The sequence below is a fragment of the Hylaeus anthracinus genome, unplaced genomic scaffold (genome assembly GCF_026225885.1).
Source record: "Hylaeus anthracinus isolate JK02 unplaced genomic scaffold, UHH_iyHylAnth1.0_haploid 11989, whole genome shotgun sequence".
NCBI lineage: Eukaryota > Metazoa > Arthropoda > Insecta > Hymenoptera > Colletidae > Hylaeus > Hylaeus anthracinus.
The window spans coordinates 13,870,361-13,935,318 of NW_026534337.1; the positions used below are offsets into that span (position 1 = coordinate 13,870,361).

Here is a 64,958-nt window from a genome sequence, read left to right on the forward strand (position 1 = left end):
TGGAGTCTGAGGAATTTAAAGTTCATAGTGCATCGACACTCCACGACTTTATCATCGAAGAATACATGTCCTGCGAACATGTGTTTCGCGATGGGCCATAGGATCACCGAATCTGAAATCGCTACACATTAAATAAACTGTCAGATAAGCCGTGACTGTCCGCAGAAGCGGTTAGAGGGTATTGTTATTTCAGGACAGATGAGAATAAACATGTTCGAGACACGAATTTTCTGTTTCTAGAGACACACCGAGATAACACGTCACTCTGTGAACATTGCACGCGTATGCGACGAAACATCTGTGGCCTTGCCTAAAATTACTGTTTTCCTGAACAACTATGTACCTATACAAAGAGTTCTCCGAAAGTTTCTTCAGGATTTTTGTTTTCAATAAAACAGAAATGAGTTACTTAAATGGCACCATTTCAAAAAACCAAATCCTAAAGCCCCTTCTGGAAAACATTTTACACCGTTGATCCTTTGCAAGGATATTCATTTTTTTTTTTTTTTTTATTATTATGATATTACTAATTCGGTAAAGCGAAGTTGTTAAAGTGACACGTTGTGGGTCGACGCGTCAGCATGGATACGAGAAAAGTTAATTTCTTGACGATCACGTGGAGGACATAAAGTGGCGTTTCCGGGCGGATTTTCGCGCGTAGGTGCCGGCACGCTTTGAACGCTCGCATCTGTACGCTTCCCGCTCACATCTTCGCGCGTTCTTTTGACGTAAGCCGACTGCGATTCATCCGTCAGATTCGCATTACCTTCCGTCCAGAAGCTATATTAACTCTCTGTATCCTGTGCACGATACGGATAACCGTGTTATTGGAAATTTGATGAATTTCTAATGCAACTTTCAACGGTTTTCCTTTCGTACTTTATTTTTATTTATACATTCTCTCTTTATTTAATCGTAACAGATTGAGATAACTAAACGAAACATTCGATATGAAAACGATCCGTACGTAAAGTATCGGTCGTTGTTTTGTAACACGCTATAACGCAATAAACTGCTTCATAATTGACAGATTACCCGGTACGTAGATGTATCCATAATCCAATCGTTATATCTGTTAACTCTTTCAGTGGTGGATCGAGTACTGATTCGAAACTTTCAGCACGTTACTCAAAAGACTGTTGGATTTGGTAGATTCAAATTCGACGAAATTGGAACAAATGACGAACATATTTGCCGAGTATAACGTTATGGATTTCACATTTACACCGAGCGACCACTGAACGAGTTCACGCAGGACAAGGATGATGGCGATACGAGAACGAACAAAAAAGGACCATTTTTAATTGCGAGCGATCGAGCCTCGTCGATTTCTATAAAAAGTGATAGAGCTTTCGCGATCTTACAAAGCACATCGACACAACACATCGAAAATGGTCGCTACACCACACGCTTTAAATATTAGTACGAATAGCTTACAGTGTTACACGAATAAAAATGGTATCACATAATGTTGAAGACTACTTGGTAGTAGCTACGTTATAAATCTCTCGTGAGCAGGTAGGTATTTTTAATCATCGATCCGTTCATTGAATCTTGATTCGTCTCCTATCAAATCTTCGCTATAAATGTGTCGTATCAAAGTCCGTCCCCTTCTTCTATTTCCATTCTGACTTCTAATCGTTATCGGTAGACTGCGGATGTTTATGCAAATTCATATATATTTACAGGTTCGAATAAAGAATCGAGTTCTTTTTTTTTTTCATTCTTTCTTATGGATTTTCCCATATTTTCACTTGCCACGAATGTATAAACATCCGCAGTCTAGATATCGGGTATAGCGTTTAACGTTCACATCGACAAGGAAAATCGAAGAAGGAAACTGAAAACCGGTTTACTTAAGTTTTCAGTCTTAAAGCTGTCTGTACAAGTCCATACGCTCGATTCTCTTTTTACACAGCCCTCTATAAACATTTCTTTTTAATAACTGTGAAAGTATATTCATTTTTTGTCATTTTAAACATGCCAATTATCTTGAACGATACTTTCTTTCTTTGAAAGAGCGCTATCCACAATAGTTTGGATACCGCTGTTTTCTATGGTCTAGCCACTCTACACATTGCATCAAGATTTGTGTTATTCAGCGCAACTAAATGCATACATATGTCAACATGTTTTATTAGATCCTTTGCCTCAAAGTTACGAAACGAATTCTGTATTTTGTCGCAAGCGATGAGTCTTTTGTTGCAAGGTGTTCCGTGGAACGTATCTCCCATGTAAAAAGAGAATTGAATGTACGTATGTATGCATATAGACGTGGGGCGTATGCTGGTATCTACACGTACAAATTTGATGTGTATATATAAAGGGTTTACAATTACGGCAGACTAAGTCTATTTTAAAGAATTCCAGCAAAAACAAGGTAAAAGTATTGGATAGCGAAATCAGCGATTTGACCTTTCGCGATTCTACGTCGAGTTACCCTGAACATCCTATTTTATCGTACTCAGTTTTGTGTCAATCTGTTTACACGCGATAAACACATTTGATAAGGATAAATACTTGTTTTTAATGCTAAGAAATATGTACAAGACCAAGTACATTCCCTAAGTCAGGTGTGGTTCCTCGAATATAGGTACTAATATAGTTTGAACAAAACTTTAAAACGAAGGATAAGTATACACAGAATTATAGCTGTATTGCTATCTTGAAAGAGTAATATGAACTATATACTTGATTTGTTATGGCACCAAATGGGATGGTTCCCATTGGAAATTAATTCTAAAAAGTCTCGGGGAACTAGAGTCTATAATAAAGTAGAAAAAAAATGTACAGTTAATCCACTTCTCTGACTGTAAAATACTTGTACATGAACGGTGTATTTATATACACGCGTATTCTAATTTCTCAATCTTACAGAACATATCAGCTCGCAATACAAATCACATTCGCTGTCTTACCATACTACAGGCAAGGATACAGATTCATATTTAACAGGAGAGATGATTAAGCAGGATATTAATTGTGAATGATATTGTGGACATGTCAGATATACAGATCGGTTAAAAAAATCGTCGATCTATATCCTTGCCAGTAATGCCTTACTACATAACCGAACGTTGTACTGACAATTGGTTTTAGAAAAATCTATAGGAAATAGGAAAAAAGTCTACATCATAAACGCAAATCGTAAGTATATTGTTAAGAATATCGCATTAATCGCGTAACAATAATTCAAACTCAGTGACGATATTTCTAGAAGAACATAAGTCATATACAGCACTTTTGATAAGTATACATATAATACAATATAACTAAGTAAACCCATTTTACACAAATAAACTTACTTGAGCAGAAAATACTAGCAAGATATTTATATGAAGTAGTGCAAAGAGCTAATTCGTTTTATTCAATAAAAAAAAGAAAATCGTTAAAATAGATGACTTCCAACACAAGGATACGATCAATTTCAAGATATTTCTTCTTGACACTTGCTCATATTTGTAACTTGATACAAATTGTTCAAATAATAAGACTTCTAAAATGTTAAAATAGGAATTTTTATACCCTTAATTTCACGTTACTAGTCCTACTATCATATATGTATGTATATATATATATATATATACAGAGTAGTAAAACAGATGCGTATCTCTAATAGAATTAATTTGAAGATATAACATATTAATATAGAACTTCCAATGTAAACTTAACATACAAACATCATAAATACTGTCATCGATTTCTGTACATGTACTTTACAAAATACATAAGTACTTTTTTGCGTTAATAAAAAATAAATATTTTAGAACTTAAAGTTGCAAATAAATTCCACAAACGTTATTAGAATAAAATTCCTTTTTTTTTTTTGTAGTGCAATAACTGATATGCCAGAAACTTAAATTACTTCTGTATATATTCAAATAACATAAACGAAAACTGAAAAAAATAAACAATAGAAAAATAACTATTCAACAAACTTGTATTCTTCTGTAAATTCTTCTATATTATCTATCAAGTAAGTACGATTACGGGAAATATGCTACGAAATAAAACTTTACACTATATAGCACCACACTATGGTGTTTTACTTTGGATTTTAAAGAATACTTAATGATATTAACATATATTACACAACTTTTAAATATTTTACACTACAATCATTCCAACTTGTCTCGTTAAAAAACAGCGTCACAAGCATATTTAATAATCTTATTTTTGTCTGAATATCGTATATTGTTTCGCTCATTAATGTATATACTTCCCCAATACTTCGATCTATTTAACATTATACGATAGACACATATCCTATACTTAAACTGCTTTAAGAAAAGTTGTATAATGCAAATAGTTCGGAAAAGTAATAACTTTTTCACTTTATCTGATTTTTTACCATCTGTACACATAAATATCACCGTCAAACTTAAAATCCATGTATCAGGCAATGATTTATTGTTAGTGTTCTATACTAAACAAATTAACAAAAATTATTCCCTGTATTAGTTTTTAATTCCAACGCGCGGGGAACATCAAACAATTCAAACAAAGTACATTTTTGCATTGACTAGTTAAAAAGACAACAGATGAGAAAATAGCTGTACTCGCATTTAAAAAAAATGTATCTCGTAACGAAACGGGATAAAAGGAACAGCTAAAATGTAATTTGAAATTTTCCATTTAAATAGCTCAGAAAATTAATTGTGCAAACAATTACAAGAATAAAATAATATGGATTAAAGCAAAACATAATTTCCTCAATTATGATATCCCATAGAATTTCAACGTTTTCAAAATTAGTAACGTTCGAACATAATCTGCCTAACATATAAAAAAAGAATTATTTACCCAATTATTACTTTCTTTTATTAGTTTTCTTATTATTTGTTAATATTTATATAATCAGCTGCCTGACGCTTATGCAATCAAAAGATTTTCACTCTTTGATAAATAAATGGTTTTATCACGTTTAAATGTATATTATATATTAAAGCTATAGTCTTTTTAAAAATAAAAACATCTTAAAACAAAAAGAATTGACATCAGACATAAAGAAATCATATCATAAAATATTTATATTTATTTTTTTAAGATTTGGAGAACCCTTGTGGACTATAACGTCTGTATTCGTCACATTTTCCTTGTAGCTTTTATGCACTACCAAATTTACTTTATATGCATAAGTAACTAACGCCATATTTTTCTACGAGTACTTTTTTACGAGTATTTCTCTACGATACTATACCTTCGAAAAAAATAATTATAGTAAGTACTATTAATAATAATTCACAATATTAAAAGAGGATCAATCAAATAAAAAATTTAGTAAGTATTTAAAGAGAAAAACATTTAAACACGTTCAATTTGTTAAAAGATGAGAAATACACACTGCAGTTTGTAATTCTTACAGCCCTTTACGCTCAAATATAATTGATATACGTATTCTCATTGTACTTTAAAATAACGAATTTTCTCGTAATCATATCTATTCATTTTGAAATTCTGATTCGGTTGTTCATATCTTTGTACGATTTTGTATACAAAATTCCTGCATGTTGTACTTTTTATCCAATTGTTTAGAAAATTTTAATTCTATGTTAAAAGTGTTCTGGATCTACGTAAAAAAAACGGCATAAAAGAAGATCAAGACTCGTATATCAATCTTTGATAATGCGGAAATATTTCCCATGTAGGAAGATGTAAACCGAATTCTAAGGCCACCAAAACAGCAAATTCAGACGTAATCAAATCCTTGCGATTTAAACGGAATATACTTTCAATTCTCTGGAAATCGTTTAAAAATTATTTAATCAAAAACCATTCGATGTATAAAGTTAATGCACAGAAGAAAACAATATAAATCGGCATAAAATGTATATATGTATAATAAATACCTCTATTAATGATTTAAGAACATCGCCCTTTACATCGTTTAGTTTGGCTGCTAGTAGTAAACATGCACCAGCACATAATTTTCGTGTTTGTTTCGTGACAACATTGCGAAGAATAAGTTTCTCAAAATATACATAAGCCATTGCTACCGTTAGAAGATCAATTCCATATTCCGTTTTTGCTATTTTGCGCATCTCTCGTTTTAAACTATAAATATTAATAACAATTGTAATATTATTCAATTTCAAAATAGAAATATTATATACATGGAAATACATTATATTTTTGAATAATGACCTTCTTAGCTTGCTCAAAGTGAGTTGGATATGCGGAAACTTTTCTTTAAATTTATCATTCAATTCTTTCTTCAAATCAGATGGCCGTACATAATCAATAACTGATGCCTATTAAAAGAAAAAAAAGTATTGAATCACCAAGTAAATCCATTATTAGCATACTGCCACGAATTTATAAAGTACGTACCATATAAGATGTAAATGTGAGTAATGTTCTATGCTTTCCAGCTATGAGTTCTGGATCATCTAATAAATTGGGATTGTATTGTAGCGATTGTTCGTCCCAGTCATAAACTATAGTATAAAAAAAAAAAAAGAAACAGTATCTTTACATATTTCTTGTGACTTGAATGAATGATATTCATATAATTAACATGATATGAGAACAATACCTTTCGAGTCAGCGCTAAATGATAATGGTGGAGATTCGGGTGTTACATGTTGAGTACGATGTGTGGCTGTATCATAAGATAAACACCTGAAACAAATTCTGTACACTAAGACACAGCAAGAGGAATTTCTAATTAAAAATTGCATGCAATAAATATATTTAGTCTACTATAGTTTCTAATCTCATTGATATTACATGTGTACTAAATAATTAGAAGTGACTAATAAACTATTTTCTTACATAAGTTAAGAATAAATATTGATATATACATGAATGTGCACAAATGAAAATGCAAGTGATAATGCATGTTATGTGAGCGACAATATTTGAATACTTTATTTATATACCAGTGCTAAATTAAATCATTCTAAGAATACTATTTTTAGATAAGTGATAAAAATGTTCATAAATCATTTCTAATAAAGATCGATTACTATTTACTCAACACTAATTATTAATTGTTTTCTATAAAACAAAACACGTATTTGCTTTAGATTACATTCGCGATCAAAATATTAAGAATGCATGTCCCGAAAAATATAATTAAAAAATAGCATTATACACATACTTCATATTATACATACCACATAATGAAAATTAGAAAAAAAAGCATTTATATCTTAATATATTATTGTAAATTTACTGTCTTCTATCTTAAATTTAACTAATGTATAAATTACAATTTATATTTTAACTATACGTATCTATTTCAATTTTTTTGTAATACAATACTATTTCAATTTTTACCATTTAGAGTGATCCACATTCCATGTAATAGTTTTTGTCCTGCAAAAACATGGTTGAAACATCTTGTTATAATACAAACAAATTGTGAAATGTAGTTTCTGTGAAGATACATTAATGAAATACATGAAACATGAATGAAGATGTTGAAAGGAAAGTGTGTAACACTGAAGCATATGAGGATTTTAAATAATAAAATAGTTTTACAACACTTTTGTAACTTGCAGACAAAGTGAAAAATTCAACAATAATATAAAAACATTAATTTTTAAAATGAATACCTTGAAACCATAGGATGCTTGTTAGGTATAACATGCGTAAGTTCTATTGCCTCGTTATCGCTAAAATGTAATTTTTTATCCTTTTGAAATTGCCTAGATGGAACAAGCAATTGCCCATAAGATATTTCCTACAAACAAAATTTGTTAAGATTATTTCTGAATCTAAAATGCATAAATTTAGTTTACACATTTTAATTAAATACCTGGCCGTCCTTAGCACGCTCTATACCTAACAAACCAAAAGGATCGATATTATCATTAATTGCGGACAACGGTCGTTGCGAACTAATATTTTTTCTTCGCCCGGTATCCTTGCGTAATTCAGACCTATAAATTGAAAGAAAACCAACAGCAAATGTATTAATACAAGTTTAAACACACTCTAAAAACATTCATAATACATAAACTATGTCTTATCTTACCAACTGGATCTTTGTCCTTTATTATATGGAAGAGCAGAAAATACTAGAAACGGTACATGCTTATTAGAAACCAAAACTAGTCTGTCATCTCCAAATTTGTGGCCATTTACAGGATGTTGCATTAAACGCAACTCTCTCGTGACTTCGGGTATTATGCCACTGTTTGTACAAACAGATTGCACATTGTTCGATGTCTTTGTTTTCGATTTAGAGGATTGTGTTTTCGAACGTAAGGAACCAATGCTCTCATTGGAACTGTTATATTGATGCTTTATGTCTTCAGAAAGCGTAGATGTTTGATGAGTTATACGCTTTTTATATTGTAAAGAGCCTACTCGCCTTTCAGGTAACGAATATTCACTGCCAGTAGTACAAGTACTAAAAAACAGAAATGTGTATATTTTATATTTTACTTTACTACAAACAACTTCAGTTATTAAAAGTAAATATCAATGAAAATGTTTATTATTTACTATTATGATGAAGTTCTGAAATATCAAAGTTGTCTCATAAAATGTATAATATACTTCATATGTTATACAATACTATTATTACTTCTTTCTTATTGAATTAGTATAATTAGATATGTATTTGTATTTAACATTCTGAAGAATTCAAATACCAAAAGCAAATATCTTATAAATAAATAATGATAAGGATTCATATAAGTAACATTCATGAAATCATTGCTTTTATAAAAACATACATAAAATACACCACTGATAATAAAACTTACAATAATTATAATGATTCTTATTAGGACTATGGATAAGATATCACACCAATTAATTATTTTGTTGAGAGAAAATAGTTTATTCAACTCGATAATAAGTTTGTGTAATAGAATCGACAATATAATTTTTAAAATGCAAGTACATTATAAAATATATACAATGTTTATGGATAATTTTGTATTATACTTGTTCCACTTTCCAATTTACCCAAGACAACAGAGGAATTCAAACAAACCTTGTTTACGTAAACAAACAATGATATGATTCCTGTAAACACAGAAATAATTAAATTATAAGAAACTGAAGCGTGAATTCTATAATGACAACTTTGCAAAGCAGAACATAGTATATAACTCTGATATTTAAAAGATCTTAAACAACTATTTACCGTTCTCTGAACGAACTATGAAATCCAGTAGAGAGCTGTGGATAATTTCTTTCCTGTTCAAGAAAAGCAGCCACTGCTGCCTTCGCAGGAGTCAACACCCCATCAGAGTTTGAACTAAACGAATTGTGTTCAGCATTCTTCGATGTCAATTGTGGTGAGGATGACTGCTTCGCAGATGGATGTGTTGCATGCTCCTCTGTGCAGTCGTCAAGAACTTCCTCGCTGGAAACGTCCAGATCGGTTTGACGAACATCAGCCCGATGTGCTTGACTGTCGCTGAGGGTACGAGCATGGACAGCACCATTTCGCGATAAAATAGCTAACTTGGTGTCGCGGTGGCTGCCATCGAGGGAGATGTTCGAAAGAAACGTTAGGGCGGCCAACCTTCTACGTGAATGATTCTTTTTTAAGGCTGCTGCCATTCCACGATTGACCGTGTCGAGAGACCGGTGTTACCGAATAACAACGTAAACGACCAGGAAAAGGACGAGTGCCCGATAAGGGCTCTTTTATCAAACAAAGGCTGACTACTAGGATCACAACTCATTGTCACAACTCGTACACTTAGTCCTGACATTATCCACAGACGTGCCCGCGTAGCGCACGTAACAACGTGAATCGATGTCACTTGTCATCGTACCGTTTCCTCTCATAAGATTAAAAAACGAATCCTGGTCTCCAATGAAACAACACGACCTTTCTTTCTACTACTCAACACTGCGAACCATCCTCCTCTTGGCGGTTGAGTGATAACCCTGTCCCCTTCTGCGACTGCGCGTATTCTTACGTACAATGGACGAAATATCTAACATTTTTTTCAAAATTTCATCTTTTTCTTCATTAACTCCGTTATAGCTTTCTTATGAAAGATTTTTTTTATAACAGAATGTTACAAATACTATAGTAATTCTTGTATACGCCCATAATTGCGTTTCGAGGTTAGTAATTCCATTACAAAAATAACTACGCATTACATATACATAATTATAATTGTATATTTTTCCGTTTTGTATATATACTAGAATACTGTTAATTGCGCTACTTCACAACTCTGATCATATATAATGTATACACAGAATGTATTTATTACGCGGTATTCTCAATTATGACCAGTAATGAGTACAATTCAAAATATCGCCCAATTTTAATATTGATATAAGATACGTAGAATTATTAGACAACAATATTTGCGAAATATTATAGGTAGGATTGGACAAACTTTCTTTTCGTATGACGAATGGAAATTTTAGAAAAGATCGTAATCCATATGAACATTATTAATGATGTGTAACAATAGTGAAAGAAACACGTGTTCAATTATTATTTCATTAATGATTTAGTAATTATTACTTGTTGGTTCTATACACAGCTAAAACGTATTTAATGTTAATTCTAACAGAGGTCTACTTCAATATAAGTTATAAAATTACGTATTTATGTATAATAATTACAGTACTGTAGTGAAAGAGTCAATAAGACAATAAACAAGGATATCGATACAGTAATACAATTAAAAATATCATTATCGACCCACTATCAGCAGGAATCACAGCAGACCAATGAACCAATAAGATTCTGTCACAATCACGTGGTTTTATTTACTCGAGTTTTATTCTTGCTGGACAAAGTGTACATCTCGATAATATGTTATGAATTACAATTATTAAGAATTGTATTGTAAAGAAAATTTAATATTTATATTTGTCAACTTATTACAAAAAAAAAAAATGTAAATTTTATGCGCATTTATTAATCAATCACATATAACATTGTAGTAATTATAGAAATAAAAATGTTTTTCTAATTTTTTAAAACGCGCAATTAAAAAAAAAAGACAACAAAGAAATAAAATGAAATTCACATTGTTTTATTATGTAACGCTAGAAATGATTAAAAGATATTATACGCGTATATTTGACAACTCCAAACTTCATTGCATTGTTATCAATTATTAAAAGTCTCCTTTAAAATCATTTTTTTAAAACATTTTACATATAATTACTCCTTTATAAATTATCATTGTTATTAGTTAGCAAAATCTACTACACATAAACAAGGTTGAAAATATTTATGTCTGTGATGTTAGATAAGGATTTTAAACTTCTTAAATTAATCAAGATATATTATTATTTACATATTATCTTTCTGTTACTGTAAATCTATACGTAAATAATCTTATGTTAAATAACTGTACAGCATAAAAGTTAATACAATGCTGTATTAGAAGCAGAAAACTAATCTAATTGATATAAAAGTGTTAATATTATAAAAAAAGAACATATCCCTCAATAGATCTATTTTGTATCGAGCATATTGAACTAAAAGACTAGCAATAAAAAAACAAACATTATGCCACGTTATTTATTTTAATTTTTAGAAGTTAACTATTTCAATATTTACGTTTATCATCCTTCGTTCATATTTTATAAGATGATATATTGTTTACAAAGTCTAGAACCAAAACAGATATTTAATTACTGTAAATGTATCTAAGTTTAAGCCTTACAGATTTAAATCTAAAATTGTAACACTTTAATACAGTCTATAATATTTCTGTAAAATGAAAAGAAAAGTTATATTCATATAATCCTAAAATTTCTTAAACAATGTGACAATCAGTTGAATGACGTTAAAAACTAATTTCTACAAGCAACAAAGTTCGTACAACATTTTGTTAATAATTATAAAGAAATGTATATTTAATTTACACAATAATAATAGAAAATTCCGTAAACTCTGAAATAATCTAAAACGACATCGCAACAGGAGTAACATCCAATCGTTTTAAATATACAAAGCCATCCGCACTGTATTCTCAAAATAAATAATTTTCATCAATTTCTTGCAATAATCAAACAATTAATTAACAGTCATAATATTAGCTGTTATGGTCGCTTACGCTAAGTATAAATTTAGTATTTTTAACTAAATATCGAGGCTAGATTGCATAAGAAACCCTAAAATAGTTATAGATGCTCCCATCGTATTGGAGTACTTGAAGATTCGAGAGCCCTTGATATGGATTCATGTAGTCCATGTCCCAGCCACAATTGATTCAATTGCCTGTATTTATCGTGACACAACCGAAGTGGATTTCCTCTACGTAGACCTTGATCCGTTTCGCCATATTCGTCAAGATAAGGTGGACAATCAAGCGAACCTCGATTTGGGCTCCTTAAGAAAAGGATTTCACATTCCCGTACTCGTAAAAATATTCCTATTCCGGTGCCACACTTACTCGCGTGATATGTACACGCACCAACCATCAGCTTATTTAGTTCAGTTTGGCAACAGTAACTTCGAGAACATAACATTTCTCCACAAATCAGACACATTGTCGGATTTTTAGAATCCTCTCGGTCGCTATTGGGACATATGAACGATGATGTCATATTTATCAATTCACTATAATCTTCTGGAACCTCTACCAATTTATTAACTTTCAAAGGTTCCCTTATTACCGTGACTGTACTAGCACCAGACAAATGCATTTGAACAGTGGGATGACTTTTCCAAATATTTATCAATTGCATAATTATATCTAAATTAGGCTTCACTAATTCATCACATGTTGTGGGTAGTCCTAAATATGCACAGATATTTTCATATGTAGCTCCATCTGTTTTAGTTAGTTCCTCTGGTGCAGGAACATCAGATACATAATGGAAATAGAGAGCACAACATCTAAGAAAAGGCAAGCAAGCTTCCTTGATTCGTCTCCATATTTCATCAACTGTTTGAGTACCAATATTAATGCCTAAAGCTTGAATCAGCGTTAGGATATATTCCGAGGATGTATTTTCAGTTGTTTCTTGACCTTCTATATCCATACCTTCATTGAAATCGGATGTTAATAATATTTTGACTATAAGCGACAAAAATACAAGTTGCAAAGCATAAAATTCAGATATTCCACACGTAATAATTGATGATATTCTATAAAATTTTGTGCTAAAGAAACATGGGAGTGAATTAATTAAAGGAACAAGTACTCCAAATGGATCCCAATCTAAGATACTTGCTCCATCATGTGGGTTCTTTAACAACATTGTTAGAAGGGAAAGTGCATGACTTGCAATAACATCTCTGTCAGCCCATGTTAAATCTGCACTAGCATCAGTCACACATGTGGCCTGCAAAATAGCTGAAATTCTAGCAAGACCTTCTAAGCTGTCTCTTTGTCTAGATGATAAAGCACCTAACAAAGGTTTATCCATATCGCGTAGAAGAAATTCTATTGCGTGAACAGTATAAGCTGTTGATTTCCATGTCAATAACGGTACCCTACAATCGCCATCATGAGGTTCTGTGCCGCATCCTTTCGTGTACGCCGCCTGTGCAAAGACATATATCATTGATATTAAATTTTCCGAAATATTTGGACCAGGTTCTTCATAAATTGCTTCAAAAAATTCTCCTGTCAGATCTCCAAATTCTTTACGAATCATTTTTATTGGGCCATGTGATCCATGGTCCATTGGATTCTCTTGTCCCATAGAATGAGGGTCTTGAGTCTCAGCATTTACGCAGTACCGACATTTGAGATCATTATTGTATAACCCTTCTAATCTAGATACTGTCATTCTTAGAGCTTTCAACCATGTATTAAAATCGAGTTTAGGTTGATTTTTAGGAGTTGGTTGCAATGTTCCTAATGCTGGTAAGAGAGGTAAGACAGTATTACTAAGACACTCGCAAAGTGGACAGAGATATTCATGTTTCTCCACGTCAAAACTTGACGGTTGTCGCAAACGAAATGGTCTTCTATTCTCTTTAGCAAGAACATTGTCGAAATATTCTTGCCAACATTGTACATGCATCACATGGCCACAAGTACTAGTATGTGGTGATGCACCCAGCTTTGCAGAAAGATATAATGGGTCAGGTTCATTAATGTCAGCTCTATTTTGACACAACACTGTGGATTGTTGAACAAATGCAGCTAATACCATTGCTGGACCAGCTGCTGTTACAGTTTGATTTTCCTGACATAGAATACAAGTGTAAGCTTTTTCCTCAGATATCTTCGTCGTTTGTCCAGCACCAACGGCAACGGGTGTTTTTTGAAAACATTCGCTCAAACCCATAGTAGAATCTCGATCACTGGATTTGTTCACATCTAAAGCAGCTTCTTCGAATAATTCGGCGTTCTTTTTTATAAAATGTCTCTGCATAGCAGCCATTTGTGCCATTATTTTAGCACGCTTTTGTTTTGCCATGTGTGTTCTCCATTCTTTATCACTCTTAGTATTTTCAGTATCATTTGTAGATTCCGTAAGGGGCGCAGCAGGTGATGTACTGACTTCCACTACACTATAACCAGCAACTTCTCTGTATTTTGTTAAAACCCAAGTTAATAAATCTTTATGAGCTTCTATGCGCGGGCTGCTAGATAAATCTTCTAACAATTTATAAATTTTCCATTTTGCGGCTCTTGCAGGAAACGCAAAGAAAGGATAATAACCAGATTCTTGTTCTTGAAGAGCATATCCTATTAAATGTAGAACCTTATGCACTTGTGGCTCTGAGAAACCAGGTGCTGTAGTACCAAGTGCTCTTTCTAATACAGTTTGCATAATATGTAACATGACATCGCACTGTAGTAAATTAGTTACCAAACTAAATACTTCTGTCAGTCTAGGAAGTTTAGGAGGTGGGCAACATTCTAATTCTCCTAAAGCTTTTCTTCGTTTTCGTTGTACCTCTTCAGATTTGCTTAATTCCTCTTTAGTGTAATGGTAAAAGAAGACATTATATTCTGAATATAAATGAGGTTTCAGTTGATACACTCCTTTTCCTCGTGATGCTTGCGAAGGTTTTTTGAAGTCTGCAACATCGTTAATTACCCTTTCCATTCCATTTCCAGAATTTCCATCATCTGGTAATGTTTTATTAAGCTCTGAATGAGAAAGCGGTTGAATGCATAATTGTTGGATTATTTCTTTTTTCAAACGATCATCAGCAGTAACCTGTCCAACACCAGGCACATATCTTTCCCCAATTATTGTTATCAATAATCCAAGAAATTCTTCAACCAAATTGATAGTTTGTCTGATATTATCTTCTTCAGGATTTTTCAAAGCATTAGTTTCAAAGTCTGGATTCGCCCAGTGCAGAAGATTGAACTTATTTAAAACGTGAATCAAAAATTCATTGCTTTCTATTAACGATGCTCCAGCTTGAAGTAAGATAATATCTCTGTCTAACATTTCTGAGCGGCATTTAACGTTATGGTAAAAGAACAATTGATTTAACAAAGAGTATCCATTTCTTCTCCACATACCAGCATGTACTTGTGAAATCATTACTTGAGCTACTAATACGGGTTCTATTATTTGTTCCGGTGTTGGCTTTGTTTGATTGATGAATTCTGCACTTTGAAAGTGTAGATTGTATTTTTCAAGATACAAAAAGAGACCAGCTAAAAATCTAGAGAGTGGAAGATGTATAGATACTGGTTCAAACGACACGTTATATTGAAGACATGTTGCACTGTGATCTGCTAATTCTCTCAGTTGAGTTCGGTTATTTTCATGCCCTGGCTGTTCATATAATCTTCTTAAGACCAATCTAAAAGCTTTAATCAACACAGTTCTATCTGAACCGCACCATTCTAGTGCAAGACTAATAACTGGCGACAGTTTAATTTGTAAATTAAACGCTGATTCCCATTCTGGTTCGTACTCCATATGTTGACCAACTTGCCTCAGCACAGCATCCATACATTGTATACTGCAGAATAATGTGAGTAACAGTGAAAGTCCCTGTAAGAATCCTTTTCTTAGATCGTCAGTCCAAACATCTGGTTTAGAGCTAAGCAAATATCGCAAGTCATAAAATATTTGGTGAGCTCTTTTGAAAGAAATATTAGGGGAATCTCTTTCAAATTCCAACTTTCCCGCCGCATTACATCTTCGTGAACTTTCAGATATAAATGTGTTTAACAAAATAAACAACACATCACGATGTGCAATAAGAAAATGTGCCAATGTTGGGACTGTAAATAATTGCACCGATAATGAAACAATAGAAAATATATGAGCATGATCATCTCTTATGTAATCTTTCATAATAGAACCATAATTATTTGTAAAAATAATTGCCAAAGCTTTTTTGCTTTCATATTCCATAAGCATTCCAGACATGAACAATTTGTGCCATGGCGTTCTAGCAGATTTCCACAACTGTGAATCTCTCATAAGAATACCTTCTACGATGGAAAAGTCAGTTAATTTTGTATTGAGTGCAATATTACTGAAGAGTACTCTGAAACCTTCGCAGTGATTTATAAATTGTTGTAACCAATTTAAAAGTTTCATAGCAAATGTTTGATGAGCAATTACATGAGCGTGAAGTACAAGGACTTTTAACGGTCGACTATTATTCCTCGAAGTATATTTTTCGATATCGTATTTCAAGTCTTTACAATGTTGGAACCCAGAACATTTCAAAACTGTTCTACCTTCTCTATCAACATTTGTTACAAATTCTACTGCATTTCTGTTCGTGCATTTCATAACACGCATGAGCGCCGTTATCACTTGATCAAATGTATGAATCTCATCGTTAAAAAGGACTGTACAATAGGTATCTGCAGTAGGTACTGACAAAGGGTCTTCATCGATTTCATTTATTCGTAAATCAGCAGGTAAGCCTGGCGAGTGTTCTAAAGATAACATCTCATAGCAATACCTTAGTATTGCCTCAAAAGTTACTACTGCTCTTTCTGCTATATCTCCAGGCAATTTATTTCCACGAGATTCTTTAGTTTGAGTTCCAGCTAAGTGTATGTTACAGAATGGTTCTCTTTTCCAAGCTTCTTTGTCTCCACAATCACAACATCCTCCACCATTAGAAGTGCCCATTTTATACTTATGATTACGATGAGCTGATTGTTTAAAACAATCCAGGCACAGAACACATGTTGAATCCATGCCACATTCTCTGCAGCTATATGTAGGTTCACCCATCTTGAATACTTTACCACATGTTACATTATCCATTTGACTTAGCTTTTTCAATACAACTTGTGGATCATCATTGCAGATGAACTGTTCTAATGTATCGTACAGTACTTTTTGTGCTTCTTCTTCATCAAAATTCCAATCTAAACAGTTACCATTTAATTCTGGGCTATATATTTTTGGTACCCATGTTCGCCAGTGTTCTTTAAAATGAGTACAGGATAGTACTCCTTTACTCATTTTATCTAGCCATGCATTCACACATGATTGACTAAAATTTGGGAATGTAGGCAAAGTTGATGGTGTCTCTGTATCTTCGATGCTTTGTTGTTCAGGTTGACTTTGTACATTCTCGTTACTCATTGTGATGAGATTTAATTACTAAAAAATGTGTACTGAAATAACAAATATTATAAAATTAAATACTGCCATTCATAAACTTTTCAACATTTAAAATTCAAATATTTTATCACTTTTCATCTTAAAAACATATAATAATTATTTTTACAAAGTTCAAACAATTCAGACAAATCACAAAGTATTTTTTGATTAAAAAATTGTTACAAAATCCATTATTTAATATACATCATCAGTCTTCATAGTATATTATAATAAAGTAAACAAATGTCTGTTATCCTTTTATGTTTGCTACATTTTCATGTTCAAATATAATAAATACTTTATCATTTATATACTATTATGTAAATTTTATTTGAAATTTGCAAATGTTTAATAAATATTGCCATACTAACCACGGTAATACACAGGATCAATACAGTTCTCAATATAATGTACCAATAAAAGGCAAATGCATCTCTCTATACGTTTTACATTGTTATTTAATTCAATATATTAACGTAAGGTATGCCAAAACTGTGGGAAAAATTCTATTATGTAAAATACTTTAATTCATGTAAAGTATTTGGTTTTATGCAATGGCTCCTATTTCAAACTCAATGTTTTCATTTCTCCTCAGTCATAATCTGAAAATGATAGATCACCAGGGATTGATAATGAAATATGTTTGCACACAACATTCTTGTGTCTTATTTTCACTAGAAAATGTCAATCAGAATAAAATTTAAAGTGACGTTTTATGAACAGGAACCGCGTTTAAAAGTTTCGTAGGAGGTAGAAACTAAACGCTACATTACGAAACTTTATATGTTATATAGAGCGAACAACATCTCGATTTGAAAAACTATTTTATACGTGTGACAGACTTTTCACTAAACCAAACTATTTTTAACTTCCTCGGAAGGCGATACTTACTGTTATGACGACCAGCCCAAGGTTAATAAAAGATATTGAAAAGTTCTTTGTTTCACAAAATCTGTAGGTGACTTTCACGATTCGTGTATGATAATAATTCAAAATTGCATCGCCGTATGATAACCACGCATTCGCATCAAAGACGCATATACTTGACAACGGCAATCAACCGAGCTTTGACATCTCGAAACGAAATGATAAGTAATATTTTTGCACAGCTGCTTGAACAATGCACAAAATGGCTTATAAAGTTTAGAGACCGAAACTATACATATATTAGATGCGTTTTCGTTTTGTTTGCTGGTTTCGATTGCAGCGCCCGGTTGGCAGAGAATTACAGTAAATATTTCTAAAAGTTACAAAACTTGAAACATGAACTGTATTTTAATTAAATAATTAATATATTTGACAATATTTAGATAGTTATTCTTAGTGCAATGAGAATTGAGTAATTGTATTTTGGTAATATTCTCATTCTTGTATAAATGCGAGTAATATACATTTAATTAGTTGGCGACAATGAATTACAAGTAGGGACTTTGTTGTTACAAAATCCATCGAAATCTGTCCTTTCAGTTCTTAACGTTGTTACACGAGCACGTGGTTATAAGTGTGATTATTAAATTCAAGGAAAAATACAAGCGTAATCACGTAAGTACACATATAATATTAATCATTAAAGTGCAAACTTTATCTATACGATGGGAAAAATTACTTACTTGTATTAATGTTCGATATATTTGTAGATATTCATACGGCTCCAAGCCATGCATTAGTGTTATGCGTTAGACCATTTTCACTTTATTTATTAATTATTTCAATTTTTGTTTGCTTTATGTACATATACTATAAATATTACAGATTATACAGTCAATTTAACTTGCATATTTTGTGTAGTATGATGCAGAATTGTCTAGAACACTATACAGTATTGTATTTCCAGTGTCATTTGTCATCTGTTAATTGCATGAAACTCTCTCTGATTAGTTTTGCATAATACATTATCTACTATATTGACTATTATATCTTCTTTTATTAAAGTTAATATAGTAAGAGTGAGTTTTACATACAACTGTGCCAGTCTTGAATTAATTGAAAAGTGTTTGTAATTTCACCATGTTGTACAATCTTTAAGTCTGAACATGACTGAATGTATTGTATATGTATGTATATATATAAAGTTTTTCTTTACAGAATGCCTCTTGCTAAAGATTTTCTGCATCCAAGTCCAGCTGAAGAAAAAAGGAAACACAAGTTGAAGAGACTTGTACAGAAACCAAACAGTTATTTCATGGATGTCAAGTGCCCTGGATGTTATGCCATCAAAACAATCTTTTCACACGCACAAAGATCTGTTGAATGCGATGGTTGCCGTACGATACTTTGTACATCCACAGGTGGTAAAGCACGATTGACAGAAGGTTGCTCTTTTAGGAGGAAGGTCCAATGCTAATGCAACAATTGTTAACACAACATAATGTACACATTTCTCTTTATATGCAAGAAATAAACATAATTACTATATATTTAACTTTTCTGTTTATTATATCCTGATTTTACTTGTATTGCACAATATATTGTAATATGTATAAATTTATTGTAGCTCTTCAAAACTTACATAAATTGAAACTAAATTAAATTAAAAAACTAAAAAAATTATTGCAACTAATTATAGGTAAATTATGGATAAAAAAAAAAGTAATGCTTAATAGTTAGGGTGGACAATTGTCCATTGTATAAGCATGTAATGTGCAAACAGATCATTAACATACTTTGTCTTTATTTTGAATTACATTCAGTTACTTTATGATAAATTTAACAGTGTATTAAATCTGTTTAAATTTACAATAGGATATAAACAAACGTTTTCAATCAATTTCAATTGGATAAATTATACGCATAATATATAAGTGATCCGCATTAAACAAATAGTTCGATTATGGTCGTGAAATATAGTATTTGCATAAATTCAATGTTAAATGACTTGATACACTATTTAAGAATGCAGAATTGCATTGTACGCTTGAAATATGCCTGCAGCAACTTCCACAGAACGAGACTTTAGAGATAGCTGTAATTAAAATGTATTGGTAATTAAATATATTAGATACTTTATTATTTATAATCAAATTCATCTAAATTTGAACTTACAGTGACATCTGGATTTCCTGGCTGAAATTTCAATTCATTTAACACCCAAACATGATTTGTTAATTTAAGAGATTGATATAACATATCTTGTCCTTCCACATTTCTTTTGGCAATTGTAAATACATTATTTTGTTGCATTTTCTGAACAACTTGGTCTGCAGTTAACATTACTCCTTTTAATGTGTATTGTACCTACGGCATTAACATGAATTTATCGACACCATCTGTTGGTTGATATTGAACATAATGGTATAAAAAGGAGAACTAACAAATACCTCGTTTTGGGCAGGTATGTCTTTCCACGTACTAAGAAATACTCTTTTTTCTAATTGTCCATCCTCTAGAAAATACGTATTCATGGGAACAATACAAGCAAAATAAAATACATCGATATTATTTTTTATTGCAACTTGAAGATTATTCAAGGGTTCCATGCGCTGTACTGCGCCAGTGGTAGATAAGATTACACTGGTATCTACGCTAGCACCAGGATTCAAAGGACTTGGTACTTGTAATGGTGCCGCTGGTGTTAAGCCAAAACTATTTTTATTTAATTGTATTGCAAAACCTCCCATAGGTTGCATTGCTTTATTTGTAAATGTCATATCCATACTAATCTGTCCATTCCTATTAGAAAATTACATTAAACAGTTAATTTTAATTATATTCAAATTTACATTTCTTCAACATATATGCGAGGCATTTAGGTTATACCACTTACTTTCGCGAGAAAGTTCCCCATATGTCAATTCCTTTACCCTTTTCGGCAGGTAGCCAATTAACTTTAGGTGGTATATAAGAAGAAGGTCCTTGATTAAAACCAAATATGTCACCAAGAAGCCCTGTAGTACTTTGAGACACCACAGGCGCAGCAGTTCCTGTATCAGTACCACCCAAAATTCCATCCAAACCACCACCTAACAAATCTAAACCAAGTCCTGCTTGAGGAGCTGGAGTTGGAGCAACCATACTCGGACCACCTATAAAAGTTAATTCAACATATAATTTACAAAATTACCAAGACCATTCAAATAACAATAAAAAAATACCGACCAATATCCATACTAAGAAGATCCCCTATTAAAGAATCTTGAGCAGGAATGACTTGAGCATGGAGTTGTGTCGTTGCGTGTTGTGCTGAATCTTCGTTTGAATTACTTCTAGCAGGCAACGATTTTCTAGCACCTGCTGATCTACCTTCAACGAAGGCAGTGGGTGGTTTATGATAAACAGATGCCAAACTGGAAATGTGACATATTAATTCATCCAATAACGTTGGCTCTAACAAATCAGTCTCTTCCGAAATAAGAGGTTTCTCCGCAAGTACAACTTCTTTGGCAGCTGCTGGGTCGGTGCTAAGTAACCGCCAGTAAATGAATCCTCGATCTCGTAGATCAGGATTATCAGAATCTTGTGTTGCTAAACTAAGAACTTGCTGAACCAATTCTTGAGTATCCGTAGGTCTTTTAAGAAATAGTTTAACAATCGCTGTAAGTAATTGCAATTGTACTTGTGTATTTTCATCGTGGAATCCCTCTAAGAAACTTTCAAGGAGTTCGTCTGCATTATCAATACGTTCCGCATATTCTCCAATGATCCATATCATAGAAGCACGTGCTTCAGGCTCATCAAGCGTATCCAAATTTTCGCAAAGGGTCGAAATAATACTTTCATACTTGTTTGGATACTTTCGGAAAATGTCTTTTATAACTACAATTGCCTCTTGAACAACATAATTGACCTTCGTTTGTATTAGATCTAAAAGCGTCGAAACACACCGTTCAGCGGAAGGTTCAACTTTAATGGCACAACGACCAATAGCTCTGACAGCTTTTCGTACAAAGTCTACATCAACTTCTGTAGCATATTCTTTCAATTCAGATAAAACCTGAGCTATATTAGCTTGAGATGCTAGACGAATCATAATGTCTAACTTTTCAAGTTTAACATAAATCGGATCGTTATATTTGACAAAGAAAACTTTCATTTCATGCTTTAAAATATCTGGGCGTTTCTGTACAATGAGATTTATATTTCTTAATGCTACATATTGAACTTCAGGTTCGGAACTAAGAAGAGTTACAAGAGGCGGAGCTAATTTTTTTGTTAAAGTTCCGACAAAGTCAGATTCGGATTGTAACATTTCCATTAATTTCATTAATACCTACAAATTAAAGAAGCAAATTTAACAAATAAAAATATGTACTTAAACTTTCCAATTACAAACATTGACTTTTATTTAATGTACTACCTTAACAGCAGACAAAACAACTGCAGCATTGGCATGAGCTAAACGTGGAGTAATTCGTTCGCATATGCTTTGTGCTTCGCGATCGTCTTTAGGAGAATAATTTGCAAGTGAATCCAAAATGAAAACTTGACCCCACTCTGTACATTCATTAAGGGCTGTTAATAATTTGTTAATGGTCTGTGCATTCATTTCAACTAATGGCTGCCCACTTGGACTTGCTTCATTGATTTCTGATAAGGCAGCTACTGCATTTGCAACAACCTAAATAAGAAAATTTATTGAAAATATAAGTTGGTATTTTATGGCTAAAAAAACCTTTAAATGGCTTTGTCAGAAAATTCTGTATAAACCAATGCATTTTGTTTACTATTGAAAAAGTAAGAATGTATTATCTACAATTTTTTAAAAACATTTTCACACAACAAGTAAATCTGTAACATTTACCATGGGATTACTGTCTGACAAAAGGTCTTTCAATTGATCCAAAAATCCTTGATCCTCGACTAAAGCTGCATTTATATCATAAAGCTTGGCCACGCATACGGCTGCAGTTTTACGAACATATGGATCCTCATCCTTCAGGCATTTCCGCAATGGCTCGCAGAGGTATTCAGTAATCTTGTCCACGCGTATACAACCCATTGTACGAACTGCTAATGCTCGAATCAGCGGATTTGGGTCCTCGCAATCCTGCGCAAAAATCGGGCAAGCCAGGGATTCAAGTCTAGTCACAGCAGTGGCTATCTATCTCAACCCATGAATTTTAACGAAGTAGAAAATGGTATGGTACCTTTGTCATCGGAGATGTCGCTAGCTCCTTTTGCGTGTCAGAACGAAAAAGGTCAAATTGGTCACCGTCACCATTTTGATTAATTATTAAATATTATACTTATCAACCATTTAATGTTATGTGATGCAGAACTGATCATTTTTTAAAGAGCACGAGATATCTTTCTTAATATCTTCATTCATAATTCTTTGGTTTTATTAATAATTTACAAATTAAAATTAAATTATAAGTTCCACATTAAATTTGGTATCATGCACATTGGAATATGTTACATGATATCTCTTCAAACATTAACAAAATATACATCTACGTGTTTATAATAATTGCATTATGAAATATTAGTCTGAACACTGATTACACTTATTAATTAACACTAAAGTTTTGAAAAGAATAAAACACTTTGCGTGCAGATAGTGTAAATATGCACTGCATACAAGCAGCATTATAATGCAGTCATACATATAAAATGAACATTTAAGGAACTGTTTTATTCATGCTGTTTACACATTAGACATTGTGGCTAAGGAACAAATTTTGTTTCTACCACAGAGGGTGTTTTAATACAATTTCTTAATGACCAATTACATCTTTATTACAAGTATAGCTGTGTTATTATTGTACAAGTTTCTACAAGCTGTTTAATTGTACATAATATTGCTGTGACTTGAAAAAGTTCCATGCTCCATTTTGAGAAATGGCACAAATTATATTAGTGCATTAATATAAAGAACTAACACATATTTTTTTGGTTTTTCCGACGACTTATTTAATTATTTCACTAAATGTTACAATTGTCATAATTCCATTCCTGTTTTTGATGCTAAACTGAATTGAAAAGAGATACTGGAATTTGGTGGTAACAAACCAGTATAATCATGACAGATCAATGGAAATTATTAATGTAATTGTAGAATTGAAAATTTAAGATAATATAAGTTGTATCTTATTTAGCCAAATTCCAGTCTCGTGCCCTTTGAAAAATAAGCAATTCATTAAGAGAGAACAAAAGGTACATTCCGTCCCATAACGCAGACAGCTCTGTGCAAACTGATGTAATTTGCAAAGCACAGTCTGTACATGATGCGAGGCAGGCTGTAAAATTAATATTAAATTTATTTGAAAAAAATACATATAACTTAAGGAAACTTTCACATAAAACTTTTTCCAGCTTGCCTCTTTGCAGACAGAGACTCTTAACATCATCCAAGTGTCATTAAAATATATAAAGGGTAAAAGTGCATTAATAAAACATGATAAATATTTGTTGAATTTCTAAGCTACATTACCTTGACAAATGTGTTGACAGCCATGATAGCCATGTCTGGTTGACTTTTGGCATAATTCATCAGGTACAAATACACCAGCTTTTTCAGCTCCAAATTGTCTGTTTGCATACAGTTCACCACATCTGGGAATAGTGCTGATACATCTTTACCCACAGTCATGGAAGCAATCACCTAAACATAGTAGATTACATTTAAGTAACTAATAATTAATAGGATATCATTGCAAAGTGAAAATAACAACTATATAAAAAAGCAACTATGAAAAATCACATAGATAATAATGTTGTTATTACATTAAATCTGAAATATAAACACATGATTTATGCTGATTTTAATTCAATGTTTATAACACTAAATTAAAAATGAAATCAAATTTTTGAAAAACAATTGAAAAATATATAATAAATAAACAGTAATATCATTAAGATCTCTCAATTTGAAGAAAATTTATTGTATGTCTCCAGCCATCCTTTTTTTAGTGCAGCATGTAACAAATTTGTTGATTTCATGTTTATAAAAGTAAAAATTCTTACATTTAGAAATGATGTTGCAAATTAAAATACAAATTTCACGAAGCAAATAAAATACAACACACAATGTGAAAGAAGAATTTATACCATTATTTTAATAAACTTATCTTACAAAAAAAAACACATTACCTTTCAAAATCACATTTTAGCTGCATGAAATTACTTATTTACTATTCATGAAATGTAAGTACATTGGTGAAATGAATGAAATCAATATTAAATTATTACATGATTAATATTTAAATTTATATTCTATAAAAATAAAAAATTATTTCTTTAATAAATCAACTCACCTTCTTCACAGCTTCTTTCTTTTTCTCCTTCTTGTCATTATTCAACTCTGATTTAAGTTCAAATATTTCTCCTTTCTTGGTAGTAGTAAAATACTTTGAGTCTGTCATCTTAAATTTTGGAAATTCTTCGAAAAATTATATGCACGTATCAGGTGTATACTCTGAAAAAGAAACAACTATACATCATTGTAGGTGCAGTAGTGTGGCAAAATTAAATAAGGTTTCAATATAGCAAACCACGATTGGATCAATGTTCAGTGTATATAGCGCCGTTCTACTAACTTGAACCGAAATGCGAAATGTTAAGAAATTTTATTCATTTGAATAGCAAATAAAAGTACTTTTTATGATTGTACAAATCAGAAAACATTAAGGATCCTTGAAATTCGATATAATAACGATATATAGTAAATAATGTAACTCTACGAAAATTCATTACAGATTCCTCTCACGACATTGCGAAACAATTCGAATGATCTTTAAAATTTGTTATTTAGAAATACTTAATTCCGAAGTACCTCAACTGTTTTAAACAGTCAACAAATGTAAAAAGATCGTTGGTTGACAGTACATTGACAGCTCCTTATGCAAAACGCCCTTCCAACCATGAACTAAATACTCGCAATGGATCCATAAGATAAGTCTCACTTCGGATGACTTCTGCTAACGCGTTATGTTTTCTGCATAGACTGGCATAGACCTAGGAATGTAGGAACGATGGGAAAGCTCAGGTTATCGATGAGGAGAGTGAAGTTTGAGAGGGGCCAACAATTATGCCTAGATATGATTGGTTGCCTTCTACGAAAATTATTAACCGTAGATTAATATAGATGTTCAAGGATGTTATCGTACTATTGATAATTAATAAACTAATTGAATAAACGTATACGTATACGATACAATCAAATAAAATACTTCGTTCCTATATGTTTAGGGTAAAATTTATATCTAGAACCTAAATAATAAATTATATAGTTTGGAAACTGGATGATTGTTTCACATGTTTCGTCATTAGGTGGCGCGTGAGACAGTATTTGAAACTTCATAATTATCTATATATCAATATTGTTAGAATAAACTTAAATTTATATTAACCAATCGGTACTAAATTATTAAACAGGGTATTTTTTCTATTAATATTTTCTTGAAATAATGATTAAAAGAACCATCCGGATACTGTAAAACAGCGCATCATACTTTTATTTAAGACAATAAAATTGATAAAAAAAAATCTTGTTACATTGTATCTCTTTGCGTTGTCATTCTAAACATTTTGCTTACCATGCAGATAAAAGCATACAACGATGACCCATCGGTGACTAAGAACGTTTCAGTGACACACCGAAGTCATGACACACCTTCTGAATGTGTTAGTTCATTAGTAAAAAAATTCATACTTTATTTTTGAGTATTACTTAATTTTCTTAACATTAACAGAGTATCAAATAAATTATGGTAACGACATTATTTGTCCAAAGTGATTGTTACGCATACATAAATCATACAAAAGTTTAAAAATTTTGTTTCAAAACGCGATATACGTTCATAACAAGTATAACCATAAGAACTCTATGACGTACTCTGCGACAAAACATAAAATGCTAAAACTATAAAATTTGTTGACTAATAATTAACAATATACAATGTTTCGTTTAATTTCAGTTTTACTGACAAGCGCAGCAGAATTACCGAACAAATATTACATGAGAATTCAATAAGAAAACAAACATTTTAAACATTTAGTTTTCCTTTACGCTTTTAGTTTGCAACAAGCGAGACCGCGACTTATTCTATTACAACTGCAATTATACTAAGATGATAATATGACGATAACTCGTAGAATAGAGAGTCCATTCAACATTTTAACACATTTTACGCTCGATTTGTATACGTACTAAAAACATAATAAACAAAATAAAAAATTGTAACGTTTAGTCGAGTATGTAGCAATCTTTCATCTTCCAGCTGAAATAATTCAAATATAACGTAATCATATAATTACAATATACATTTATATAATAATGTTATGTCAAGGATATGAGTACATCACATTCAATTTATGATACTGTTCTCAGTCCAACAACCGTTGGCTTTAAAGTATTTAAAGCAAAATTATTGAAGTCTATAATATGTACTATTAGACTATACAATAGTATGTAACAAAATTAAAATCTGTTTTAATCTATCAGTCACTTGCACATTTTAAATTAGAGGTATAATCAAGCTATTGTAAGCACGCTTGAACCTTTTCGATCCATTCTTGCGCAGTTGCTGCATCGCCGGCACAAAAATTATATGTTCGCCTGTTTGTACGAAGCTACAAATATAAATGTTCATGTAATACGACTTGCGTCGTTCGAAAAATAAAATATAAAAATGATTGTATAGTTACATCAAAGAATGATTTATCGTCTGTTTTCTTTGGTGGTCCTGGCATTGGCGCAGCTGGAGTTACAGACACTACTTCTGCTAGATCTGCCAAATTAAATGAATTTTATGTGTTTATAACTGTAGCGGATGAACAATATAACTTATATATTTTTTACATATTTTACGTACCTATATAACCCTTACAATGAGAATCCTCCATTGCATCATAATACCTCAACTGGTGTTTTATAGAATCTAACACGAACCATCTTTGTTTCCAACCTTTCAGCAAAGCACCTCGTTTATAAAGGTAACCTTCGTGTGTTCTATTTTCCGCCACATTACTAGAGAATTGTTCGTAATATTGTGAAGAAGTTTGTATCGTAGTAACACCTATAAATATTATATAAATAATTGTAATTCAGGAAGATTCATAATAAACGATAAAATAATGTAACAATTGTACTTGAGTTCACGCTCCCATTATCACCACCGCTTCGCGTGAGTGTGTGTGTTTGTAAATTGTCGGACACTGTTTTATATTTTGTGCAATTTTTTGGCACTGCATCAGCGCACTTGTCGTGACACACATGGCCACAATCAACACATCGCAAACCCGCTTTTACAGGACCCCATAATACACCAGAACAAGCATCGCAATGAGTTGGCGTGGCTGAATCTAATCTCTCAAATCTACAACAATTTACTTTCTGAATACGCAACATGGATCTAATTTCTGCGTCAACGAAAGATTTGACTCTATACTATGCGAATTACCTATGAGGATGTGCGTAAACGGATCCATCATTTCCAGATGTATTTCCACCAGCGAGTTTACCTCTCAGAAGTAATTCTAATGTAGAACGTTTATGAATTAATCGACCATGGTATCTGACCAATGCAGTGCTAAATGATGCGTGTCTCTGTACATAAAGAAGTAAGAAATATTATACTTTAAATATAAATATAAGTGCTTTGACCATTTAATTCATTACTAACAGCAAGTGAGTCTGTATTTGGCAGTTCAAGTTTGTCCCAAAGAACTTTCCATTTTTGTGGTAAATGGCCTAATTCAGTTTCTAGTTTATGGATTTCCTCTAAAAGATGAGAAAATTGATCGGGTACCATTGTGCTTACACCATCATATCTAAAATAATGATAATATTAATAAGATGATACGGTAATATAAAGAAATTCGATCTTACCCTTGGGTAACCACTTTACGATTGCTTTTAACCACGCCATCAGCGGCTTCTGCTTCTTCTTCTTGTTGTGAATCTTGTTGCAATACTTCTAAATCATATGCAGGCCCATGAGCCAGTTCCTCTTCTAAATAATACTGCCAGATATCAAGACTTGGCAAGTGCGAAACAGGTCTTAACACCGTATACTCCGTATTAGGAGTATACATGAAATTATAAAACAAGGGACATCTTGCATGTTGTTTTTCAATATAATCAAATATACTTTGACCAAGATTACATCCTATATTTGTCCCTGCTAATCTACCTCCAGGATAAATCGTTTCATCGTCGCTACCTGTGTCTACACCTTTGTGATGACTTGTTAACGATCCTCTTTTGTCTTCAACAGCAGTAATGCCACATTCCATTCTATCGAATTCACAGTCTAACAAAAATGTACGAAACCGACAAGAAACCGAATGATATGCCAAGAATTTTAAGTAATATTCATTAAATTCAAACGCTAAGGGGAATTGATTCTGAATTTGATGTACTATATCGAGAAATTGCAGGAACGTGGGAGTGAAGTTTGTAGTTTGAGAATTTGCGGCGAGATTGCTTCTATGTCCGAATCTATGACCAAAGCCAAGCCATTCTTTCTCAATCAAGGTTCGGAAGCCATCGATAGTTCTATAATGTGGATCAAGACATACTTGAGCAACAGAACAAACTGTTGCAGTAGTGTCCCACCCTTCCTCTAAACAAACAGCTACCGATGAGCCCTGTACATCCATTAAGTCTATAACGGCTCCGGCTAATTGCATTAAATTTTGAAGTTGTTGTAACCATTCTGAACTTTCGATTAACCTGAAATTACGAATGTAACTTGTTAAAAAATCTCATATTTACTACAATTACATGGTCTTCGAATAAGTTATATATACTTGTAGAAACTTTGATCTGGTTCTATGTTTGGAGAGCTAGGAACACAGGCTCGCATAAGTTTTTTAAATGCAGCTTTAGTATGCCTTACGTCGAAATATTCCACTGGAATGAAGTCTGTTTTTGGAGCTGATTCCGCTTTAACTCCCTTAGGTGTATGAAAGGTAAATTATAATTAAATCATATCATGCACGCGTTAAATAATTTCCAAATAAATACTTACTTTCATGTGCGCTTTTTCACCAAGAATGTATAATGCAGCACGTTGGAAAGTATGAACGCATTCTGTACCACTATCCGAGTCTGCAGAATGTCTCACGGTTCCACGTTGGTGAACTGAAGTTAAGGAGGCTTGAGAATTTTGCCTTTTATCTTTCAATGAACCCCAGCGTCCAAAATTTTTAGGGCCCTTGCCACCTGATGAACTATAGGAAATGCACAATACATTGTTTAATTTGTGTTTCCCATCTATTCTATAACATCTTAGGGGGGTATCGGAGTAGAAATTATCGGAGTCAATAAATCCAAGAATTTTCTCATAATTTATATTCGTTTTTTTTCTGTTCACGAGAATCATTGGAATCATTGAAATCTTATTTTTAAAAGTCCTATACCCCCTTAAATATAAAACTACAGTAAACAAATATATACAGTGAGTCCTCGAGTTACGCGGATTCGTAGATATGCGATTGTACTCGCACTTATATCCTTGTACATACATATTTTGTATGTATGTATGTTTTCTTCAATTTTTTCTCTTCATAGAGGAATATATATGCATCTGTTTATCTTTAATTTTTGTAAGATTGTATTGTAAATTAATGTGTTTTAAAAATTGTATACTAAATGTATTGTAGCAAGAAAGAAAGATCACTCTTAGCAAGAATTGCTATTATTCTGGGTTAGACATTTTAGTTACTCATAAGAAGATCTAAAGCTCTGTAATCCAAATTACATATAGGTTTCGAAAATAAATATATGACAGGACAATTAAAAATAACGATAAAAGGAATATACAACAACGTTACTTTGGAACTGATCTTTTTTCTTCCTGACAATATATCGTACACATGCAATTCGACTTACACGGAAAGCTCCAGAACGAATTAACCGCATAAGTCGAGGACTTACTGTACCTCAATGTTCCAATCGCTTTGTTAAATGGATTTCGTCGCGATTGCTCAGGCGTAGCATTACGATCTTCAGCAGCTAGTAATAGAGAATCAATACTGAGAGAACTGTCAGACATTCCCCATGCAGAACCTTGCCTCAATGCGGATAATGGTGTCGCAGACACTAGAGCCATAATATATTTTTCTTGTTCTAGGGATGACGTTGTTTCTGATGATGTTGCTGTTGGTAATAATAGTAAAATCGTAGTTAAGCATTATATAAAAAAATTACAAAATTATAAAACAAAATCGTAATCAATACCTTTTAAATTACCAGCAGACGTCGGGTGAGCTTTTAACATTCCCATCACACCTTTCCCATGATAACCTGCTCCTCTAATGAGAAGTGCCTTTGTTCTTAGATGTCTCCAAGTAACTACGGGTAATCTGTTATGTCTATAAAGTCGACAAAATCGTCGAATACTTTCATCCGACACCGATGAGGGAACTATAAGAAGTGCAGGGTAGCTTTTGCAAGTCATATAGGCACAATTCACCGAAGACAGTCGAAACGGTTCATTCCTACGATTACTGTGTGGACCATTTGAATATAATCCCAAACGATACCAGTCTCTAACATAACTACGTTCGGATAATCGTTCTAAAGTTTTTGCATCGGTTGGTGGTTGGGTTACAATGCCAGGAATTTCAAAATCATCTACTGTAAAAATTATATATTACGAGTAAACGTAATTTATTAATATAATCAGCATTTTTAACTTACCACTAAGATCATCATCGTGACTTAAATCATTATTATCTGTTACTGGCAAACTCATTCGGCCAGGTGATGTCATGTACTTATTGTTAGTAATAATATTCATATTTGGCAAGACATATTTCTGTCTTTTAGACGACTGTTTTGGTTTAAAACCGGCCTTACGAGCAGTTTTTAATAGCGTTTTCTTAGCAAATCCCCTGAAAAAAAAAAAAAGATAATAGTTTGATTGCAGTAACTAATAAACAGAATTATGTCTAAGTAAAAGTCGACTTACTTAAGAGTAGCATTTTTTTCCTTTCCTTTGTGGTGAGCTGGTTGTGTGACTAATACTTGACCGTTAAAAGCAAAATGATGGAAGATATGTGGTGGATATCGAGCTTTGTGAACTAGTTTTCGTAAAGTTTCAATATTTTCGGGAGTAACTTCTTCGTCAAATGCTAATTTTATTAATTGAAAGGTACAAGAACGTAATTGAAGGCCTTCTTGTAAACACTGATCCAAATGTGCTAAATGTTGTACAGCAACTCGTTTCTCTTTAGTTAAAGATGTTACAGGGAAGGCTCGAACTACTAATTGTTCACAAGCAAATGGATCGCAAGGTATTCCTTTAAATACGATTCTGTAATTAGTAAGGAATATAGCTCCTTCTGCTGGCAAGAGTGGTGGTATCTTTGGCAATCCTCCAGGACTTTCTTCTCTTCCATCTGGTAGAAGATAAACCCGTAAACCATCCATAATAACTTCTTCACCAGGTAACATATTAGGTGTCAAAATCTTAGGCTTCTGTATTGGAGGTAATCTCTTGCTTTCTCTATGTACAGCCTCAAGAGTTTCAATATGCATGTGAACAACACCTGGAACCATTTGGTGTAGACATCTAACGTGTTCGGTACTCACACCTCCTTCGGTACAAACACGATCTACGAATCGTGAAACCATTCGAATAACGGCGCTGCCGGTTTCCCCGGGATCGTTTTCTTCAAATCCTGACTCTGCATCACCACTATCGCTTGCTACGCTATTTGTAATACTATTACTTGCTCTTTCATCATCATAAACGTTGTCCTGCCGATGCGTTTTCGCTCCTATATCTAATGGAACCAATAAATAAACCATTCTATTTGCATAGTGAATTGCTTGACTGTACATAGTACTTTCTTCACTTGCGATAAGTTCCTTTTGTTTTTCTGAATCAATCGTTGGCCAAATCCTCATTTGTTCGGCGGCTATTTCAAGAGCCGATGGTTCTTGAATTTGATATATGGAGTATCGGTCGCGAAATAGAAATTCTTTACCATCGCGTGGGCTGATAGGACTTAAAATTCCATCGTTTATAAGCCGAGGCGGAGAATTTTCTCCGGGGAGATATAATCTTTTAATGTCTTTTTGTACATCCAAATAAAAAGCATCTTCCCAAAACTGTTGATTCTGCCATACGGGGTGTTCTTGGATACAAGTATAAGCGAACTGAATAACTCCTGTGCAAAGTTTTCTGCAAAATGCTGTTGCAAGAGGAAGAAGTGCTGCAGCAACTCCATGTTCATCCATGGACGAATCATCTTGCAATGCACAGTTCATTAATCGAACTACAAGATCGAATTGTTGATGTTCTAACATGGCTTTATTTCCAACAACATGCTGTGATAGTTCCATGCACAGTGCTAAACGAGCAGCTTTGCTCTTCAATGCTCTTAGTACGGCTGGAAAGGTTTTACGAGCATCCGATATTTTATTTTCAAATATACAATTTATACAGTTACGTAGAACCTCGAGCCTACGCGCAGAATTGCTAACCAATTGCCTAGTGTCATGGACAAATGAAATATGTGGACCCATAGGTACAATACGAGGCTGTGACGGTCTTAATGATGATAATCTGTACAATGTAAATCGAAATTAATGTGAAATATCATGTAGTAATAGTATGTGCATCATAGTATAACAGTAGATCAAATGCGTTCATAATACGAACCTAACTTTGACACTATTTTTGGCAAGACCTTCATCTATAATTGCTTGAACTTGCTCTGGATTAATACGTGGCAGAAGTGGCTGATGTATTCTAGCAAACGCTCCTTCGGGTGGTTTCAAAATTTTTTGTACGTATGGTTGAGGATTTGGATTCTCATTTGTGTACAATTGTTGTGCTAATTCTTGAATATGCGTTAAGATACGTCCTAACGATAACACACATTTAAAAAATCTGTTATATACTTAGTTGAGGCCTATTATGCACAATAAAATATATATTTTATACACACATCAATGTTATTGATTGTATATCATTGTACTATTATTACTTACTGTGGTCTTGTGCTTCTTGTTTCAGTTGGTCGCTTAAATTGCTATACAATTCGTCCCATACATCGCACGGCCTCCACGGTGGTCCCCTTTCCACGATGAAGGAAGTAAAAAACATACAATCCAAAACTCTAGTCGTAAAGTCACAATCAGTTAAGCCTCGTTCCCCTAAGAAAGCTGCCTAGAAATAACAAATCGAGTTCTTACTTCTTGTCTAAATATATTATTAAATGAATACATTGGATAGCGATTACGAACCTTATGAAATGTTATAACAGGTTTTGGATGAATTCTTATCAGTGTCAGACAACTTCTGTAGCCTTGCAATAACTGAGCAAAAGTTCTCATAAAAACTGCTCTTAATTCCTTATCTAGCATAGGAGAATGAGGAGCTCTTGTTGCAAGTGGTGGAAAAGCATAATCTGCACAGGATAATTCTGGCTGTAATACTAAAGACAATGCATCCTGTGTCTGTGAAAGAAGTGGTTCTGGAAGTAATGGAAGCGAAACTCCATCTGGAACCATGATAGAACCTCCATCTAAATCAGCCACTATTACATCCATCTAGAAAAAATGTAACGATTTCTAAAAGATAATCATACAATGGCAAGGGATAATATTAGGATGGCATCAAATATATCTTACAAGTTCTGCAACTTCATGCTTTAGTGAACTGTGCACACCCATAATGAATGGAGTAGGTGTACTGAGTACTTCCACTAAAGCTGCTGGTAGAAGAGGAATGTAAACATGCGTGTATCTAAATGGATACATTAACGCGGTAAGAGCACGACATCCTTCAGTCAATCGTGAATAACTTGCAGAATGAAAAAGTATTTTATGTTCTGTCATAACAGCACAGAATAATACTAACACATTACGAATACCTGTAAAATATGAAGATGCATTGTTAATCAGAAACTTACTAAGGAAATATATCTGTAATGATAGTTGTTTCATTTTTACCTAGTTGTTGAAATAAAAGATTAACACTACTATGAGTTATTGGAAGAGAGGGACTAATTGGAGGTTGAAGCGCTTGACGATCGCCTGCACCAATGCTAAATCGTACTTGTGGTCCACCAGCAGGTGGTACTTGTATACAACCTAATATGTTTCCTACCAGAGTTTCTAATGGTATACCAAAATTTTCTACATACACAGTATATATAATACCGAGGCAATTCTGAAATAATAATGTAAAAATAATACCATTATACATAGAAATAGTGACAATATTTTTAATATAGACAACATTTTACATACTCTAAAAGTTTCGATGTAGTCAAGTCTGGAGACCAGCACCAGACATTTAGGTGCATACATAATGCTGTGATGTGCAATTGCAGGTATTGTTCTAACCAAAGAACGACTATCACCATCTACTGGATCTTCTTCTTCATCTACAGGTTTACTTGGCATAATTGAAACAGTTTCGTTAAAACACATACAAGCACAGTAATGACGATTTGCATCAATGTCAGTTAATATAGATACAAAAAACCGTGGTTCTTGTCTTTCTGTAGATAAAGCCCATCCTTGTGGTTGACAAAACTATAAAATATCACCAAATTATATATAAAGCCTATAAACAACAAAAAGGAATCTTACCCATTCTATTCCTTCGATAAATGGTGTATCAGGCCAATCCTTTTCTGGAAACCTTTGTAAAATGATTCCATTACTTATACCACCTCCTGCAATAAAAATATTTCTATATAATACAAGTACATGAAAACCTTAATTTAACAACCCTGATATAATATCCCATATAGGTACATTTGTAGTTCTTGGTTTTGTGTATCATTCTATACCTAATTAGTCTGTTAAATCAAGGTTTTACAATATTTTAATTTCTTAATACTTCGTTACTGTTGAATTAAAAACTATTTAACAGTAGGACATTATAGGCAATAGAATATCAATATCAATTACTAATATATCAATAATCATAAAAATAGCTAAACAGGTGCAGTTTAAATTAATTTATACAAGGGTTTCAAATATAATAGATTTTGATCCTCTTCAATAACATAAATGTTCTTGTCATTCTGTCTAAAAAATAGAGTAGATAATTGATTATTATAAACCAGCTTTAGTATACACATCAATATTATAATGTTTAATTGCTGTCACAAGTTAAGTGTTCATTAATCATGTACATTAAGATGATTGGTGTGTGTTTGAAACATAACTGTTGAAGGAGTTTTTGATACATACTCTCTTTTTCGTGGTCGTAGCCGACCACAACAAAGTAGTCGGCTAACCGGAACATTTCGGTGTACTCGTGGGGCTGCGTGGGGGTGATAGCGCCCAACATCCCACGTAGACTTTAATACACGTGATTTCATGGACCGTATCCTACCAAGCAACGATCAACTACCTTGTGTCAACGTTTCGCGTAAATACCTATCAATATGCAAATTAAGCGTACAACATCGAAAACATTTTGTGATCCCAGTCCTTTCTTTTAAACACTACACAAGTCCTGGACTGAAGTGCCAAAAACGTAGTATTGTTGCGAATACATTTGAAAAATGTTCTCTCCCTTGTACAAAGATTCTCGGAAGGTGGTTGAAAGTTTAAAGTCACCACACGTACCGTTGAAACGAGATTCTTCGCAGTTGTTACGTTTAGGAAAGAAGCTCGCCCGTCATCACAAACGCGGGATATTCTATTTATTTGATAAATCACAATATGATGCCACACCCCGAAGCTTTAATCCATAACCTTCCAAACTTAAGCGCCACATTGAGTGTTTGTTGAACCGCATATGAACCAAAACGCGCCACGGATATACGAACGAAGAGACGAACGCGCTATAATTCGCGTTTAATTTTACTTTTTTTTTTGTCTTCTGCTTGGGTTACCGAGAGTACCCTGAATCTGAAAATATACGGATTACTGTAGACGTTACCTCGATGAAACTTTATATTGCGTTCATATTCAGATCATTGCACGTTGCGTACAAATGCATGTGCATTGTTCAACAAGATGAAACTTGAGTAAACAAAATCACGTGACTGAAACAGAATTTCATTGGACTATTGCCGTGTTATTTTAAATAAAAGCGTAGATTGGATCTGTCGTCGAATAGATTGAAAAACGGTAGAATGCAGAACTTTTATTACAATAATTATAATTATTGCAATTTTAACGTGTATAAGAAAGAGCAACGACATTATTATTTATGCACATAAATTCATAGCATTTTACTGTAATAGATCTCGATCAATATGCTTCTATCTATATCAGGATTTAGTTTAAATCACGATAAGAGTTTCGTTTCTCTATTATGGTGCTATTGTGTGATACGACTTTTAGAAGACGCAAGCGCAATCAAAATCAGGACTGATTTAGGACCTGAAAAACATCAGAGTTTCGCCTCTGTAAGAGTACTCTGTAATATAGACATAGAGTTCGTATATTACACTCTGCTCTCTGCATCAATAACGTAAAACAGAAACATAACATTGTAACCTGCGGTAAAATTTTTCGTTAACAAACATTGTAAAATGAAAATATATGTATATTGAATTTCATAATTATTGTACACTAATGGACTTTAATTACTGTACCATTTTCGGCATACTAATTGTTACAGTCATATAAAAGCGTAATTGAAGTGTTGTATAAGAATTGCAGTAAAATCGTGTTATCCATTTTTTGAAGATACGTTCATTTTACGAAAAACTTCGTTCGCCGTTGTTTACGATTATTTTGTACAAACAAGTGGTGAGTTTACACGCTAACAATTAAGATAACTGAACGAACACAGCGGTAGAAACTGTAGATTTATTTAAAAATTATTCAATTGGTAGGATCTGTATTCGAAACGTGTAATTGTATTCTTATGTTTCGCATTCTTTTCATGCTTTTACATAAATTATTTAAATAAAGTGTACATATAATTAGTAATATATCTATTTAAAAAAATTACTTATATAGAACAGATTTATGTTCCTATATATAGTTTCATAAAGTTAGCATTGTGTTTGAACAAATTTCACCATAACCTTATACATATTTTTGTTCCCATTTGTTTTTTAAATTGAAATTTCCTGAATGAACGAAATCAGTTTCGTATCGTGAACGTTTTAATATGTTGATAATAGTATGCATAAATGATAAATTAATGTATTAAATGTTACAGGTAAAAAATGGTAGTGCTTAGCAATTTTCTTGCGCCACAGAAAGGAATACATCATGAAGAGCAAAATACCACTGTGTACATTAATGATAGAGAGGTGGGAAAAGGAACTCTGTATATTACAGAGAGGTAAAAACTGAAATGAAACAAATTTAGGTTCCAAAGTACTACTTACATGTTTTAATGTAACGTTCGCATTGGTAGCTTGCTTTCTTGGGTGAACTATGATACACAACAAGGATTTTCACTTGAATATCCTCATATATCTTTACATGCCATATCAAGAGATGAACAAGTACATCCAAGACAATGTCTATATATTATGGTTGATGCAAAAGTAGACCTTCCAGGTATATATGCTTTTCTTTGAACATATACATATATTTATTTTAGGAAAGAGTAAAATTAAATATAATTTAATTAACTCTTTCATCAGTTATTTACATTTTTCATGCAACTGTTTGCACAGATGTGCCATTACCACCATCCTCTGAAAGTGGTTCAGAAAATGAAGACGAAGATGCAGACACCCCCATCACAGAAATGAGATTTGCTCCTGATAATACAAATAACTTGGAAGCAATGTTTCAAGCAATGAATCAGTGTCAAGCACTTCATCCTGATCCACAAGATAGTTTTTCAGATGGTAGATAAAACAATTGTAATGTGCAAAAATTTGACGTGTTGTAAGAACTTTATATGTATAAAGTATGTGTGTTTTCACAGCTGAAGAAGATATTTATGAAGATGCAGAAGAAGATGATTTTGAAAATTATGAAGTTGGTGCTGGAGATGCTCCTTATATTTTGCCAACAGGTAATATTTATAACTTGCAACTATTATTATTATCCAGCTATTACTATGAAAGAGCTCAATGGAGTTGATTACTTCACCATAAAATAGGTTGTCAATGAGAAAACTACTATTAAAAAATTATACTGTAAGTCTATGTAAATGTTTATTATGATTCTATATCATTAGAACAAATAGGTACCAATCACAATGGCACAGAAGCAGACGAAGCTATGGAGATAGAAGCAGGTCAATTTGAAGATGCAGAGGAAGATCCATAAAGTATGATGACAACATCAAAATGCAGATATGCATTTAGTATTAATTTATAATTACCAGAATCATATATTATGGTAGATATGTGATATTATGACAGACTGTATAACAGAGCTGTATCAAACATAAAAAACACCTAACATTTATTTATATTCATTTTGTACACGGTAATAATTTCTTAGGTAAAAATAAATAATTGCATATCAAACTCAACTCCTTGTTTGTACATATAATTGAATGTTTTCTTAATAAATTATTAATTTCTTATAATGATTTCAATAAAAATAAAGTTTAATATGTATAATGAGTACGAGTTTTAAAAATACTCGATTAATATCGTACGAATTAATGATTTTCATGTAACACAATTTTATGATACAGTCTTAAACATATTATATTTCTTTCATATTTAACAAAGGTTTGATTAAATTATAGAAGAAATTCCGGCGTATATCGATATGTAAATATTGTAAAATTTTTTATAAAATTTACATAACTGATATCAATGATAGAGCAATTTGATCAAATCAGTAATTTAAAAAATTTGAAATTATTTTTATTCGTACATAAAAGTTATGTAATTTATTATACATATACCAAGCAACAATACAGTTATATTTAAATGTATCGATTGTATAAAAAAAACCGTAACTTTGTTATTCGATTTTTTTCATTTAAATATATTGAAATACATATTGACACTTATGATATACTAATGCATTTTTAATATACTTACAAAACAATATCCTTTACAAGAAAAATCACATATGATAGAGAATCTGTATCGATAACAGACAGACGTGGATTTCAAATTAAAAATGAAACAATAGTCTGTTGCAAGTTGCTACACAGAAAATATAGAGATCGTTTAATTTTATGTAAAATTACTTGTGATTTTATAATGTGACAAATATTCTTTCAAGAATAATGAAATGAGTCTATCGAATCTTTTTTGGACCAAAAATAAGATCGGCATCCGGTGCGCCTTTAGGATGATTATATTTTTGTCGCCGTTCTCTATTTAAATTTACTGTCACTGGTCTTGTACTTTGATTAATTGTTTCTTGATAATCTTCTTCCTCCTGTCTTTCTGTAATGTTCAATGTCAATCTTTTAACTCGTTCTTTTTCTTCTTTCTGTTCTTGTTCACGATTTCGAAGGTTCATTGCCAACTCTGACGAGACAGGAACTGCCAAGTTTTTGTACTGTTGTTTGTTACCTTTTCTGAGCATAAGCACGAAGTCGACTGTACTATTATCAGTAGGTCTCTCTTGCAATTGTTCATACGTTTTTTTAGTACTTTTTACATGCAAAGGAACTGAAATGTCTACTTGTTGTGGTTTCACTGAATCTCGCATTCTATCTTGTATATTATCCGAAACCATTTTATCGAGAGCCGACAAAAAGTCATCGTCTTCCGGGCAACTTACTCTTCTAGGACCAGCTGGTAATGCTGCATTTAATTCTGTAACATCCATTAGAACACCATCTGTACCACCTTCTGAAAGACTTTGATCTCCCTGTGTATTTTCTTGAGTACCCATAGTATCATCCCTTTCTGCATCAGCTGTCCACTCTTCTTCCGATTGTGCCTCGGAACAATCTTCAGATTCTTCAAAATGTAAGTCAGCTACACCTTTAGCATCCCCACTGCCATTTCCAGTGGTGATAGTTAGTTCTTCATCTCCTTCTGCAATTACACCCATATCAGATTCTCCATCTGTACGAGTAGCACCATCCTCAGCAATAGGATTTCCAAGAGTTGGGTATAACGTATTTCGTAATTCCTCCACAGCACATTGGGCTTCTTTGTAACTTTGAAACAATTGCATTTTAGGCCTTAGCATTGTTAACGTGTCACGATACATGTAATCTATACCTACAGGAAAAGGATTCTCGGGAGTCCAAATAGGATCTGTGTATTTAAACCAATAATAATTTTGAAAGAATATTAAAAAATAATCAAGTTTTTTCTTGCTAGAACCACCACTAAAATACTGTCCACAGGTTTCTAATAATGTACAAACTAGTCGAATTCTAAACAGGTGGTCGGGTGGATCGAGGATACTTGGTACAGCATGATCCATACTAACTCCAAAAGTAATCAAAAGGTATAGGGTTCGGAAAATATCTCCACTTTCTACCATTCGATAGTTATACAATTCTCCAAGATATTTAACCATAGCGATACGACGTTGATTAAATTTTGGTAAATTAATTTCCATACATAGTCTTATATCTTCCAACACACCATCGACTACGTGAGGGCCTATAGTTTCATAGTGTGCAACAAGTCCTGCTAATAAACTTCCTACGCAACGAATATTTAAATATTTAACATTATATGCGGCAGTGAGACATTTAATGGCATAAGACGAAACACTTTCGTCTTCCCAGTCTAACTTACGCATCCATTTAAGAACTTTATCGGTATTTGTCTTTGAGAGATCCTGATACAATAATTTTCTTATAAATTCATGAATCGGTGGTCTGTCCTTTCTAGAAACACCACCTGTAGATTCTGGTGGATTTACAAAATAATATGCATTCTCAATTATCGTTACATAACGCGAATCCAATGCAGTGACTGCTTTTTTACGCATCATTTGTTCTAAATATACTTTTGTTCTTTGGTGTGAATCCGGCGAACAAAATAAATATCTTCCACATGTTTCTAATAAATTGCAAGCCATTTCAATATGATGATGAGTAAAATCATGTAACAGAACTTTTAAGCAGTATAATGCCTCTATCTTTGAGTAAAGTTTAAATTTGACCAGTTCTCCAATATATCTGACAACTTTTACTTTTGATTCAATGTTAATTTGATCCTTTTTGCGTACATGATATATGAAATCATGTTTTAACATTAGACACAGATCATTTCCCACATCAGGCATAACAGGATAAAGGATAGCAGCCAAACGTGAATAGAATGGTAATAGATCTAAACGAATTCTAGACACACCAAATAATGCTTTTACTAACTTCTTCTTGTTATGTTTTGTGTTGAGAGTCATTAAAAAATGTACTGCTGCGTTGTCTATCATTTCCCGATTTACACAAGTTGGTAGATGAGTTAGAAACGCATCCAAAAGTATTTTATTACTTATGTTTGAGACTTGAGGTTCATCTACTTCTGCTTCGGGTTCATCTACTTTTTCCGTTTCTTCTAATTCGTCAAACGTTACTTCTTCGTCTAAGGCTTCTTCGCTTATCGGGGCGTCTTGCTTAGGTACTTCTTTTAAATATGATCCTGGAAGAAATACTACCAAGTCAGGTAAAACTTCATAGAATCGTCTAGTTTCGTCGTCTCCCCACATATCCTCTAAGATACTATTTTCTTCTCCTTCGCTAATCATTTTCAACGTCTCTTCCGCTTCTGCTTTCATTTCATTATCAATAGGAAGTTCTGGCATGGGTTCATCCAAAGTATCAGAAAAACTTTGTACATTATTGAGCAACCGTTCATACGATACTTGAAGACTCTCAAGTTTTTCCTTTCTTTCAGAACTTAATTCACCCCTGGTTTGTAATATTTTTCGATTCTGTTTTTCAAAAGCTTGGAGATCCTTGTGCTCTTTTAATAAGTGCTTACACAACGAATTGTAATAATCTCGTAGTAATAATCTAACATTCTGTTGTTTATCAGGTGAAAGTAATTTGCTTTTAGGAATTTGTACATTCAATTTCTCTGATATTTCCCTTACTCGTTTAGGTACAAGACCTGCATAATCTTCACCACAGTGTTTGCAAAAACTTAATATAATGATTGCATTATTGTGCTCCTCTTTATCCATATTAATTAAAACTGTTAATGCTGAGCCAAGCAAAGGTAACCCTTGCTTATGCGTGAAAATTCCTGCATTAACTAACTCAGCATAAAAGCGGAGGTCTACTCTAAGTTTGCTTGGATTTGCAATCTTATCTACAACTTTCAGAGATAAAATTCTTTGCCAATTTTCAAAGAAATGCGTTGAGAATTCTGCATATGTCTGATGCAGAAAACTGCATACTTTAATAGCAGGTGCAACATCTGTCATTTTTAATTTGGCATCCACTAGAGCAGTGGCAACTTCACTTACATATTTTGTTAAATTTAAATGCGTCATATCCTTAAGAACTGTATCTAATTGTATGCTACTAAAATTTTTCAATTTTTTTACAAATGTTGTGTTCCTTTTTAGGGTTGAATCTAGTTTGCTAAAATATGTGTCTGGGGGTCGATTAGGGTTTAAATTAGATGCTCGAATCTCTTCTTTTGTAGCAAGGCGTTGTTCCGTTTCTTTTACATACTCCATCAAGTATTGTTTGTCTTCTTCGGATATAACATCCTGTTCAACAGCTGGCTCTGCAGCTTCTGGTGCTGGTTCCTCAACTTTTGACATGATTTAAATCTGTCATGTAAAATACATATATTTTTACAAAATATAATGTACAATAAATATTCGTATGCGTTTAAAAAAAAAACTGCACTATATATATATATATATTGTGTGAGTTATGCAGAAAATATCGAAGAATTGGTAAAACCGTTCTTTTTTTTGTGAAGACTCTATATTATAAAATGTCAAAATCTCTACTCCAAATTTTGCAGTTTATTAGAAATCATGCCATTATCACAGGTAAACTTATAAATATCTTAAATTTACACATACTTTATTGAAAAAAATGCAATATTTCTGTAATACTATCGATAAAATTTTTTTAAAATTACGAAATATTGTTCGTATTGTTTTATAGTACTTAATATATTTGCATTTAAATGACAAGTAACACAATTTATATAAAAATGAAATATTTTTGTTTGAAACAAGAGTGAAACTTATGTTATTCTTATTATTTTATTCAAATTTTATGTAATAAAATTCTTAGAATTGTTTACTTACGTCTTTCAAGTACAAATGAGGTTATATTATGGCAGACGACAGCTACTCAGTAGCTGTGCGTGGTGTTATCACCATATATGTAATACAACTATATCATATAGTTGTGTGGTATGTAGCCAAATAGTGTATATGGCTAGCCGTCCATGGTTATCCTATGCTGCCTATAAGAAGCACTGTTCCTACATTACGGTACGGGAATATATTTCCCTCCCATTCTAAGCGTACCCCGAATGATACGAGCATGCGTCAAATTGATTGTCTCAGCCAATAGGAAAGTAAAATTTAAATACACGAAATCATCTTTTTGTTTTGAATCAGTACCAGGTTCTAATTATCTGGCATCACTGCTTCAAAATTCGCTTCCAGTAGCTAAATCTTAAATTGGCGGTTTTTGTCGTTTAATTGTTCATGTTCATTCCCGCGGAAGTCTTTGTGGAATTGGTGTTCGTGTTTGCGTGTTTAAACAATAAATATTCTCCAAATCATCAAGTATATTTCATATGATGTTTGAATGTTGTTTCTTTATCAGAACTATATTGCGAAAACGGGACAAGAAATACTGGTTCAAATGCAAAATAATAGAATTTTATTTTGAATACAGTTCAGATGGATACTTAACTTATACAATTTTCGTATATATGTATATCTTACATAACAAGGAAGGCCGTCAATTTTCCTTAAATCATTTACATGTTTCATAGAAGAACTTTCTGTATAAAATTATGATTCTGTCAAAGTTATCTTAAGGCACGTAAAACCACGTTTTTGCCTACGTATATAATAGTACCAATACAAATGCAAAAGACAAATTACTATAAATGGTACGATTTCTATTTGTAATTTCTCAATGAGAACGTAGATACATTCTTGATCATTTCTTCTACTTTTCTTCCATGAAGTCCTCGGTTCATCTGTAAATAATATCCCAAAATACGTGGTGCAAAGTGATTTTTTTTGGAAAAATAAGATGTTTTTGTAGTAAAACTAACTGATATTATTTTTGTCTTTTACTTCTATATTTTACATTGTCTATTTCTTTGATACACTTAAAAAATTAATCAAGTCATTAGAAAAAGGATCATCTTTTGTTCCATTGCATCACCAATTGTGGGATACTGTGTACTTAAACGAGTTACATGGAAATTGAATATAAAAAAAGAGTTGTTCGGTCCGGGTAGAGTTTAAATTCGTCAAGTTTTTCATGATAGAAGAAATAGTCTACAGATAACAAGGACGATACGAACGGCACTGACGTATTTATCTTTCTTTATCAACATTTTTGACACACGGATTAGATTACGAGTATAAGGTTTTCTCTATCCACTCCTCCATTGTAAACGTTGCGGTATTAGTTAAATCCGGATCTCGTTCTCTGAAAATGTCTGCAAAAAATAATGTAACTTATTTTGCACCGCAAAATGTCTGTTAGGATCTTCGATTTTAGTCAGAACTATTATTTCGCTCACCTATCATTGTTTTGAGTCGCACAGCGCACATTATATAGTCGTCGAACGTGATCATGCCGTCTTTCGTTCCATAACGGTGTACCAAAATGTTGAGAATATGATTATTAAGTCGGTAACCAGCGCTATTTAACGCTTGTCGTAGTTCAAACGCACTTAAGAATCCTGAATCGTCTTTGTCGTATAATTTATAAACCGCCTGAAAATTGAACAGGATTTATGAAAATTATTTTTGAATGGTACAATCAATCATACTTTCAAGTGACAAAATCTCATTGGTACTCTCTGAGTACCAATACCATTTTAAAGTGAATTGACCAGATTTTATTACTTGAATATAGAAAATATGATGTTCGTAGGTGTTCTCTATTTATTTAATTGATTTAACATACCCTCCATTTCCTTATATCGTTCCACAAAGTTCTGAATTCTTCGAATCCGAGTTTCCCTGAATGATCTACATCTAGCATAGCAACCATGCTACGGCACACGTCCTTACTGAATCCTTTATCGCGTGTTTCTGAAATTAGAAAAGTACTTCCAACTGTAATATTCGTTAAAATTCGTATGTTACTGCTTTGCGATGAACACTCAACCGAAAGAATAAACTTCTGAAATATTAAAGACAATAACCATAAAGTACAACTGCTTACGACATTATCACAGGTAGAAACGCATTACAAATACATAGCAGTAGGCTAACGAGACTATAGTTAGCTGCATGACACTTTCGCATAGTGCATTTGAAATTTAAGGTTTCATGGTAAGAGGACATGCAAAAAATATTCAATCATAGAAGGATAGTGCAGTAATCCCTCTCTAAGCGCCACTGATTCGTAACCGCGAGCTTGAGACAGAAGAGTAGATGATATTTCAATTTGGATAAGTGCAAATTTTTTTGAGAACTGGAATAATTTATTTCCTTGGGGTATTTTATGCTACTTCACTGCGTATAGAGAGAAAAAGAATCTAATAGTCGAATTGACAAACCTGGATGCAATTTTTCTTCTTTTTTAGTCTTACTTTCATCTGTGTCATCTAACAATTAACTGTAAATGTTTTCAACTCTCAAGAACGGACCTTGTAGCTAAAAGATTCCAGGTTCTGAACAGATTCTTTTTCTCTAACCACAATGTAAAAAAGTACCTAACGTTTACAGTGATTTAGTTTGCGTTACGTACAACACGGTGACCTGGTGTAGTATGAATTATATAGTAGGTGATGTCTTACCTACGGACTTATTGTACTGTTCATTATTACAAACAATGCCGCACAGCAGTGAGATGATAGTGTCGATAAACGAACCATTTCCTTGTACGGTTTCAGTGACATGAGCCTCACTACGACCCGACGACTGTGGTAGTTCTACCCGTAACATACAGCTACATGTTAACATTAAATTTTACATATGTACATGCGGGTCATTTGAATCAATACATACACTACACTTCATGGCAAAATTTTGATTTGATGTATTTTTCGTGGATCTTTTCATTCGGTAGTGGAATTAAAAACTTTCTTAGTTAGACTAATGAGTTGTATCAATCTCTAAAGTTTGCACTTATAATATATTTACCATGCTGTATAAATTACAGCCATAAATTTTATATGTTACAGAATATCATCTCCGATTGTTTTGGCTTCCTGAAATCTAGTTTTATTGAATACTAATGTAAAAGTACATTCGTTTAGCAACAAGTGTTCGTTAGTCATGACCAATTATAACTAATTGCACATTGAATGTACAAATCTCTGCTCGCAGCAGCTGTGTTAATAACTTGGTTAAAGTAAACAATGTCCCAAATTAGGGGATACAATTTTCTTATGAAAATTTCTGCCTTGCACAACGACCCAAATGTACTTATGTATGTTATGTAAGAAACAATATAAAGAGAAAGAAAGAGATGATTATACAAGAAAGAAAATGTAAAGTGCAGATATAATTAAGTAGCATTCTTACAATAACAGATTCACGATGAAAACGAATTAATCGAAATGGTGCATAACTAACTTTTAAAATCAAAATGCAGGGGGCTATTTACGCGGGTTTCATAAAATATTTTTAATGAGTGATTAATGATAAAGAAGCGTAATTACGTAAATTATGCTATTGTCATTAACTATGAATAATATTAAATTAAAAAGCATGAAAATTACAGAAGCTTTTTAATAATAAGCAATCAACAAAAATACTGTAACAAAAACAGAGAAAACAGTAGTTAATATAAAGAAAGGGTATATAATAATACCTTTTCTCATTGCAAAATCTAAGATTTCCTTCAGTTCCATCCAATCTACTTCCATGTCGTCACCAGCGAGTTTTTTGAAGAACTCTCGAACTTTATCTTCATTTCGGTCTGGTTCCGGTTCTTCTCGAACCTTGAAAGAAAATGAAGATATTCAAATTCGGGAAGCATAATGTAAGTGAATGGTGCGATAGAATACACATATACATTAATTTATATAAAAAATAATTTTCATTGAATTTTATCGATGAAAGTTGTTTGTATGTACATTACAGCATGCAAATTATTCACCTTATCTCCATCTCCGTGCTCGTTATCACCTTTAGGGTGAAGCACCTAGAAGCCAAGCAATGTAAACGTGCGAGTTGTTACGATATTAATAAGGTTCCACTAGTCAATGATTAGTTCCACACAGTTCATTACGGAACTATCAACACAAACACGAGTACACATTGAAAGCATTATGGAAATTTAACATATTAAACGCATGTTGTCGATGTGCATATGCCAAGTGCAAATTGGCCCAATATTTATAATGTGTACAGTTGACACCCGAGAAGAATGTATCTGTGTCGTCATTGGAGTTCATCAAATTTCTATCGGATGAATTCTATTTTGTTTTTCCAAAAAGAAATTGTTTCTTAATTATTTAGACGTACATCAGATTTTCTCACTCTCGAGCACAAATGCATTCTTCTCAGACACCAACGGTACTTCCTATTGTTACGTGTTACTACTGTGGTTTAGTTACGTTAATTACCGTGCGCATATTTAACATGTATTACCACCTATTGATGAGTGGATTTCTTACCCTATCATCAACTTCACCAATACCGACTTCTTCGTCATTCTCCCTGGAAAACAAAGTTTCAATAGAAATCTCGGATTTTCGTCGCGTTTAACTTCAATCCAACAAAAGGTTCACTTACTCCATGTTATTCTGATTTTCAGAGAATATTCGAAGTAGAAATTCACCCTCCTCGTTAGGATCAAACGTACTCGGAACTATACAATACACGCCAGGTGGTAGTTTGAAACGACACGTGACTTCTCGCAAATTTATAAATGCCGGCGACCTCGCGACGGATGCATTGTATTTGAAGAAATTGATGTCTAACGGTTTGGGTAGTCGTGCAGGATTCTCCAACTGTACATTGAAATTGTCGTGGTTATGTTACGTTGATAGGAAGATTAACCTTAAACTACTATCAATGGAAAAATCAGAAAAATTAGAGAGTACTACTGTCTTCACACTTATTAGATTGTTTTAACGTAGGTCTAATAGATAGTCATTGGTTCTGATCATTACTTAAATGACACGAACATTACTGAACATTTGTTCAAGATAAAATTAAACAAAACACAAAGTTCCTTTTATGAGCAATGTAGATGCATACGCTGTATATTGCGAATCCAATAGTTAGACACTCTGCGCCCATTCTTCTCTGTGCTCGCCTGTTCTTCTGCATTAACGCCACGATTACTGTACACTTATCGTCGTCCTCATCCGGATACTCCAGCGTAATACGATATTGAGGGTTGTGCCAAAAAGTTTCTGCGAAGCGTTAACAGTTACGTTAGTCTGCATTTAACAGAAGTAAAGAAGGAAAGACGTTAGATCGGGGAAACATTTACCTAGGAAGTTCCTACAGCCCCCAGCTGTAACGCCTCGCACCCATTCGCCTTCGAACACACTCATCTCCCATTTCTTCTTACCAGCGTTTAAATCGTCCTCGGTCAACGAGTCTGGATTTAAATTGCATATTTCTAGTTGGGTGAAGTATTGAGTGAAATCTTGAAACGACATCCAAAATTCACCGTCCATGTCGAAGGTCAAACCTAGCTCTTCCTTCTCGTGATCGGGAATAAATCTCCATTCGGGTGATCTGTTGAACAAGTGAAATGTTTCTCCTTTGTGCAAATTAATGATCATTTTCGAGCAATATTCCTCGATTCACTTACTGATCGCTCCACGGACCATTCCACTCCGCTTCGTTTCCCCAAGGGTTCCTAAGCCTAAGTAAGGGTATCCTTCCTACCCGATTTGGCATTTCAATTTCTACGTATTTCACGCGAGTAATACTATAAGCATGACCTCTGATCAGTCCTTGAGGCGTCTCTGCTTCCAGTATGTTTGGATCAGGCTAAAATAGCAACACGTTTTATTTCCCCGTTTGTTTAACGAGCAATCGACAAACGTCAGCCCTTGAATTTTACCTCTATCGAACAGCCCATTAACGAGTTTCTTTCGAAAGCTTTTAGCAGAATATTAAACAGATTCGGAGGTGTTTCCTCCATTTGGTACATTTCCGTTACACCGCCCGTGAAATCTTCCATGGCCTCGCAAGTGGATCCACCTTTCAGCGCCTCGTAGGAACCGTGAAGTTTCGCATAAGCTTTTTCTAGCAGAGCACTCCAAAACTCGTTGCTTTCCGCTGAACGTAGGTACATTAATTCGCCACGATAGGTCGGTAATCTGTCGTCGATTACTACATCAACCCATCTGCCATACTGCCAAAACCTGTGACATAGGATTGATATTACATACTATTATTATTTATTGACGTCTATGACTACACACGGAGATATCAGGTTAACACGTTGACTGCTAACAAATTTTCTTTAAAGTTTCTACTAAAATGAAATATTATTTAGAATATTGGAGACTACATAATCAAACGTTTATCGTGGTATTTATTTTTGTAACTTCATTCAAAATTCATGAATTTCATTCAAATTCATTTCCTTTCATGCTTGACTTTCAAAATTAATTTTTTTACTTCTTCAGTGAAAAGCACTGTCACCCATATATGGGTGACATGGCGATCAACGTGTTAATTCGTATCCTAATTTGTTTCAATCGATAAACGATGTACCTGAAATGGAAGATGCCGGCGTAATTCTCTTCGAAACTCTGGTCTTCTGGCACTACTTGAAAAAATAAATTAGAGTCCATAGTAAGATTCGCAACTGCGGCCAGCAACCAACAGTCTCCTAATTCACCCTGTTGAACATCGAATCTGGAGAAACCCTCCACGAACAGTTGCGGGTTGTCCGCGATTTCCTGGAGTAAAAGGTTAAAATCGAATATAAAATTTGTTGATTTTTTATAAAAATTAGTGAAATTAAATGTTGTTTATCTATTCATTGATCAGTCGAATCGAGATGAAACTGAGAAAATAAATAACATTTAATACATTAATTAAGGCTTGCAAGATGGCCGATACGAAATATTATTAATGGCGCAGTGTAACAAGTTAATAAATTTGCGTGGTCAATTCTCAAGCAACGCGTTCTAGCGGTATCCTTACCATTGGACGTTTCCATTCTATGTATCTATCAGGTCGTTTCGAGAAAAATAAAGAAGAGTCCACTGGTGGGAATTCGGGATCTTCGAAGAGTCTGCCCATTGACAAACATTCTTGCTTGAGAGTGCTAAAGTCCTGGACGGCTGCTCGTGGTCTGAATCCGGATCCTTTTTCTCCTAACTAGAAAAATTCATTTTCTTTGAATGCTTCCTACGTATTTACGCTCATAATATATAATTTGTCTGTATAATAGTAAAATCAATTTTCTGTATTCGAATTTGAAATATTAATTAAAAATCCCAGTATAGCCTACGTTGTAACAGGATTTTCCGATATAATTTTTGTTAGTCTTCACAGCTTTATCGTCGTACGTTTTCTTAACTTTAGTAAAGTTTGATTGAGAATTTGAACCTTCTTTCACCGACTGTTGCGTTTTGAAATACGGACCGAAATTAATTTTGACGTTGTTCGTTCCATCTTTATTATATTCTAACGTTGGTGATATTTTCAACACTGCGACACCGTCTTGCAAGTAATTCGACAATCGATGATTTGTATATTTGCGATCCGATTCCATTTTGATATATATTTAAGCGAATAAACGAGAACCGTTAGATGTTATCAGTTTTTGCACTTAAAGTCTTTGAAAAATTCGCGATCACCTTTTGAACGCTCGAACGAATTTATTACAGTGAAGCAAATTATAAACTACTCGGAATCAGGGATGGAAGTATACTATTACAGGATACTTTTGATTAAACTTATCTATCGCGACACTGAGTTATTATAACAGGAAGAAAACTAACCACATTGAGTTTAGATTGCAAGGTATCGTCAGTTGCATATAACCAGATATGCTACAATCGATAATAAATAATAGGAGCGATATTACGTTAGTGTTGTTAAATTACGCTGTATTTCGGAAACTAATAATAATAACAATGTATTTAAACATTCCAAAAAATAATTTGAGGTACTGAAAACATCGGTAATAGTCGCGTAGAGAGTTTGCCTCTGAGATTCGCTTTGACTTGGGAGACAAATTCTACGCGCACGCGATTTATCTTTGTCATTAATTTAAAAAAAAAAAAATCAAGGGTAATAGATACAAAGATGCTATCGTGATGCTATAGTGATGATGAATCTAAAAATTTATCAAGTTACAGATAAAGAAGATGAAATTCTTTTAAAGGTCGTACAGATAAAAGTTGTATCAGCAAAAAGCATATTCTTATCTTCGCCGTTCATTTCAGCACACGTGCGATGAATGAGTAGCGTATACATGACGCATGGCGTGAGTATTTTGTTTAATCATAATTTCAGCCAACAATCTATGCGAGGTGGAGAATGCGTACGCATTGAACGAGTGTTGCAATCAGAAGTTGTCAGCGTCAACGTTCTTACCGACATCACTCTTAATAATACTCATTTCTGCCTGTTACCGTATGAACAAGCCACTGTGTTTTATAAACGTTACAGGAGAGTAACAAATAATTCTTTATGAATTTGAATCAAATTATGATCAAACGTAATATTACTCAACATTTAGTCAACTAAAACGTTTGACTCGATACGTCTAGCAATTCCTACCAGTCGTAGTACTAAATAATTAATTCTCAGAGGTAGCTTCGAATGATTACAATCGCGTGAGCCATGTAATACAGATGTGTTCCCTATCGACGATTATGAGGCTGTGTGTTAGGTCATGGATGAGTAACTCACTCTGTGTCACAGTCGCGTACAAAAGTTCTCCCTTTTTTTTGTTTTCATATTTTTTTTTTGAGAAAAATTAAGACAAACATTAAAATATACTTTTCATTTGTTAGGAATACCTCCAACTTTCCATATTTACAATATTAAACGCAATTTAGAACAAGGCAGGAGGAATGTTATTGTCAAAATGTTATCTTCTCTCTGTCGGTTTGTTAATGTACTGTAGATAAAAGTATTTTAGAACGTAATTTATTATAACGTACTTCAAATAAAAATTCGTTAAATTGAATAATTCGTTAAGAGCAATAAGTATAGTTCTGGTTAAAACATTTTATGCATGAGCCACCTGATGTCTATTATTTGTAACGTACCACAAATACCCGTTCAAATGATAGACAATTATCCCAGTAATTACAAAAGGAAAAAATATGAGCACCTGAGAATGTCAATTGTTACTGAATTATTTATTTCACGTTGTAATTTTCTGTCCCAAGAATTGTTGCAATAAATGTATTTTTAAATGAATAAAATGTATTTTTCGTAGTAAAAACAGATGAGATTATTTTATTTTCTCCGCGGTAAATAAAATCCCAAGCCGATATTAATAGTCTTCGATGTTTACCTTTCTGTCCCGAAACCAAGATCATCGGAATATCTCGTATTTCGAAACACTGTGATAAAAGCTGCGTTTTCGAAGCTTTTGAAATCGTTATCCGTCGGCGTAGTCGTTTTAAACGAGTTTCTCGAGAAATTTGCAAGCAAGTTTGGTGATCTTTTTAGGTATCGAATAGTGCGTCAGCAACGAAATTTACTCGGTTAAAATAAAAGTTGATCGAATGACATTCGGGGAGCATACCACTTTAATGTTGAAAAGCGACGGTAGGAAACGCTTGACTTCAACAGCCGCCTTAACGAAGACGTCATCGAGAGGACCTGAATTCCCATTGTCGTAATAACTCATCTTCGTTGTTGACTACGCCCTGGCTAGGTTATCGCGATCACCACTGGCTCGCTACGTTCCAAAGTGATCGTCGATGGACGATCAACGTTTTCCGACGGGTAACTTTTGTCACGTGTCACTGTACAAAGCAGATCTCAGTCGCCATCAACGATACTCGAGGGAAACAATATCCCGACTCTCCACGCGATTCAACCGTGCGGATATAGAACCGTTACGTTGACAAGTCTGGAGCCTCGAACTGAGATCATTCTCTTGTTACCCTCACCTATCTTTCGTCACGCGGCATGGCTAAACGCGCCATACTGCACAATTTTCTTTCTCCTGGGCTTGTCAATGACAAATTTTGGCCTCGCGTATCGGCAAGGATAAGTCGAATGAAACCTGATGCATGAGTACGTGATCCCTGAACGTTATTTCGTCGTTTTACGATGCGTAAATGCGTGCACCCGAATCGCCGGCATAAACAGATACTCGCGATGCAGTACCGGATTAAGATTTTACAGATCCCTAAGCTTCAGGTACATTGGTATGCAGCAGTGATGGGCAAAACCCTAGGCTTCGAATAAATCTGAAGTTTGCCGACTTGTTGGTCTCGTTTCCTCTTTTGAACATTTTCAAGGAAGGAAGCGAGACAAACACATCGGCAAATTTCAGATTTATTCGAAGCCTAGGGTTTTGCCCATCTCCGGTATGCAGAGTGTGGAAAGACCATGTATATTTGAATAAACAAGGAAAATTCAAATCGAAAAGTCTTTAAGTATTTTTCGACTTGAGCTCTCCTGAATCTCTCTGGTATACGGGGTGTCCCAAAAGTCGGGGAGGAGCCGGAACTGGGTGGTAGCTGAGACGATTCTGAACAACAATTTCCTTTGCAAAAATGTCGGATGAGGCTTCGTTAAGGAGATATTAAGAGAAAACCCCGACCAATCAGAGCGCGCGTAGACCGTTGGAGCGGCCGCGGTAGCGAAGGCTACGCGCTAGGCGTCAGCGTCAATGTCCTTCGATGCACGTCGAGTCACTTGTTCGCGTACAAGCGCGGCCGCCAGCGAGTAGCTTCGCTACCGCGGCCGCTCCAACGGTCTACGCGAGCTCTGATTGGTCGGGGTTTTCTCTTAATATCTCCTTAACGAAGCCCCATCCGACATTTTTGCAAAGGAAATTGTTGTTCAGAATCGTCTCAGCTACCACCCATTTCCGGCTCCTCCCCGACTTTTGGGACACCCTGTATATACAATGGTCCATAAAAAAGCTGTCATAAAGAAATAGCAGCCTCAAGTGAAGAAATGATTATAACATAACATTTTTTACGAGTTTTCTGTCCATGTTTTATATGCAAAAATGATACTTGTGTCACGATTATTTCTACGCTTTTTGAGGTTATCTTTTCACAACTTGTCCGTGGCCTGAAGTGTATATTACAGTGTATCCATTCATCATAATATGTTTGTAAGTTTGTCAAGCATGGGATCGTAAGATGCCCGTTTTTTCCTGACCAGGGACTTCATTGATGCCATTTATTACTCGCATGCGCGAAAAATTATGGCATCAGTGATTCTCGGTTGCTTTCGACTATATTCGGCTTCGTTCGGATATAGTTTGCACGCTTTCGATGTGCGCACGGCTTAATGGAAATTAGGCGTGCACCATCTATGAGACGTGCCGCGAATGATTATAGAAGCGCGACCTTTCAAACTCCAGAAACGTCCTTGCAGCGCAAACACCAATTAACTTTATTGCATAACTGACAAAACACACATATTCGTCAATTATTTTGCTTTTATTGTGTGAAACGCAACACACGATGCCGCTCCTCGCTATTAACGAATTATAAAATTATAGCGTGATACCAATACTCACTTCCACCTTCTTTGTTTCCTGTCGTACAAATTCTGGTTCAATCACCTCCTGTTTCCATCCGTAAGAATAGTTGTTCATTGTGCTCTAGCTATGATCTGACCGACGTGTATCCAGGATTCTGAAATACTCTTCCCTGTTAGTGTTTCGAAACTATGCATGCGGAAATGCGATTCTAATAATCACGTGTCGAATCGATTTGCCTTTTGAAGTACGAGTTTCATTCAAATTGATTCGCTAGCAAACTTCCGTCGCTTCGAAGCGTTTGACGCGGCGATAATTATTTTACGGAGCGACTAGATCGGTTTTCCTGTAACGTTATCGCGTATGATAACTAACCGTCTCGTTCGAAGCACCGGTTCTGTGTCTATCGACGGAACTGACACCTAACTCACTGCACGAACTTTTCAGAGGTTTACATGTTTTCTACGCAATTCGATGACTTTACGACCACTTGTGACCGGAAGGAGATTTCTTGGACCCGACCTTCGTCTACGTTACAAATTGAATGTATATCGTTGAACCGTCGGCTCAGTGTCTCGTAGTGTGTTCGTCACGCGACGTTGACTAGTACGAGGAATGATTCAACAACGTCTACCTTAATAATCTCGTTGTTACGTATACGTACGTCGCGATATAGTTCACCTCCTATATACTCGGTTTACTGGCGCAGTTTCATAATACTTTTTTGTCACCGCAGGTATATATTCGATCTTTATCTAATACCAAAGACATTCGCATCGAAACCTTTGTTTGTAAAACAAGTATATAACCAAATCTCATAACCTCTAAGGGTACACAATAACCAAAGCATTGATAGTTTGTCTCGTGTTGTTCAGGTACAGAACGGACGCGAGCTACTAACGTAGAGAGGTACTCTTAGCAGTCGTTTTTCCCTTCTTTCTTGTCGAAGGCGAGATTGAGACGGAATTTAATGTAAGTCATACAACAAAATAACAAAATAAATATTCAAGTATTCGTACTTTGTTTCGTTCCATCTTTCGGACATTTCGTTAAGAGATCGACTCGGGCCTTTGGAAAATGAATTTTGTTACATTTCCTTTTTCGATATGCATTAAATGACTTACCCCATTCTTACTTAATACGTTGACTGCGAACAAGGTGTAAATACCCTTTTTTGTAGTATACACTATGGTTGACTTTTTAATTCTAGATTCATAGATTTATTAATCTTGTCTTCTCAGGAAATGCTCTTGTAAATTTCTAATCGTTAGTTGAATGAATTGGGACTCGTGTTCCGAGTACTTCGCTATTATGCCGAATGCTTTCTCTAATTCTTCTCTTCGTAAATCTGCCTGGGACTCTCCTTGCGCGTTCTCTAGCGATTCTTGTACGAACTTAAATGACCCTTTCTGTTCGTTTTCCAGTGAATCTTCTTTTACGTTTCCTAGTGGTTCTTGTACGAATGCAATTGGCTCTTTTTGTACGTTTTCCGGTGGTCTTTCCTGTTCTTCTTCATTCTCTTCCTGACACTTTTCATACGTGTCATCCTCAAACTCAATCTTACTCCAGGTAGGACTAGTTTCATCAATGGCGTACGCGTTTTCGTACGCGAGGTTCTCTTTTTCCACTTTGCAAGTAAAAAACGACGGGTATTCCTCGACACCCGCCATATCCTTTTGTGGTTTTCGTTTAGTTTTAGTGCACGCTAGACGGATGTTGTATCGTTTTTTGAATTTCGCCAACCACCCTATACTAGCCTTGAATTGTGGCGTTTCTGCAAACTGTTGAATCAATTCCTGGGCTTTCGTATGCAGTATCTGGTCGGTGGCTGTCTCTCCTAACGCTCTTCTTTCCAAGTACCACGCGTTAAGGCGCTTTTCCAATTCGTGGTGCGGCGGTTTTCGTATTCTTTTTCTTTTCCGAGCGTGGATACCTTGGGTGCTGTAACAGCGCAAGATCGAAATTTTTCGTCGAATCCGACGGACAGTCGCAGGGTGGATACCGTATTCGAAACTTAATTGTTGTACGGGTACTCCGTTCTCTAATTTCACAGCGATATCCAACTTCTGCTCTATGGAAATCGTTCTTTTCTTAATTTTATCGCGACTTTCCCGTTTATTCGTTGCCTCGATTGTTTCGTCCATTTTGTAGAAGTAACCTAATGCTGACAATGTCCTCAAACGATTCCTTCCGATGATTGCTTATCACTTACTGGCTGCACCATCGGACCTGTGACGCCAAGTCCCGACCACCTTCGAATCCACCCGATCTTTTAACAAAATGTCGGCGCGGTTACACGTTGGGCGTTGAGCGAATGCGCCGATCAACATGATCTGCCGTCTAACAACGCGTTGGGTCTACTAGAACAAAACATTCGTTCATCCTGTAACGCGTTAGGTCCATAACGTTTCTTATTCGCGTACAAAGGTCTTTTGACTCCCTTCGACAACGGAGAAGCGAGACACGACTGTTCGATAACGTGTTTCCTATACACTAAGAGCTCACGTCCGTTGCGCACACTCCCTACGCATGATAATGACAGAGTATACTTTAAACGTTCGAGAGACAGAGAAAGGACACTCTGACTCACTCTCGCATTTGATAAACAACAAGCGAGGATGATCACTCAAAGACGCGTCCTGTACGTTAACCTTCCGATGGACTTGCGAATTTTCGCAAGTTGAATATTTACCTTAGACGGTTCTGAGTACATATTTCATTCTGTTCAATGACCTTTATGGATGTGTGCTTAATTTAATAGAGATACTTTGTTATTTATTTGGCGAATTACGTTTTTCTTCGTTATTTACTTAAATGGGTTTGTGTACCATATTCGTTAACTATAGAAAGTCTATAAGTAACCAGTAGCCAAATTTCTAGATAGAGGTTGATAGAGCAATGCTACTTCCAGATTTGTATTTGTGATTTATATTCGTGCTGAACAAAATTATTAACAGGTAAGATAGAAATTCTAAATTTTCTTCTGACAAGAGTTTCGCCTCCGTTGAGCTAGTCTGTGGTCGCGTTTCAAACAGGTTTGTGCGTTATCACGTTTGCATAGCGACATCGAGCCGTTAAAGGGGATACACGAAAGTAGGCCTTGGCGCTACGTCGCACCGTTTTTGGAGCGTCGACCTTCAAACTTGGCCCACGGTATCATTGGGCAGAAGGCACCTTGACGTTGACCCAGATACCGATTATGGAATCACAGATTTGCCGAATTTCACGCTGTGTAATTTAATTGCCGTGCAAGGAACCTTCTTTCGTTTTGCAAGAGAGCCCTTCAAGCGTATTAATAAATGAAACTAATAAATGAAAGAATTTGGCTGTGGCACAGTACTAACAAACTTCAAAAGAACTTAAACATGAATCGAAAAGTCTTTCGTGTGTCAAGTCTCAGTTGTTTATGAAAAATACTGTTTGAATGCCGATCATTCGATCTCTAGATTCACTCCTCCAAAGAACGCCGCAACGAAAGGGTTATTTACACCGCTATGTACATTGGACCACGTTCATAAATAGCCGAAATTAAAACAATTACGTCATTATAGCACGTGTTTTCAACGTAGCTTATGATGCTGCCATACGAGATTGACTTTGATGTTCTGGAACGTTGCGGTTGATTTGTTACGGAGTAAATATAGTAAACGTACACAGTATTTTCAGGAGTTTGGTGTATGTTTCGTACACAGCTCGTGGCTTTCCGATAAAGAAGCCAACATATTCTCTGTTTCATTATTCAATTACCGTAGTGTTCATAACCTGATCATATTTTTTGTAAAACGAATGTGTTTCGATTATTACAATTGTCAAACACGTACGTAAGATTAAACTATCCGAAGTTATTTTGATTCCTTCGAGAGCATTCCTATCAAACGTACAAGTTACTTCCGAGTGTTCCTTCGATTCTACGTCTATCAGTTTGATAAGAGTCGTGTCGGCAAGTAAATAGACCGACCGTGCCATCGATCGGGTGGCACTCCCTTCAGAGTGCGCCAGCTGACACGAAGTCAAGGTTACATCATGCAGAAGAATTCTTACCCCGTGGTACCCTCGTTGCTTCGACCGATTAACAAACTCTGATCCTCTAGAAATTATTTCCTCATGACCAAACGCGCTCGTTTCACGAGCATCAAATTTCCTTCGTACGTGATACGTTGACTATATCACAACATGACACACCAGGAAACGGTTGGGTTTCCCTAAAATTCGCTTCGTCGAATGGAAAGTACGCGAACGAGACTAGAAACTCTCGCGGATTCTTCGGTGACCGCGTGGACCCGACTTTCGAGCTGAGAAGCACGCAATACACTGACTGACATTTCCCAAAAGACGGACGCCTGGAACCAAAGTATCCTCCCCCGCTCGACTGGCGGCGTCGGCGTCGGCGTCGATGTGTCGACGCCGGCGGTATATCGAAAGTATGGCGTTATATACGCAATGTACACAGTGTCTCGTAGGCCCGGCCATGCGTGATTCTAACGACGAATAATATTTTAATCTTCTTTGTTATCTAATTGGAAGAGATAACAGCGATACGTCCGATTGGTGATTCGATGAATTAGTTAACGATATCACTCGTTATCTTCACCACTCATTTTGTAAATATTTGAGTAACTGATCTTTATTCCAGTACCTATGTTCCGGTTGACTTAAGACCAGCTCGTACATGAGATGGCTGTTTAATTCTAAATAAAGTCATGCTTGACTCACGATCAGGAAATGTTTTATTCGAGCAATGGATGACGAATAAAATCCACGTGGTGATCAGTTTATGACGGTGCTCCGATACTCGCCGCTTCTCAAAAATCTTCCTCTTTAACTTTTTTTTGAGATTGAAACGAAAAGGGCGATCGCCTGAAAATGTTTGCGCGTGACTGTTATGTTCATATACGTCGAATGCTTACGTTCTTGGTATTTTTATTTTTTCTCTATCGTCTGGGAAGTATCAGAATTCGAACAGATCACGATACTCCGTACTCAGCGATGCTGATACTATTTAAAAATGTTTAAAGCGAACCGCGATTCGCGGTAATTGCATACGACGCTTTTGGCGAGGCTTACGCTACCTACTACTTCGTCCCGTTTTATCCGCATACGTTCATACTAATTATTCGAACTGACGAGGAGACGCAATTGTTCAAGGAGGCTATTTTCGAGTAACAGGATACTCGGTTTCTTAACGTAGACCGTTCTCTCTCGTTTTTGATGAACTAGCACAGATATCAGTAGCAGAAACGAATAAAATATCGTTATCCTTTTTATCTTCTTCAATGGACAAATTGTAACGAATAAGTTACGATGAAACGTATAGGAAATCAAAAAGGAAATTAGTTTACTACACTGAGATTCAGTGAAAAGACAGTGTTCGCTTATAAGATATTCATAATCCAAAATATATTATAACCGCGTCCCAGATTTGGTCTCTTTTGGAACTTTACATAATTCGAGTTATTATTTTGCAACTGTTGTTAATGTAGCAGAGTTATTGGCAGTTTATCAACCTCCAACAGGTCTGCTTGATTTTAAGTATCGAGTTTTTGGCAGAGGCGATTTATGCTCGACGGAAGATATGAAAATGGGAATTTAGAATCGTTGCGTTTCTAAATTATCCTACAACTTGGGATCCTCCATTTCTAATCTCATCGTGGAAATACCATTTCCCATTAAAAACTCTTCTTGTGTGGCGAATAAATTTATTGGTAATAATATTCTGGGGACAGTGGTTTTCATAGATATATCAGTGGTATTAATGAAACGAAATACGGAAACTTGGATGTCTTAAAACGAATGTATATTTTAGGTATCATTTTAAATGTAATCTGTTGCTGCATCTTGCCTAGTAATTCCTCGAATAGCAGTTAGCCAGGAGAGAATAATCCACTGTTTCGTAACCGTTTCTCTGGGGAATTGATGGCACGAAACGCATTCGTATAATTCGAAATAAAAGCATTCATCGGTGGTATCTTCGTTAGGTTAATGCGTTGTTTATTTCGAAACCCTCCCGGGCAGTGCGTGTCAGATGGAAACATGTTCAATTCGTTGAAACGATGGTACTCTACAATTTTTGCAAAAACAACAAAGGGTATAGGTCTTTCAAGCAGTATTTATTGTTTCATGATTTATTGCCAGTCGCGTGCTAATTTCACCATATTTGCGTCGAGTGTAACAACTATTCAATATTATTGTAGCGTCAATTAGGAAATGAAGGATTTAAAGAAAATCTAGTAAAATGGTGGCACTTTAAACCTGAACCTTCGTGATAAAAACGGTTATAACTTTGGCAATTTTGAAATTTTTTTAATGTAATTTAATAGAAAATTTGAACAGACCCTAACACTTGCATTAAAACTCCTCGCAAGACCGTTACCATTCGTTGACATTTAATTTATCATTACCAACCGCGATATTGGCGAACGATTATTTTTCCAATCGGCGTGTCAATAAATTAGGATAACGAACGCTAACGGCAGACAGGCGCGGCAGAGACAGTACAACTGGGTAACAACCTTGGCAGTAGCCCGACTAAAAATATGAATTCGTTGTGTGTTATAACCGCCGCGCGAGGGGTTCGTTTTATGTTAAAGCTGTAACTGGCGGAGTTCCAAGATGAACTCGGAAAAATTTTCCCCCCTACCGACATTACTCGACCACCGCTGAGTTGCACGGAATTCATTCCGCCTCCGTTGAGATCGTTTCGTCGCTGAGCGGAATGTAACCGAGTAAATGAGCCGTAAAAGCTCGTTAAAGAGGTGGCGAGAGGGGGAGAAGAAAAAGTATACGCGTCGGTTAATAATTCAGGTATAATCGTCGCCGAGCGAGATGATAATTGTTAAGAAACGAACAGTGAGCACGGACCTTGAAAACAGTGTTCGCTGGATGATGGACGTCACCCGAACCGGACAGTCCTCCTCTGAGCAATCGCGTGAGAAGATTGTAACGGCCATACGTGGACCATGTGTCCTCTGGCGGTTGAAACAGGGTAGGATTCCTGCGAATAAATTACCTTCTCTGTAAAAGTTAATCCCGACGCTCCATCGCGGTGTAATTAATTTGTTGCATGCACGGTTCTCCCTTATGTGGAAACAAAGGTTTCCAAGTGCTAATGGAAAATGAAAATAAAATCCTTTCATACGCTTTGCCGCGAATAAAATAAAAGTGTTTCTTTCATTCTCGGGAGCAATGACACGGAACTTTAATTTTCTACGCATTCGTTTTGGGGTTACATTTCATTTCGATGTAAATTCTGATAACGAAAAGATGATGAATTAATACAGAGCTTACCCTTTTAAGAATTTGTACGTTCTCGCGGTGTCGGGGCCTTCGGCTATGGTTTTCACGTAGTAGTAGGAGTAATTCGACATTGCCTTAATAGAGATACTTTTGGTAAATATAGCGACGAGCGTACGGAACTACACCGTAGCCAGCAAGACTCACGAAAGGGCGGCACAAACGTACTGTTCGCCGAAAACTACACTCGAATTGTCGTCCATGTACCCCTTCTTCTTCGTTCTATCGGTGTGGGCATGTATGCTGTCGGAAGGTTTCTTCGCTTATGCTCACCTATATTTCTCGATGTCTGTAACGTTGATAGCTAACAATGCGACGACGATTTGCACGAGAAACAATCGGACGAGGAACTGGTCTTGCTATTTTCTGTAAACGATGCAAGCGGCTCAATCTTTTTAGCTGTCCTATGTTAAATGCTGCCTATATGGCGTCATATATAAAAGAAAATATATTTTTTATCAAGGAAAAAAATCCCTCGATGTTTGCCAACTTATTGCTTACTTGGAGTTAATTATTAATTTTGTTATATAACAACCGACGCATTCGCGCAAACCACTCGTTAACTACTTGAGAAATCGAGAGTCAAGTGGCATTGCGTCTTGCATTTGTGCTATCGTTGAATCGAATCGAGCATTAGCGCGAGCTCTGCCTTCTCTTAAGATGACACTAGTAGTTAGCCAATACTGCCTCGTCTTTTGATCAAATGCGTGTTAGGGATACTTGAAACGGCATCATCCAAGGTATCGTTCATGTATCTTAACTTTGCCACTCTATCCAACCGGTCTTTACTAAATCGATATCAATCGATCGGTGTTCTATCCAACTATAAACAACGAAGTAAAAATAAAAAATTCAAATGCAAAACGTTTCTTCAACACCAGAACTACCGAGAACGATAAATGCCATATTGTTGACCGTTGTGGATACTTAAAATCGAAATATTTTCGTCAACGATATAAATCGAAGTGGAGATATTGTTACTAAGGAAACAATACCGAAGTACAAGTACACAGATTAAATTTACTGGCTTGGTAGTTCCGGTGATGAAACGACCGTAGAGAAGGCTGAATAATTCAGGGGGTGTAATTTTTCCACAAACATGTCTTTATTACGTTTCACGTACAGATATATGGTGGTTGACTTTCATACGCTGCGCGCACGTAAAGTACGTCGTCGTTGTAAGAAAAATAAAAAAGGGCCCGGTGCTCTTCTTGATTTCGAAAGTGTTCGTTTGCCCCCAATTTGTTTGCGATGGCGAATCGTATACAACGAGATCGATGTTAAACACGGACGCCTTTCCACCATTCGTCGTTTCTGTCGCGGCTTGTTTAACGTGTGAACGAGGTAGGCGTGGGATATCCTATTAAACTTTTCATGCATCAATGTTTCCAGGTGAGTGTTTCGTTCGATGGACACGGCCCGATTCGTTGCGATTCGTGATTGATTATCCTTACTATAATAGTTACGTTGCTGAGATGTTACGATCGTTGTCCGGTAGTAATAATCATAATGTGTCGAGGATGAAGGCGATTCGACGAGCCTTTGTCTAGAATTTTGTGATAGATAATATGCATCGTACATGTATATAAAGGTTTACAGGTATGCGTAGAAAGAACGCCGGAGGCGCATGTTTTTCTTCCTTTTTTGTGTAAATTAAGTCTTGTGTACAGCGTATTCTCTCTCTCTCTCTCTCTCTCTCTCTCTCTCTCTCTCTCTCTCTCT

At 34.5% G+C, this 64,958-nt stretch overlaps 8 protein-coding genes across 25 annotated transcripts; 2 read left to right on the forward strand and 6 right to left on the reverse strand.

Annotated features, from left to right (window-relative positions):
- Positions 1-3,135: 3,135 nt before the first annotated feature.
- Positions 3,136-10,072, reverse strand: LOC128887966 (CDK5 and ABL1 enzyme substrate 2). Of its 2 annotated transcripts, XM_054144494.1 has the most exons (10): positions 9,104-10,072; positions 7,982-8,359; positions 7,763-7,886; positions 7,560-7,687; positions 7,282-7,320; positions 6,536-6,621; positions 6,331-6,437; positions 6,145-6,251; positions 5,850-6,054; positions 3,136-5,739 (listed from the first exon to the last, which is right to left on the reverse strand). In XM_054144494.1, exons 1-10 carry the CDS (start codon positions 9,523-9,525, stop codon positions 5,599-5,601), a joined length of 1,737 nt encoding a protein of 578 aa, XP_054000469.1. In that variant the 5' UTR covers positions 9,526-10,072; the 3' UTR covers positions 3,136-5,598. The 2 variants fall into 2 exon arrangements, with proteins under 2 accessions (XP_054000469.1, XP_054000470.1); XM_054144495.1 differs by lacking the exon at positions 7,282-7,320.
- A 1,378-nt stretch (positions 10,073-11,450) lies between these two features.
- Positions 11,451-18,695, reverse strand: LOC128887963 (E3 ubiquitin-protein ligase UBR2). The gene is made up of 3 exons (XM_054144489.1): positions 18,340-18,695; positions 17,820-18,050; positions 11,451-17,462 (listed from the first exon to the last, which is right to left on the reverse strand). Exon 3 carries the CDS (start codon positions 17,428-17,430, stop codon positions 12,070-12,072), a length of 5,361 nt encoding a protein of 1,786 aa, XP_054000464.1. The 5' UTR covers positions 17,431-17,462; positions 17,820-18,050; positions 18,340-18,695; the 3' UTR covers positions 11,451-12,069.
- Positions 18,696-18,835: 140 nt separating this feature from the next.
- Positions 18,836-19,865, forward strand: LOC128887967 (40S ribosomal protein S27). The gene is made up of 2 exons (XM_054144496.1): positions 18,836-18,990; positions 19,534-19,865. Exon 2 carries the CDS (start codon positions 19,535-19,537, stop codon positions 19,790-19,792), a length of 258 nt encoding a protein of 85 aa, XP_054000471.1. The 5' UTR covers positions 18,836-18,990; position 19,534; the 3' UTR covers positions 19,793-19,865.
- A 234-nt stretch (positions 19,866-20,099) lies between these two features.
- LOC128887964 (AP-1 complex subunit beta-1) lies at positions 20,100-26,325 on the reverse strand. 4 transcript variants are annotated; one of them, XM_054144491.1, is made up of 11 exons: positions 26,159-26,325; positions 25,641-25,801; positions 24,818-24,988; positions 23,532-23,558; positions 23,186-23,431; positions 22,742-23,002; positions 21,544-22,654; positions 21,212-21,470; positions 20,766-21,117; positions 20,491-20,682; positions 20,100-20,410 (listed from the first exon to the last, which is right to left on the reverse strand). In XM_054144491.1, the coding sequence occupies exons 2-11, from the start codon at positions 25,746-25,748 to the stop codon at positions 20,336-20,338; spliced, it is 2,802 nt and encodes a 933-aa protein (XP_054000466.1). In that variant the 5' UTR covers positions 25,749-25,801; positions 26,159-26,325; the 3' UTR covers positions 20,100-20,335. The 4 variants fall into 4 exon arrangements, with proteins under 4 accessions (XP_054000466.1, XP_054000465.1, XP_054000467.1 ...); XM_054144490.1 differs by having other exon boundaries at positions 20,760-21,117; XM_054144492.1 differs by lacking the exon at positions 23,532-23,558 and having other exon boundaries at positions 20,760-21,117.
- Positions 26,326-26,814: 489 nt separating this feature from the next.
- On the reverse strand, positions 26,815-36,729 carry LOC128888174 (myotubularin-related protein 13). Its single transcript, XM_054144828.1, has 21 exons — positions 36,551-36,729; positions 35,942-36,027; positions 35,597-35,884; positions 35,297-35,516; positions 34,976-35,217; positions 34,589-34,894; positions 34,334-34,511; positions 34,002-34,206; positions 32,304-33,905; positions 32,033-32,226; positions 31,571-31,969; positions 31,273-31,489; positions 30,360-30,561; positions 30,139-30,284; positions 29,216-30,061; positions 29,010-29,157; positions 28,788-28,933; positions 28,477-28,703; positions 28,200-28,403; positions 28,033-28,115; positions 26,815-27,957 (listed from the first exon to the last, which is right to left on the reverse strand). Exons 1-21 carry the CDS (start codon positions 36,648-36,650, stop codon positions 27,865-27,867), a joined length of 6,132 nt encoding a protein of 2,043 aa, XP_054000803.1. The 5' UTR covers positions 36,651-36,729; the 3' UTR covers positions 26,815-27,864.
- Positions 36,713-39,761, forward strand: LOC128888176 (methylosome subunit pICln). 5 transcript variants are annotated; one of them, XM_054144832.1, is made up of 6 exons: positions 36,713-36,731; positions 38,484-38,609; positions 38,685-38,830; positions 38,950-39,126; positions 39,207-39,296; positions 39,462-39,761. In XM_054144832.1, exons 2-6 carry the CDS (start codon positions 38,491-38,493, stop codon positions 39,551-39,553), a joined length of 624 nt encoding a protein of 207 aa, XP_054000807.1. In that variant the 5' UTR covers positions 36,713-36,731; positions 38,484-38,490; the 3' UTR covers positions 39,554-39,761. The 5 variants fall into 5 exon arrangements, with proteins under 5 accessions (XP_054000807.1, XP_054000808.1, XP_054000806.1 ...); XM_054144833.1 differs by lacking the exon at positions 36,713-36,731 and adding an exon at positions 37,701-37,719; XM_054144831.1 differs by lacking the exon at positions 36,713-36,731 and adding an exon at positions 37,703-37,815.
- LOC128888175 (regulator of nonsense transcripts 2) lies at positions 39,463-44,589 on the reverse strand. Its single transcript, XM_054144829.1, has 2 exons — positions 44,438-44,589; positions 39,463-43,945 (listed from the first exon to the last, which is right to left on the reverse strand). Exon 2 carries the CDS (start codon positions 43,934-43,936, stop codon positions 40,487-40,489), a length of 3,450 nt encoding a protein of 1,149 aa, XP_054000804.1. The 5' UTR covers positions 43,937-43,945; positions 44,438-44,589; the 3' UTR covers positions 39,463-40,486.
- Positions 44,590-45,006: 417 nt separating this feature from the next.
- On the reverse strand, positions 45,007-60,280 carry LOC128887763 (calpain-A-like). 10 transcript variants are annotated; one of them, XM_054144047.1, is made up of 16 exons: positions 59,988-60,280; positions 55,986-56,103; positions 51,458-51,634; positions 51,023-51,210; positions 50,364-50,667; positions 50,109-50,290; positions 49,782-50,032; positions 49,544-49,701; positions 49,076-49,293; positions 48,958-49,000; positions 48,438-48,482; positions 48,150-48,279; positions 47,131-47,265; positions 46,293-46,420; positions 45,904-46,099; positions 45,007-45,819 (listed from the first exon to the last, which is right to left on the reverse strand). In XM_054144047.1, exons 2-16 carry the CDS (start codon positions 56,061-56,063, stop codon positions 45,734-45,736), a joined length of 2,319 nt encoding a protein of 772 aa, XP_054000022.1. In that variant the 5' UTR covers positions 56,064-56,103; positions 59,988-60,280; the 3' UTR covers positions 45,007-45,733. The 10 variants fall into 10 exon arrangements, with proteins under 10 accessions (XP_054000022.1, XP_054000023.1, XP_054000024.1 ...); XM_054144048.1 differs by lacking the exon at positions 59,988-60,280 and adding an exon at positions 57,071-59,905; XM_054144049.1 differs by lacking the exon at positions 59,988-60,280 and adding an exon at positions 56,611-56,976.
- Positions 60,281-64,958: the final 4,678 nt, after the last annotated feature.

Coding starts and splice junctions, on each gene's coding strand:
- LOC128887966 (XM_054144494.1), bottom strand. CDS start 9,525: ATGGCAGCAGCCTTAAAAAAGAATCATTCACGTAGAAGGTTGGCCGCC. Junction 7,688..7,762: donor AGCGTGCTAAGGACGGCCAG/GTATTTAATTAA, acceptor TTTTGTTTGTAG/GAAATATCTTATGGGCAATT. Junction 5,740..5,849: donor TTCTTAAATCATTAATAGAG/GTATTTATTATA, acceptor AACGATTTCCAG/AGAATTGAAAGTATATTCCG.
- LOC128887963 (XM_054144489.1), bottom strand. CDS start 17,430: ATGAGTAACGAGAATGTACAAAGTCAACCTGAACAACAAAGCATCGAA.
- LOC128887967 (XM_054144496.1), top strand. CDS start 19,535: ATGCCTCTTGCTAAAGATTTTCTGCATCCAAGTCCAGCTGAAGAAAAA.
- LOC128887964 (XM_054144490.1), bottom strand. CDS start 25,748: ATGACAGACTCAAAGTATTTTACTACTACCAAGAAAGGAGAAATATTT. Junction 23,003..23,185: donor TGTCAGACAGTAATCCCATG/GTAAATGTTACA, acceptor TTTCTTATTTAG/GTTGTTGCAAATGCAGTAGC. Junction 21,118..21,211: donor TGGGGAACTTTCTCGCGAAA/GTAAGTGGTATA, acceptor ATTTTCTAATAG/GAATGGACAGATTAGTATGG.
- LOC128888174 (XM_054144828.1), bottom strand. CDS start 36,650: ATGTTGGGCGCTATCACCCCCACGCAGCCCCACGAGTACACCGAAATG. Junction 36,028..36,550: donor CTACGACCACGAAAAAGAGA/GTATGTATCAAA, acceptor TTTTTATTGCAG/GAGGTGGTATAAGTAATGGA. Junction 35,885..35,941: donor TTATCGAAGGAATAGAATGG/GTAAGATTCCTT, acceptor GATATTTTATAG/TTTTGTCAACCACAAGGATG.
- LOC128888176 (XM_054144832.1), top strand. CDS start 38,491: ATGGTAGTGCTTAGCAATTTTCTTGCGCCACAGAAAGGAATACATCAT. Junction 38,610..38,684: donor ACTCTGTATATTACAGAGAG/GTAAAAACTGAA, acceptor TCGCATTGGTAG/CTTGCTTTCTTGGGTGAACT. Junction 39,127..39,206: donor ACAAGATAGTTTTTCAGATG/GTAGATAAAACA, acceptor GTGTTTTCACAG/CTGAAGAAGATATTTATGAA.
- LOC128888175 (XM_054144829.1), bottom strand. CDS start 43,936: ATGTCAAAAGTTGAGGAACCAGCACCAGAAGCTGCAGAGCCAGCTGTT.
- LOC128887763 (XM_054144045.1), bottom strand. CDS start 54,128: ATGAGTTATTACGACAATGGGAATTCAGGTCCTCTCGATGACGTCTTC. Junction 50,668..51,022: donor GCCGGCATCTTCCATTTCAG/GTACATCGTTTA, acceptor CCTATGTCACAG/GTTTTGGCAGTATGGCAGAT. Junction 47,266..48,149: donor AGATTTTGCAATGAGAAAAG/GTATTATTATAT, acceptor TGTTACGGGTAG/AACTACCACAGTCGTCGGGT.